Source organism: Lutjanus erythropterus, chromosome 6 (assembly GCF_056507025.1).
Source record: "Lutjanus erythropterus isolate fLutEry1 chromosome 6, fLutEry1.hap2, whole genome shotgun sequence".
NCBI lineage: Eukaryota > Metazoa > Chordata > Actinopteri > Lutjaniformes > Lutjanidae > Lutjanus > Lutjanus erythropterus.
This window is the reverse complement of record NC_139322.1, coordinates 38010070-38082158: the sequence shown is the minus strand read 5'-3', so window position 1 is coordinate 38082158 and position 72089 is coordinate 38010070. Positions and strand designations below refer to the sequence as shown.

At 39.0% G+C, this 72089-nt stretch overlaps 1 protein-coding gene across 1 annotated transcript; it reads left to right on the top strand.

Moving 5' to 3' along the window:
* The first annotated feature begins 25799 nt into the window (after positions 1–25799).
* snphb (syntaphilin b) lies at positions 25800–61366 on the top strand. The gene is made up of 6 exons (XM_084721828.1): positions 25800–25921; positions 43961–44096; positions 56737–56919; positions 57542–57649; positions 58347–58496; positions 58612–61366. Exons 2-6 carry the CDS (start codon positions 44047–44049, stop codon positions 60638–60640), a joined length of 2520 nt encoding a protein of 839 aa, XP_084577954.1. The 5' UTR covers positions 25800–25921; positions 43961–44046; the 3' UTR covers positions 60641–61366.
* Positions 61367–72089: the final 10723 nt, after the last annotated feature.

Sequence of the window (72089 nt, the reverse complement as noted above, 5' to 3'; positions counted from 1 at the left end):
TACAAAACACCCAATGGGTTCTGTTGAAAACCCTTTTATGTTCTAAGGGTTTTATCTGGAACCCACCCAGGAGGTTCTAATGCAAATCCTTTTATACTTCAATGGTTTTATTTAGAATCCACCCAGGGGGTTCTGCAGAAAATCCTTTTACATTCCAAGGGTTTAATCTAGAACCTACCCAGGGCTTCTTTATATGATGATGAAAGAGTTCTTCAAGGGTTTCGACAGTTCTTGAAGAACTCCTTCTTTTAAAAAGGGCTCTATGTAAGACTCATTCATTCAATTCCATTATGACCCCTTTTCATCCAAAGAACCTTTGACAAACTTCTCTTGAGAAAAGGGTTCTTCAGAACAAATGTTTCTGAGTAGAACATCAGTCCTTTGGGAAGAACCCTTTTGGAGCCCTTATTTTTTAGAGTGTATTTAAGGAGGGCTGAGCTGAATCAATGATCAGTTGGTCAACCTCTGCTCCACTCACCCCAGGTTACTGATTTCAGTGTTCCTGACAAAAGACAACGAGAGACAACAAGAACCGCCTCTTCCTTGTTGTCTATTATTACCTCTGTCACTGTGAGACGGACGTCACACAACAGATAAAGACGCTTCCATCTCAACACTTCTGTCAGGCAGCCTTTGTGTAAACCTTTTCATCAACCCATGGACACGGAAGTGTGCTCACTTATGTGTTCGCATTCACTTTCCCTCCTTTCCCCTGCTATCCGCCCATCACTTTCAGAGAGGAGCAGCTCCATCATGAATTCAATTTCAAGTTCAATTTGAAAGTTTCAGGAAGAGAGTGAGTGACCACAACATATTACTGTTTGCTTGCTCTTTGTTCTGTAACAGTTACAGAGGTGGCAGATGAAAGTGTGATAAAATCATGTTCTCAGTCTGTCCAGGTGACAAAAACACCCAACAACATACAGGCAGTGACGCACATGTCAACTGTGCTTACACACACATGTAGGAACACTACTACAGAACACCTGAGACAGATGAACTTCTGTGCTGAGTTGAGAAAAGACGGAGGGTGATTATCACTCGGCTGGGACTGTAAACAGAACCTGTCCTCCCAAATGAGGCCATTATGCTTACATGACCCCTCTTATTAAGTTCACACACACACGCCGCATATACAGGCAGATTAATACACACACCTGTTCACCATTAAACTCTACTTTCACTTCTCATTAGCTGTTCAGCCCCATGCTTAGGTGTGTTCAGGGACACCAATGCAAATAATAAAACTTTTTTGGGTGTTGCCATGGAAACTGAGACACCGACACACATCGTTCCAGCAAAGTGATTTTCTGTGACATCAAAGATGGAGAGGCAGTCTGAAGGCCACACATTGATCACAATCAAGTTGAAGGTTAGCGCAATTACAGCATCGCATCAGTTTTTTTTTTTTTCACTATCAAATTTTCTATGACATTTCCTTCCTGTTGCACAGACGGAATTTATATTGCTGTCCTTGCTCCCACTTAGGACTAATTTATCACTCAGTATAAATGAACTGTTGTATAGCCTTAATGAAGAAAAGCCCGTCAAGGTTATGCTGACACTATATGCTCGGCAGCAATAAGAAAACTTTTTTCTTTCGTTTTTTAAAAAGTAGATATTCTAGAGAAAAATATGTCATACGCTGTAAAACTTAACTATCTGTTGTAAGTTTGAAAACTTAGTTTTTCATTGCACACAAAGAACTTCCAGCTGCAGCTGCTATCACTGGAGAAACTTTGTTCCAGCGTTGACAAAAAGACAAGATGTGGGACTAGTCCAGGTTAATCTAAAAAAAAAACAAAAACTCAGTTATAACCCTTAAAATGTTTTAGTGTTTTCATTAATGTGAAAACAAGCAACCAGGACATGTCCACTTTAATGACGTTTCTTTAGAAACTGAATGTAATGAGTTGACTGCACTTTCAAATCGTCAAGTTAGATGAACTCATATTTATAAGTCCTTAAGTGTTATTAAAATAAATACTGGAAATTTTAAGTTTAATTAACTTTGATATTTCTTGAGAATTGGCACAAATCAAGTCCAACCAAAAAAGTATCTTTATCAAAAGTGTAAATACCATTTTTTGGGTGAAAATATATTCTTTAAGGGTTTAGGGTGTTAAACTTCTAAACTTGCTCTAAACTCTAAAACTAACAATACTTACTAATAACATAAATATAAAAATGTGCTATCATAATTATCTTTTATTTTTATTTATTCATTTTTTTAATGAAAATGTTGGCCCTTTAAAGTTGCATCCCAGATTTCCAGCAACTTTGTCAGATTTGTACAGAAACATTTAATCAGGCATAAAAAGGGTTAGCTGTACCCTAAGGACCCCTGTCTCACTTCCTGGTTTAAAAAAGGCAGGAATACTGCTCAAGCACTGGTAAATTTTCTCTTTTTTAAACAAATTCATTAAATAATTTTACTATCAGATGTGTCTCAGCCATAAATTCTAAATCAAAGATAAATAAGAATTATGGTTTAAAAATATGTATTTTGATTGATAGTTGATAGTTAAAGAGCATGACATCCAAAGGAAGCATTATTTTAGATATCTACAAATTAGAAACTTCACTCGAAAAACACTTTCCCTCCTTCCCAGCCGCTCCGTGCAGGGTTTGGATGGAAGACTGTCTCAGCGTCAACCTCTATCAGGGGGGCACTATCTCAAGATTGTAGAATATGATTCAAAATATCTCTAGCCCCTCTCTTAACCATCTGAAACATGCTTGGGAAGAAAAATTGGCAATGAAACTACCTGACAAGACCTGACAATCTGCGACCGAGAGAATATATAAATCATCAATTTGTGTGAGGCACGGTGTTCTCCAATTCAGAGTGTTCCATCATTTACATCTCTGCAGAAGCAGGTCTGTCTGTATCCTGATGTTGATCCCACCTGTCAGGAGTTTGGAGTAGAGTCCCTTTTGAAAAGCCAATCAACTGCATGGCTTTTACATCCCTTTTGGCTGATTCTCCTGTAGGGGAAGGACAGGGCTCCACCTTCACATGCCCGCTGGGTCAGAGAGGTGACAGCACACCTGACTGAATAAGGCCTTCAACACCCCACCCCCTTGATTTAGTTTACATTCAGTTTCCTCTTATTTATTCATTTTACTGTTATTACAGGTATTTTCTGTGCCTAAACTGAACCAAACTGAAACCATTTCACAGCGTTAATCCTGCATTAAAAAGGTTTGCTGGCTGCTTCAGTCGTTAAAGGGAATCTTGCGCTTCGATATCAGACGGTGAGGGGGCGGAGACTAATTGTCAGTATAAACGTGTCACAAAATTGGGGAGTTTTTCGTCCATATTTTCTGGTTTTCATCGGTCTGTTTGTGATTAGAGAGCCTTATTGTCTACAAAAATTCAGATGAAAGGTTTGGATATTAATTAAAATTGTAGTCAGTACTCAATTATGATTTTAAGTAGATTGTTAATAAATTATCTTTTAAGTAGATTCCATCATGTAATGCATACTTAAGTACAAGTTAAAGTATACACCATAAAATATACTCATAAAAGTACAAGTACCCCAAAAAAAACTACTTAATAACAGTAATTTGAGTATTTATAATTTGTTACTTCCATCCCTGGTTTCTAGTTGTTTGTGTCTTACTTTTCCTGAGTTACTTGTTCTTTATATTACTGTTTGCATGTGTTCTTTTAGTATAGATCTCCTGCAAAATACAATAAAAAACAGTTGACATAAAAAATAAAAGATCTTTGTAAGATTTAAGCTTTTATTAAAAGAGGTTCGGGCACTAGGAGGTTGACTTGTTAAGTGTTTAGTTTTTTAAATTATATTTCCCCAGCATAATTGAAGAGTAAAAATGAAAAACCCTCTCAAAATACAGTTTTGTCACAATTTTTAAAAAATGAGTGAATCATGTTAAGTTGATTCAACTAAATTCCTGTGTGATTTTTACAGTGAAACCTCCTCAGTGTACGTTTTTATTGATACAGCAGGGTAATGTGAGGTATTTATTCTCCTGTGGTGACAGAGAGTTAGCAGTCTCCAGACAGATCCTGTCATCAGCCTGTTTTATCCGCAACATAAGATTTCACACAGCAACATTATTTTATCAGAGCAGGGGATGCTGACAGAATCCCATCACCTGTCCAGACTTCCTCGCTTTCAAAATGAATTTTGGAAATAATGTTATTACTTTATTACCCTCAGCTATATTACAGCCTTTTGAGTCTCTGTTGAGCTGGAAAGTTTCCTGGCATCCTCAGGCAGATTAACTTTTTGCATTTAACCTTCAGTTTGTGGACTTGTTTTTCCTCCCAGCAGTAGAATCTTGGGACTGTGCAGCTCCCTGACTGTGATAAAAGTCAGAAGTTCAGAAGCTTTGGATTTTATTCTCATTCCTATTCTCTCATTCGCCCAGTCTCATTTCCAACTTGTCAAATCCCAGTGTTTTGTCACCACCCCTCAGCGACTCAGGCAGATGTGCACAACGCCTGTTAGTAGCTGAAAGGGCTTGCAAGTGACTTTAAAGTAGCTGTCCATCTGAGGCTGCATGGAATACACCAACAAAGAGGGAGAAAGTCTGCATCTGGACGAGTTAGGGTGGAGGGAGGGCTCAAACAAACATTTAGATTAACAGGACTTTGACCCAGTGGACTGGGGTTCAGGTCCCATGTGAAACTGTGACCATTTCACAACATTAAAAGAAAAATCTGTAATATATTTACTGTAATAAATCATAACATGATCACGATGTGTCATCAGAGATCAAGTCAACACAACCAAAAGTCTTTTTTTTATCCATTTAACATGAATCAGAGTTCAAATTAATGCAGAATTCTCTTCGAATGAGTAAGTGTCTCTTTATGAGTCATAAGAAATCTTTAATAATATTATAGAAGGTGTCGAAGTTTGAAGAAATTAAACTAAGCAAAATGTTAATGGAGATTGGCAGGCAGTGAGACAGGCAGCCACTTAACTCAAAGTCCAGACTGTGTATTTTCAGAGCAGTGGGCTTTTGTTTTCAGGAAAACGGACTGAACCTGACATTGACATTTTGCAAACCCACCTGCACCCACAAAGCTGAGAACTGACCCGCTACCCACAATTGTTTCCAAGTCAAACCTACACCCGCCCTGAACTGTGCATAAATAAACCCTGTGACACATATACAGTCATTCACTTGTGTTCTCAACTGGTGCTGCACTGTGGAGCCTAGCTTGCAGCTATCAAAAGCTAATACTTTTTGATACTTTTTACAAGCAGCAAAGCCACTGACACTTATTCTCACAGTGTTTGAGCGCACCATAATCCTCCCAAATATCCGACCTGGCCTTCAACAATGTCTTGTCCACAATTTGGTGTCCTCCACCGGTTATTTTTTGCTTTACACCATCAGTGTTAGCCAGCAGCTAGCCTTCACTGCTGTCAGATCATACAGTGATGTTCTATTTCTGATTTCTCCAGGAAGAACATATTCTTGTATTGTATGTGTTATATATATTATGGTTCTCGTCTGTCACACATCCAAAATTAATTCATTTTATTTGATTCTATATAAATACATTTTCTGTTATGCAACCACTTTTGCGGGTTACCTGCCTGCTATGCGCAGGTACCCGACCCAGTGCATGACTCATGACATTTTCATTTTTAGTGTTGGATCAAATATAACCAAAATTTATGACAAAACACCTGAAAAAAAGCACAATGGTGTGTGATTTTCTTCTGAATTTTATCACCAAAAGTTTTGATTTCTTCACGTTAATGTTGCACCTGTGCATGACTTGCAATGTCTGCTGTGGGGAACTTGTTTTGTTGCTCTCCATCTGATTAATGTACAAGTTTTTTTTAACTTTTTCTTTTTTATACAGAATAGAATACTTCCCAACATTAACATACTTAAAAATGAAAAGAATATTTTATTCTTTGCTCCTTTTTCATGTTAAAAAATGTGTCTGTACGCCATGGCATATCACACCTGTTCAATAGAAATGTAATGTGTTCTGACAACATAAAGGGGTGTTTTTTATTATCTCTACCACATCACATTCACACACACATCTCTCTGTGTGTCTCCGTCTGTGCAAACACTGACTGCAGAGGACACATCGCATGCACAGAGAAAAGGGGTCAGTCAATACCAACTATATTTATGGGAACTAAACACTCAGCATCTCGCAGGCCATCTGGGTGCTTGTACAGTGCAGTGAACTTGCACCCAGTCTTTCTTCCTGCTTGTTTGTATTGCAAAGTCAATCATTTTCCTTCGACCACTTTAGTGTGTTGACAGTAGAGAGCGCCACATGGAAAGTTAACATTGCAAACATGGTGAGAGATGGTTTGTGTGAGTGGCCTGACCTCAGATTACACAACTGATGTTTTTTCATTAAATCTGTTTAAAGCCAAAAGATGAGGGGAGCTTTACTGAGATCCTGTGTTCTCAGCCTCTTTCTGTACAAACAAGAAGTGTTTCAAAATGACAAGCAATTAAAAGTTTGATGCCGATTACCCACTTTAATTAACAGCTTGTTCGCCTCCAGTTAAATCCAAGCTTCTTTTTTCTTGCAACTCTGTTAAATTGCTTTTTGTTCATTTTGAATTATCAAGACAAACATTTACAGAAACCCTCCCTTCCGTTCTGAACACAACATTCTCTGTAAGAATAAAACCTTAACGAGCAACCAATGTAGGAATATACGCAATAGAAATAATAAAATAAGTCAAAATCAGAGATGTACAATCCATTAGTCATCCTGTTGTCCCTCCCTGTTCAGAATCATGTCATTCTTCAGTTGTGGAATCAGGCTGTCTGAGGACCAGAGGCGGCAAAAAAAAAAAAAAAATAGGGGCACCAGATGCAGTGGGGCACCAGTGCGCCAAAAGTCATGATACAATTTTTCACATTTTGTCTGCTGGAAGGGCACTCTAGAGGGCACTTTATCATGTTTTATCTACTTTAGGGGCAGCCAAGAGGGCACTTTTGTGCCACTTCTTTGAACATGAGAACACGACAATTTTTATGTTGGACATAATTTAGTCCACTTGAATGTCAATATAGGTTGTACGTATTTCCAGCATGACATTTGCTGATCAATTTGGGAATTTACTTATTTAACTTATACGAATACATTTTTGATGATAATGGTGCAATTATAGTAGCAAGATATACTTAAAATAATTTCATGATATTATGATACTACAATATTCATTATAATAATCATTAAAAAGAAATTATAATGTAGCAATGAGGGGTGAGGCCTTTTTTTTTTTTTTTTTTTTTTTTTTTTTTGGCTATGCATGTACCCATTTTTATAGTTAGGGGTTCATGGTTTCAGTGGAAGGAAAAACCTTTTTTTTTCCCTGTTCCACAAAGATCATAGAACCTTGAATATAACATGAGTCACTGAAATCTGTTCAGAAGTATAAATGTTATAGTGCTGCTTATCCAGAAAATCGGCAGCTCCCTGTTTACATGTATTTATTCATGGGCCAGTCATAAATGGACCGTGACTGTGGCGATGTTTGCCTGGATTTATGGCAGCAGTTAATATGGCGTCTTATGTATTAAATGTCTACGTGTTGAACCGTATTACAGCACTGCTGTATTAGACTGCATTATGTACCTGCCAACTGAGAGTTTGAAGTTTATGAGTTCTACAGAAGAGATAAAATCTCTCACAAGCTCAGAACTGTACAACTCTGTTGTGGGGTCAGATTTTGTCAGAAGTTCTTTCTTCAATAAACTATTGAACTCTGGACTATTTTGACAGTTCCTGCATAAAATCACACCTGATCACTGTTAACAGAATAAACAAGTTGTATTCTGAATGTATCTCAGCAGCAGTAAAGCCAGAGAGAACAATAAAGAGAAAAACAAAATTGTGGAAAGAAATGGAACTAGACGTTGTTACTCAGCTCAGTTCCCTCAGGTTGCCCCTTAAAGCTCCTTGGGACTACCTAAGGAAGTTGAATGAGGAAGTTAATGGCTACTTGGTGTAGGAGAACCTGTGTCCATCTGTTGTAATGGCTTTGCAATTTCCATCACGCCTTTGATAGCCCCTTAACCCCATACACAGAATTGTTCCTCAGATTCCTATCCAACACACATCAGCCATGAAATTGAATACCGCCATCACATGGTGGGATGCATCTAAACAGTGTGCAGGCATGAAGAGACACCATACTGTTGTTGTTAGGCATAAAAGCTTGAATGCACACTCCTACACACTGGTAGACTGATTCAACATTATATCAAACTCTAAAAATATGAAATACAAAAGGGGAGGGTGCTGCATTAAATACATGACTGAAATACTGACCTTCAGATGAAAAATAAGATATTATTGCTGTTTCCTTTTATCCAAATGAATTTCCCAGAGTGGAATTATAGATCGTTTTTGTGGTTTCCAACATTTTTTGTTTGACGGGCCTTCCTCTCTTGAGAAAGTTGACCTGCCTGGACAAGGTGGGGCCTCATTACAGCAAAAGTGCTTGTCCTATCTTAAATTTGTAAGACAGGCAAAATCTTATCTTCTTAATACTGAAGCAATTCCTAAACTCATTGCTGTGTCCTATCCTATCTCAGACCTCCTGTTTTATCTTAACTTAACTTAAATAGAGCTGTCAGCTTGATTCCCCAATCTGTATTAATCCTGTCATGTCTGTATCTGTGATCAGAATGTTACATGAGACTGCCTGTATCCTTGACAACAGCTGTCTTATTTGGGCATTTCAATGAGACAGATGGATCATGTCCTGAAGGAAGGGAAACACCACCTTTGTAGGAAATGTGGGAAATTTTTCTTGTCAGCTTGATTCCATTGTCAATTATTGGCCCATGATAAAGATATGAAAGAACACAGCGTGTTAATCAACTTCAACATTTATACAAAGTGTGGGAAATTTTGAAGCATCATATGTTTTCAGTAGCCTCTCAATCATAATAGTTCAGTGTTCAGTCATATTTCAGTTATGTTGTTCCCGACCTTCACTGTCATTTTCCTATAGACCTAATAACAATGGATATCATTTTGGGTGGTTATTTTGAATTTATCAAAGGGTCCATGCCATCCCTAACTAAGGATTCATAACTTAGGTTATGTTGAGCTCTTCAGATCCTAAATGATGAGATTTCAGACTTAAGAAGTTTCTGTAATGGATTCCCAGGACTAGGGCTGAGAGGCAGCCCAAGGTTTCAGGTTAAAGATCATGGCTCCTTTTGGCCTTGATGCAAAATTAGACTTCAGACCATTTCTATGCAAGTAACTTTATTTCTACAGCACCACCAAGAGCAGATATCACCAAGTGTTTCACAACAAAAGAGCAAATAACAGATCGATAGATGTGAAATGCCAGCCCATCACTCCCAGCGCATCAATTATGTCAGCATAGACAGTGCCCTTAGACTTCAAAGTGAGACGCTGTAGGTACCTGTAAATGCTGTAGGTGCCCCGGTAGAGCAGTAAAGTCATTTTGGGAAACATCCTGCAGAAGAGAAGAGAAGAGAAGAGAAGAGAAGAGAAGAGAAGAGAAGAGAAGAGAAGAGAAGAGAAGAGAAGAGAAGAGAAGAGAAGAGAAGAGAAGAGAAGAGAAGAGAAGAGAAGAGAAGAGAAGAGAAGAGAAGAGAAGAGAAGAGAAGAGAAGAGAAGGTCCATAGATGGAGGACATGGGGTGGATGGGTGGGTCAAACAAAAAAGGAGCAGTCATCTAGGAGACTGGGGTTCATGTCAAACGAATAATCAATAGACTTTTTTTAAGACATTAGAAAAGTGATGCATGTTACGTACATAAGTGATGTTACATATGTGAACTTTTGGAAGCAACATACTTATTTTAACCCAAAGCATGATCTTGGGTTGGGATCAGGTTAGCAAACAGGACAGGTGGATGAGTTGATGAGGGACGAGCAGCAGGGAAGTTGGGACCAGGTGAGCAGATGGAAAACAGAAACGATGAGGCAGAGCTCGTGGACGGGGACAGAAGGCTGATGAGTTTACTGGGCGAAAAGTGATGCAGGCAGGTCAGAGGCAGGAAGGATCAGCAGCAGGAGATCAAGCAGGTAAGGAGTGCTGGAAAAAGTCTTGCATGAACCCTGAAGAACAATCTGACAAGGAGTGAGATTGCTGGAGAGGCTTATATACAGGGCTGATTGTTGATGAGCTGCAGCTGAGCTTGCAGGTGAGTGGAGTTGGGCTGATGAGGAGGGAGTGGCTCGCAGGTAGAGTGGAGCAGAGACAGGGAGAGTGGAAAATTACTGAGGCAGAGGGACAGGAGGGAAACTGGGAGAATGACTACACTGTCATACTTTGAAGCATATATGGCCACTGATCAAGAGTTGGGAGTGAGAATGTGTTAGAAACAAAGACATCAAGCCAAAAACATAAATATAATAACATTGATAGGGCATCATAAAAGCGAGTCTCAACATGCTCATTAGATGCTTTTTGAAGGTGTCCACAGTGTCCATACAGTACATGTAGATCTTGAGTCCAGTGGGAAAGACATCAAAGGACCTTGATGTAAGGACCTCAGATTCCTACAGATGATATAAGGCTGCTATAGCTCTTTAAAGTAGGCAGAGAGTCTACATGTCTTAACGTGATCACAAGAACCTTGAACTGCATAACTACATAAGACCTCTTGGAGGACTTTGGACTTGCTAAAACAGATGAAAAGGGAATTGCAGTAATGTAGACGAATAGAAAAATAAATGCATGAACGATCATGGCCATCTCAGCTAAGGACTAAAGGGATACTGACTTATATGACTTATAGAAACAGCACTGGGCCCAAGACAAAGGTTGGGGAACATCACAAGTAAGAGATTCAGTTGAGTCATGCGTAGTTATGAAAAGTAAAGTTCCATCTGAAAAGAAGGACGAGAACCACTCCAAAACTAACCCAGAGATACCGACTCACTGCCTGGGCCTCAGGGATATGGTTGATCAACAGAATCAAAATAAGCTATATTGAATTGTACTCTATGGTACCAGGCTGCACTGTATAGTATTGTGTCGTATCATCATGTGTCATATCGTTGTGTCATATCGTATCATATCGAATTGTATGTAAATTTGCATCCTTAATCATTTTATTAAAATCCAATAAAAAAATTCTTTCAAATACTGATAGTGAACTTGTAGATGGATGGAGTTTCACTCTGTGACAGGTACCTTTAAAAGAGTGAATAATCTTGTTTATCTAGGGGGAGGAATTGACGACAGGAGCCAATCTAGTCTTAGTAGGGGCAGCTATATCAGGACTGACAAACAGTGCTCATTAAAGCATTGTACTTGAGAATCCAGGTCATTATTAGACATAATAACAGGGCTGTTATAAAAGGCAGCAGAAAACCTTTCTGAAGAGAGATGGAGCTAATTTCATGGTGACTGGGTGGTGGCCAAATTAAACGACCAGTCAAACATGACACAATTATCATCTAAAATTTTTAAAAAAATCAATATCACCATATCACCATCAATATTTAAACCAGAAAAATGAAAATGAATGAATATGAAAACTGCCAACTGACCAGGGCAGGAAATCCTCCCCCGTGGCCAAAAGTTCAAGGCAGGTCCAGTGCTTCAGGCACAGTTTGATGAGGTGAGCACATTCAAAGTTTCCTGATAACGTGGACATGTTTTATGATGTTAGGCCTTGATTTGTAAAACCTATCCAATTATAAATGTCGGTCCTATATGATAGTAAAATATTTTATGAAAAAATATGAGATAAATGCTTTCCACTCTCCTGTGAGCCAACACACATTAGAATGGGTTTGTGTTTCTCTCAGTTTTTAATTGAGGAGACTCCCAGTCCTGCTGACATGTTCCAGATGTGTTCATTTCAACTGATTTTTAAAATGGATGTTATTTAAATCCATTAATTATATAAAAGTGGATTGTGCTACCATGTTTCTATACAAGACAGTGATCTGGAAATGTTAATATTTAGGTGTTCAGTCTTTACGATCATTTAGCATCATTCAAAGTGATCTTTTTCCCACTTCTCTGCTCTGCTTGCTAATAAGTTTTCATGCTCCACAGCAGCAGGTGGTGTTCAGGTGGGTGAAATGTGTGTCCAGTTCTGTCATAGCTAGTAGTTTGTTGGTTTTTGTGAAAAATACACTGAAGATCAGACTAACAGCATTTTTTAATTCTATTAAGTCTTTCTCCACCAGTGTTTTTTTAATAAAGTTGGCAGCGAGTGCCAGCATTTTTGACAAAATTCACAGATTTTTCAACACCCACAGAATATTCAGTTCTATGAATATGTTAACATGGAATATATCAACAGAAAGAAGAGATCTGATCCTTTCAGACACAAAAAAAGACATTTTGAAGCAGGTTATCAACTGGTTTTTTATCACATCATATTACATATGTGACATCACTGTCTCCAGTATGGTTACCATTAGGTGTGTGTCCCCCGTCCCCTGCCTGAAACACTGTCCAAGAGGCCTGAGGGCTGGAGCGCTCTGTGCCCCGGCTGCCTCGCTGTGTCCCAGCAGCTGTGGCTACGGCGTGACTCCCAGGGGTTGTGGTGTGAGCAGCCCCACTCTGTGCCCGGGCTCTTTGGCCGGGTCATGATACTCTCTGACCTGCAGATCTGCAGCCGAGCACCAAAGCATCACGTTAGATAACGCCGTCTTCTTATTCTGTTGCTCAATTCCAATGGTTCCCTTCTTGGATGATGCGTCACAGCGTCCTCTACTGCCTGGTAGTGAAAATCAGGCAGTTGAGTTAATGTGTGTTCCTTCATCCTAAGCATAAGTGTGTGTTTGTGTGTGTGTGTGTGTGTGTGTGTGTGTGTGTGTGTGTGTGTGTGTGTGTGTGTGTGTGTGTGTGTATGAACCACACAAGTACCCACTGGGGTGCAATACCCCTTCTTGGGTATCATTGTATAAATTCATTATTTATAGTTGATTGTCAAGTAAAATATTGTAAATAGCAGCTGCAGAATGTAAACTGTTAATGAGTTTATCAGTAGGAGGAAGCTGTATTTTCATTTGTTGGGTTGTTTGTTGTTCTCTGGTCTCTGTGGGTGGCGTATGCTGTACAGATTGTAAAGACAAATCTGTCATTTGTGATCTTGCGCTGTATAAATAAAACAATTTCTGGATCAATACCATTTCTCAAACTACATTGAACAGTGCTCCTTGGCCAGCTCTAATCATACAGCTGCAGCTGAGCACCAAATCATGATCCAATCTATTACAGTAAATGGAGAAGGAAGATGTTACATGTAATATCATACTATGATGAGAAGGAGGAGAAGAAAGAAGGGGACCGATTACAGTCTCAGTCGTCACCCCTGTTATTACCTATCATTAGCGATCGCCAATGAGAGTGGATAAATGAGTAATATTTTATTTATATTAGTTTGATTTCTGCTGCCAAAAATACCCATGAGTGCACCAAATGTGTATTAATCTGTAAGTGAAAATAGTCCCCAACAAATGCTCTACTTCCTTCTGTTTGAGTAAAGCTTGCTAGAGTGCCCAGCTGTTAGCTTTTATCCCTTAGCCAATTAGCCTTTTTAGAAAATAAAGTATTTGTCTGTGGACCTTGGTAGTCCAGTACCACAATGCAGCACAAGAGAGAAGAATGGAGAAGAATCTATACAGTGACATACTGCCTGGTTGTAAAAGGGACTAGAATTATTCTGTCGTGATAACAGTAAGCTCTTGCTTTATAATTTTCAATTTTGACTGCAAAACTTATACCAAAAAAATCTGTAAATGCTTTTATTTCATATTGTTGATATGACTATATATGGTATAATAAAATATGGCGTACTACGTTACATGACTAGAGTCCTGCACAGGATTGGGTAGCCACAGGTACCCGATGGGTGACCCGCAAAAAACGTTGCGTAACAGGTAAATTTAAAAAAATGATAATTTATATAAATTCATGGGTGCGGGCATGGGTAAAAAAAAAACTCATAATATTAAGCTTAATCAGCTGGCAAGATTTTATTGTGAAAGGCTGCCACATGATCTTTGACCCCACATCCTGCCACATATTTGGACATCATTGTTGACAGTGATGAAGGCTAGCTGCTGGCTAAAACTGATGACACTAAGGCAAAATTATCCAGTGGAGAGTACCAGATTGAGGACAATGTATCATCAAAGGCTAACTTGCACATTTGGGAGGATATTGGTGCGCTTAAAGACCATGAGAATTATGTTGTCAATGACTTTAATGCTTATAAAAAGTTTCAAAAAGTATTAGCTTTTAATAGCCACAAGCTAGGCTCGTGATCACTATGGAAACAGCTGTAGGAGCACAGGCACTGCACCAGCTGAGAACACAAGTGAGTGACTGTGTGTAATTAATCATGGTTGCAGGTCATTATATTTACAGTTCTGGTACAGATTTGACTAAGAGATAATTGCAGGTGGGAATGTGGCCTACGCAAGTCATTTTGTTGCCTTCATTTTGCATACAAAGAGTGAGAACGTGTTGTCATGAATCATCACATGGACAGGATTCAGAAAATTATAAGTCCAGTGAATAAAAGGATTGTGTCAGCTACACTGACATTATATTTTGGGGCTATTTTTCTGTGTGTGTTTCAGCTTGGTTCAGCTCATCCAAACACAGTTTTCTCAATAATCCCTAGTGGTATCTATCCAGTTTGGGTGTTTATTTTGTCCAGGTTTTGCAGGTTTTTAGATGAATGGAATATTACTTGCATATCAAATTCAGCAACTCTTTCAAGAATCAGCGTCCAATGGGTTTGAATAGCTAATCCACAGAATTAACCGTCTGCAATTTTCATGGGAACATTTTCTGCTGGCGAAACAGTTCATATGAAAAAGTCCACAGTAAGGTTTGCTGAAATTTGCATCTCTACTGTATTGAAATCTCTTAGACAGACTTGTTACATGATAGTGTGCTGTTGATGGATGTTTTTCTTCCACTGTGTAATGCACAAAGGAAATGGAGGCCTGCTCACAGCAGGGAAAATGAAAAAATGACAAATGAACATAAACTGTGGGTGGTGGTGAAATAGCTCCAAAAAGATCTTGGAACACAGAAATAAGTAATCAATCTTAAGAAGTTTAGGAAGTTTAGGGAGCAAGTTTAACTTGCAGTGACCCTCCAAAGTCAGATGTGTATATTGTGTCATTTCATGTTAGTGCAAAGTGGTTAAATATGTTCATGGTTGGGTGGATTACTTTAAAAATGTCTTCTGATACAACTACTAATCACCTGCTAAAAATTTAATCTAAGTATCACACTATTAAAGTAATGTATTTGTCCAGATATTTCTTCCTTTGTTTGTGTGCTTTTAGATTAATAGTGATACTTATGCACACTTAAATGTAGTTTTCTAAGTAGCATTATGCTATTCACACTTCTCACTCAAAATTCAATTAAACTGACATAAATTTATTCACACACACGTCATCCTGGTCAACAGCATCACCACTTACAGTCACAAAATATTTGTCAGTAGTAGTACTAGCATTAACAGGTTAGCTAGCTAACTGGATTTCTGTGTAGCTAACATTAGTGGTTGATCTTACCTGTAAATGTTTCTTTAAATTAGATGTTGAATGAAATTTCCACCTATAAGCATTTTCCCAAGAGAAAATAACTGTGAGATTAGCTGGTTTCACTGAGATCACTGTGGTGTTGTGCAACTTGTGAAAGGTTGTAATGTGTGCGCACTACAAATGGCAGTATACCATTGTCTATTTAAAATGTATTTTGAAACTGTAATCCTGCTAATAATCCAAATGTTTACTAAATATAACATAATGTGATGAAGACCTCTAAACTATCATGTTTATGTCTTATTTTTTGTAACTATAGTGCAAAAATTACCTTCTGTTGTATCCTAATTACATAATCCTGTTTCATGTAATCCATGACTCACCAAGCCTGAATATGCTGATACTTTTCTATACTAACCACAAGAACACTATATTATGACAATTAGAGCTCTGGGCTCCACAAATTCTGAAAAATGTATATGACAGCAACCCCCTGCCTTAGACTGTTCAGTAATCGTTTTATAATGCATGAGCGCTAGTAAAGCACTAGTATATTATATCACAGGTGATGTAAAAACTATCCCGCAGTCAAAAATATTGCCCTCATAACATTTACTGGAGAATGACTTTGTTTTACCCTACGAGTATATGTCTCAAATAAAGCTAAGGAAGAACACTTCAAAGTCTTATATAAAATATACCCTGCTAACTGTGGTATTGCTCAGTTTACAGTTTCCTGTTTCTTTTGTAATCACAATGTAGAAACAATCTATAATCTTTGATCATTTTTTTTATTGTGAAATATCCTCAAGATTTTTGAGAGCTTCACTTTTTTGAACCTGTTAACTCTGTCCACTCAAAGTTGCAAAGTTTTTAATTTGCAAACAGAAGTTTTGCAGATCACTGCCTAAAATTGCAGCTTTTCTTAAAGAAGTAAATTAGTTGATTCCAAAAAGAGCAATGAGTTTATGGATTATTATGAAGTGTTTGCCCTGATACCTCTATTTGAATATATTTGCTCTCATATATCCCCATATATTTTTGTTGTTGCTTTTTCTTATTTATTTTCTTTCTTGATTATTAATTAATTTATTTTTATATATATATATTTTCTGCTTATATTATGACCATATTATGCTTTTTGTATACAATTATTATTATATATATTATATATTTAAATTGATTTACATGTGCCACATGTCTCCTGGTTGTCAATAAAATAATGATAAAAAATAAATAAATAAATAAATAAATAAATAAATAGTACAGCCCTCATTTCCCATCATGCTAGCTGGACTAGGTAGTTAGTGTTTTTGTTTTCAGTGTTTTTGTCTGTTCAGAAAGTGTTGGCTTATGTTGGTAAATTGTCATTTTTGTGCTGGTTTATAGATTTAATCATTAGTGATGTGGCTGTTTTTTTTGATTTCTTGAGGCTGTACTTAACATATTTTGGAGTGCTTGTCTCCTGAGTTGAATGTCTTCAAGGGGCTGATTGCACTGAGAGCTGCTCCCTGGCTCACATTTCATTTTATTCTCCACAACCATCTGGCGATGTGAGAGGAATCCTGCTGAGAGTGAATACAAGTAAAGCTGCTGGGCCTGAAAACATCCCTGGCTGTGTGCAAAAAAACAAGCACCAAGCAGCTAGTAGGTGTCATCACTGACGTCTTTAACATATCACTGTTCCAGGTGAGGGTTATTTCCATCTGCTTCAAGACAGCCGCCACGTCCCTCTGACTAAAAAGTCTCCAGTGTCGGGACTAAACAACTATCATCTTGTGGCACTCTCATCCACCCCCATTCTGATGAAGTGTTTTGATAAACTGATGGGAACAGTATCGCATCCAGCCTGGACCATCACCAGTTTGCATTCAGGACCCACAAATCTACAGAGGATGGCATCTCCACTGCCTTCAACTCAGTCATCACTCACCTTGAGGAGCGTCTGTATCAGAATGCTGAGTATTGATTTGAGCTCATCATTCAACACAATCTCCTCCATGAAGCTGACTGGCAAACTGAACACTCTGGGCCTGACTATCACACTCTGCAACTGGATATTGGACTTCCTCGCAAACAGCCCCCAGACTGTTCAGATTGGTGGTCTCGTCTACCTCACTCGTGTTCAACACCGGAGTCCCCCAGGGCTGTGTGCTCAGCCCCCTCCTGTGCACAGTGTGCCGCCCCAGACACGGAGAAAACTCACCATCAGCAGCCAGATTTCAAACAGCAGTGAGATTTCATATCAGGAATAAGTCCTGCATATATTTATAAATATGTTTTATTTTATTTTATTCACAATATATATAAATAAAAATAGAAAATTTGTAAAAAAAAAAAAAAAAAAAAAATCCAAAGGACAAAACAACACTTGTTGATGAACACCTCAGGTGCATTTCCGGACATGTATGCAGTGCACAGGAACCTTGAAGGTCCTGGCAAAAGCAAAAATCCACTTTTTTTAAATCAACGCATGCTTTTTATTATAGCTTGTAATGTCTTGTCTCTGACAAGTGAGGATCTTTTTGTGCAGTTGCAAATTACAGAAACATGTTGTTTTTTGTGCTTTGACACAAATATTTTTGCTTATATTTTGCTGGCCATTCAGGAAATGCCAGCACGCTCATCAGAGCCGTCCTTTCCACAGGATTTGAGAGGAGAGTGCAGCAGTTCTTCAAGTGATTAAGAAACAGCTCCTTTCACACAATGTTTCTGAGGCAAAACCCACAATGATAATGTCTTCATGACTAAGGTGGCATTTGTAGACATTGTTTCCTAAGAGAGACAACATGGTGATGTAGAAATTCTAGACACGTACAAAAAAAATTAAAACTCACAAACATTAAATGAGCCCACAAGGTTTAATCTCAGACGCATATAAATAAATCTTAATTTCATAATACGTGAGTTATTATCTCTTAAGGAAACTTGGAGAATATTCAAAATGTAAATGTACTTACACACATTGTAAGACAGATCTCTGATGACCCTGCAAATGAGCCATACGGCCTGCAGATCCCCCTGTGTTGTGCTAAAATGGACACTGGAAAGTGTCCAGGTCCAATTTTTCTGCTGTGGGAATTCTAGGCATCTAGGAATTCTGTCTTCTAGGTCTGTTGGATGAGAACAAAACTAAAAAACTTTAGCAAGTTTGGTATCAGGAATCACATAAATCCTCGAACAAGCAGCAATGGAGTAGACTGTGTTAGCCTATACAATGAAGACAGTCATATTTTAAAGAGAAAGTAAGGATAAAACTGTGCTTAACAATACTGATGTCCTCACCCAAACTCAACACAAATCCAATTTAAAACAGAGGCCCTTGTGTTTTTGCATTCACCTGGGTTATTTGACTCCACCCACCGATAATTTGATTCAGTTTTACTTTAAAATCTCCTACAAGGAATTCATATAATTAAATAACACTGCATATGTATATGTCTACAACATAACAACTAAAAAAATGTTTTAAATGTATTTCAAACGTTAAAATGTGAAAATACTCCCTCCCAGCCTACGCTCTTTAAATTTAAATTAATATACAATGATGGTGACCCTTTTCCTAATGTTCCTAACATCAGCTACAGAGACCAGCTACTAATGTTAGCTACACAGACATCACTATGATTATTAATCTAAACATGCATTCATGTATAACAACGGATATAACTGGACAAATGAACAGAAAATATTATACTAGGCTAAATAAATTCACAATATTTGGTAATGACATCATCCAAAAGTAACATAAAGTAATCAAGTTACATTGGCAACATTCTTTAACGGGTCATTATTAATCAGTGGTGGAAAAAGAAAATCTGTACTACATTACAAGTACTGTACATTGCCAAAATATTACTCACTTACAAGTAAAAGTACTGGTATCAGAAATACTTAAGTAAAAGTACAAAGTATTAGTCTTAAACTACTCAGAGTATTAAATGCATTTTCAACAGGGGTTTCTGTTTGTTTCTCTTCAGTGGTCACAGTCACCTCTCCAAGCTAGGGTTGTTGAAAACGCTAACAATCATTCAATCATTCAGAATTTATAGGGTTCAAAACTTTTTTGTTTTTCATTTGTATGTCTTTGTTTTCATTGGTCCCTTTGTGATCAGATTTTAAAGGTAATTAAGGTTACAGCATGTAATGCATACGTAAGTATAAGTAATAGTACTTGAAAATTTGCTCATAAAAGTACACATACCCCAAAAAAGTAATTTGAGTATTTGTAGTTAGTTACTTCCACCCCTGTTATTAATTGTATCAGAATAGTCGTCACAGTGCCTTCTATGTATTCTGGTACAGAACAAGTAATAAAATAAACATAAGTTATAAAAATGACACAAACTTTTTTTTTTATTTCCTTGAGATAACAAGCTAATTAACTTGTGTTCTCAAGATAAGGTAATAAAAAAAATTGCAAGCACAGCCATTCCTGCGTTTGTATATCCTTTAATGTGTTTTTGGAAATTGGTGGCTGATGTTAAAATAATTGTATTTTCCATATTTTTTTTTTATTAGGTTCCATATACAGTCCTTCTCTGCTCTCTGTTTTCATCTTTTCTCACCCCTCGGCAGATTAAATATTTATTGCATCCCTTATTCTCTGCTTCATTTCCACACTGTAGCACAAGTGTCTCCATGTTGCATGAGATATGAAATAAATAAAACAGCATCCACCAAAAAATGTTTTCTGTCAGAGAATATAGGGCCGTTTACTGCATAAAAGGTTGTGTACTTTTTATCTGATGGAATAGGCTGCTCCCCTCAGGGTGCTCCCCAATGATCCGAGCAGCAGCGCATGCAATGGAGACCACAATAAACCCCCCAGAGGCTCCAGAGGAGAATCCTACAGACGCATATTACTGAGAAAAGTGAGAGGCCATCACCATGTTGTAATAGGAGCACAACAGGATGGAGCAAAACATCGTGAGAGTAAAAGCTTGTAAAGATCAGCTCATTTTCTTCACTAAACACACTTGTATGCTGCAGTGGTGTGTGTGACGTGACTGTGTGACACCAGATCTGACACCTGTGCTCCGGAGCTGTTAACATGAGTCACATTTATCGTGAGTGAAACAGAAACTTATTAGCACATTTTCCTTGAAGTGTCTAGCTGTCAGGCCACGAAAACACATTTTAAGTTTGATGTCAGCAGGAGGTGAAGAAAAAGTGTTTTTGTTTTGTTTTGTTTTGTTTTGTTTTGTTTTGTTTTGTTTTTTAATAAAAGAAATAAAGACAGAATTCAGGAAGATATCCAGTAGCTGCATTTCCAGTCTATTTATTTTATTTAATGGTTGAGTGGTTCATTAAAATTCAGAGGCAATCCAATTTGTTTGTGTACTTTCTAAGGTCATCTTATAGTAATTGAGTACAGCTCAAGAATACAAAATATGCCAACATGAAAGTTCAAATTCCTGCAGTAGGAACAACTTCAGCATTAATGGTTGTTGGTTATTCTGGAACATTATTCCTAACTAACTACACTTCACCCCATAGTGTCAAAATCATCCTCAGCATCCTGATTGCATTTGCCTGGAAAGACTCCACATTTTAGTGCCACTAACTTGTGTATAGCGCCCCCATGTGGGTAAAAGCTCAATGTGCAAGTGAGAAGGATGGAAAGGATCATTGTAAAAAAAATATAGTTGAAAGAGTGTGTGTGTGTGTGTGTGTGTGTGTGTGTGTGAGTGTGTGTGTGTGTGTGTGTGTGTGTGTGTGTGTGTGTGTGTGTGTGTGTGTGCGTGTGTGTGTGTGTGTGTGCGTGTGTGTGTGTGTGTGTGTGTGTGTGTTAGTATGAGTGAACATGTGCATGATCACTGGACCTACAGCTTCTGCAGCTAATCTTTCATATACTGGACTGATTTTTTTTTTTTTTTTTTTTTTTTTCGTGCACACTCATGACAGTATGCTGAAGAATCTCTGTGATTCAGAATTATCGAAACTTTTTTATGACTTTTGTCCTTTATTTATTTATTTATTTTATGGCCACCGGCATTATGTTTTCAGGTTTTCATTCTTGTGAACACAAAACCTCAAAAAATGCCTTGAAGGAATTTCTTCAAACTTGACACAAATGTTCACTGTGACTCAACTGATTACATTTTGGTGGTCAAAGGTCAAAGGCCACGGTGACCTCACTAAACACATAACACATAACCTTAATCATGACAGATTGACACACAAATATTTAATACGATAAAATGATGAGGAGAAATTTTCAGAAAGGCACTGGTGACAGCACCATTGCTTTTTGTTAGGCAACCAATCATGTATTAGATGTGGACTCGTCACTCTAGCAACAAAGAAAATGGAGGAGGAGCTTGTTTTGTCCATGTCAGATATGAACAGAGTAAAAAAAAAAAAGGATCACTTGTGGGAGTAGATTGGTCAGACACTGAATGTTGCTGGTGAGTGTTATGCATGTATCATCCTATACATTAAGCAGCATTAAGTTAGCTTACTAGCCAATATCAATCATAATGTCGAACCCAGATACATTTTTTTTCTTTCAAAATGTCCCATATTTTGATTGGCTCTAGTTTTCAAGACTCAAACCACTACAGGACGGACACTTTTCTAAAACCAGCAGGAAAGCTGTCATCACAGTTTGATGTCAAACGGCGCACACGTGTGTCAAGTGCAGGTTAACCTGCCACCGTTTTTGTTAACCTCCACTTACCCGGTGAAAACTGGGTCACCATTGAGTCACAAGCCACATAGGCAGGCAGAATATGATGGAAACTACAGCAAAGAAAAGAAAATTCAGCCCCAACAAAGACTGTGAAACTCAGAAACTACAGACATAGAGATATTATAAGCTTAGGGGTAGAATAAAAATAATTATTTTTTTCAATATCACAATATTAAAGAGACAGCAAATCACCTCATGATCTTTTGAAAAGGACGCTGGTTTTGACATTTTCAAATGTAGATTTTGCCACTTGGAGCATCACGAGCCGAGCGCCATTTAGTCCCATTGTATTGGAGAGAAGGCAGACATCTCTACAGCTGATATCTCCAAAACTCTGCAACTGACACCAAAGCTATCTAGAGGGATAAACAGCACTACAGGCCAAGGGAAGCATATGCATTTTCGATTTGGTGGTGAACTGTCCCTTTAAGGTTAAGTTGCAATATCAGTACCTGCAGATTTTTCATATCAACAACATTTTAAACATTTCTTTAAAACTGTCTCTATACATGTGTAAAGAGGTTGTGTCATGTTTGGATAAAATCATTTCAAACTGATTAGCACTGGATTATTTTCTGAATTATTCATGATTATTTATGTATAATATGTTTATGCTTTAGATTGAATAACAGGAGTCTCAGTCAGAGTTAATAAAGTGGAACATGATGCAGACCATTTGGAGAAAGTAATGATTGAGTGACCTCTGCTGCTGAAGATTCATTATTACAGTCAGTCAATATGACAGAACATGTTGTCTCCATACTGTACAGATGGTTGTAAAAACACTTTGAATATTTGATGGACTAGAAAATTGTTTTATAAATGCAGGTCCATCTACCAAGTCCACAGGTTATGTACAGCACTCATTCTTGACAGTTGGAGGATTTGTACAGAAATAAATGTCATTTATGAAATGTTTTGGTTTGCTTTATTTTTAATTCTAAACTTGCTCTGTGCCAGAAAAGAAGTCACAACTTCAAACAATTAAAAATGTTAAAAGCCTTCAGAATCTAAAACAAGCAACACCTACTGATAACATGAATATAAAAATGTGTTATTATAATGATCTTTGTTTTAAAAAAAATTTTATGAAAATGTTGGCCCTTTAAAAGTTGTGTTCCAGATTTACGTGAACTCTGCAAATATTCTTTTTTTTTTTTTTTTTTGTTACAAAAACCTGTTTTTTTTTTAAAAAAAAAAAGAGTTAGCTATACCCTAAGGACCCCTGTCTCACTTCCTGGTTTTAAAAGTTGGGAATATTGTTCAAGCTCTGATAAAGTTCCTTTTTTTTTTTTTTTTTAACAAATTCATAAAATAATATTTCTGTCAGATGTGTCTCAAACATAACATGTCAACTCTGTAGCTCTTCTAAATCAAAGCTAAATACAAATTATGGTTTAAAAATGTGTATTTTCATTAACATTAAGAAAACTATTTAAAAAATAAAACAGCTGCTCACTACAACTAAGCTGTCAAATGAAAAAATGGAACATTTTGTCAACTCTGTAAGACGAGTTGACATCTACATTTAATAAAAAATGTAACCACTAGGAAGTTGGCATGTTACAAGGTTTAATAGTCAAGAGTTTAAACCTTTATATATTTTCCAGCATAACTGAATAAAAATCAAAACCCCTCAAAGCACAGTTTTGTCCCACTTCTAAAGAATGAGTGATTTTGTGGTTGGATACAGGATCGAGCAGTCAAAGAAATGCACAGACATTGTTTCTTTCTCATCACAATCACTATCTTTTGTTTATCCGTACACTCCCAGTTATTTTTTTATTTCTCACTTGTTTCCACATGCTGCACCACATGTACCATCCATGATGTTTCCAGTGTTTCCACTAGATAGCAGCATTGAGAAGAAAAAGAAAACATCCAGAAGTGGGTATGACATCACACACTGACATAGTAACTGCATCAGTAAGTGCACCATTCTCATTGGATTTTAAAATGTTTTATGTCATTGTTTTTATTGTTATTATATATTTAAAAGGGGGAAAGTTACTCCGAAAGAGGTGCCAGTAATGAAAGATGAGCAGCAGGAGGTGTTTTTGTCCAATATCATGTTGACTACTGTTCTCATAGAAATGCTACATGTTTTGCATGTTCTTTAGAAAATCTCATATCCCTATCATACATTTTCTTATGAAAAAATCACAGAATGTGTTGCTTTAAAATATTTTTCTTAAATCTAATGAATATTATCTCCACATGCTCTTATTGTGCCGTTGTGTTGATATGTCTATCTTGTAGCATTTAGTTTGGTCAAAGACTAATTTTAACTCCATTCAAATTATTTCAAACTAGTCACCACAGAATGTAAAAATATAGACTTCTGCTTTGAATGTTTATGATGTCTGACTTCTAAAAGAACTGAAACCGTATCCAAAAAATGTTAAGTAACATACTACAACAGTAATGTGATTACTTCGAGGTGTGCTTTTATTTGAAATACAATGGGTTAATACAACTTATTTTCCCAACTTATTGCATTAAAGGGATAGTTCACCCCAAAATCAAATGTACATAGTTTACCCCTGGCCTGCAGTGTTATTTATCCATCTTGATTTTTTTTGGTGTGAGCTATAGAGTTTTGGAGATATCATCTGTAGAGATGTCTCAAAGCACTAAAAAATACATTTGAAAAATCTTAAACCAGTGTCTCTTTCCAAAAATCAGGACCCAGTTAGTCAAGCAGATTCTACTTCATGATTTCTGATTTCTGTAAAGAGACATTGGTTTTGAATGACATCCCGACAGCTAACATCTCCAAATCTCTGCAACTCACACCTAAAAATCTAGATGGATAAATAACTCTACAGGCCAGGGGGAAAATATGTATTTTTTAATTCTGGGGTGAAATAGCCCTGTGATCTAAATGAATGCAGGATGTGCCCTAAAATGAATTCCTGTTGACCTTCAGCAATTATAACATTTTTCAGGGGAAAGAAATAACGTGTTTTCCTCTGCACAGAGGTACATTTATTTAGTAACCACATTTCATGGTTAACAACATACACATGTTCTACCAGCACCAACTATTTTTAAAAGTTTGGATAAAAGTGTGGGACAAAATAAGAAAGGAAATTGATGTTTTGCAATGTTATTTTTGCCTCTCTGTCAGGATGAAATTTAAGTCCCATTATATTGTATGTATATATCTACAAAAGTCTGTAACTCAAACCAAAACATTGGATGGATAAATAGCACTACAGGCCGTGGGAAAAATATGATTTGAACCGTCCCTTTGGTGTTAAATCCTGACCCAGAACTTCATCCCTGCAGTAACCAGCCACTTCTATTCTTGTCACTGTAACTCAGTTTTCTGTGAGAGGAGAACTCTAACAGTACACAGACAGATCCCTGCACTTTGTACTGAGCTATACAGTAATCCTGTACAGACCAATGAGCCCTCTTTAACCAATTGAGTGGTGTTTCCCTTTAAAAGAAAATCCGACGTAACGTGACGCAGATGCTTCCATCCATGTACTGTTGTGCCTATCCTCACGCGGCAGCCATCCAGCGCACCTCCTGCGTCCCCCTGGCCCAGCCCCCCTCCTCTCCTCTCCTCTTCTCTCCTCTCCTCTCCTCCTCTCCCCTCCTCCTCCCCGGGTGTGTGAGCCAGGATCACCGCTCCATCCAGCGGAGCTCCGGCCGAAGAATCTGCAGGGAAACCATGAACACCGAAGCGATGGAGCCGCGGAAGCACTAACGGCGAGGGCACAGGTAAGAAGAGGCCTGAGTTTGTCATTGAAATCATCAGATGCGCCGGAGCTGCTGTCATTCTGCGTAGGATGCGGAGTGGAGACAGTGTGCTGTGCATCGAGGATCAATAATATATGAATGGAGTAACCGTGCAGGAAATGTGCGTGTTCATTTGGAGCCGTGCGTATTCCGCAAGGCTCCGGCTCTAACCTGTGTTTATTTTGGCGCAGCTGCTGGATGCTGCGCACTGCGCTCCGGCAGATGTTTGCGCGTCTTGTCATCCCGTGCGCCCATGTTTTTTTTTTTTGAGCGTCTAAGCCCCCGCGGCCTTTGGGCGTCAGATACATGTAGTCCACCGGTGTCAGCGTCATAGCAGGCCAGATATTTATCCGCACTTTTAGAATCGAAACGTCTCCTTCTGCTCCCCTGTCCCCGCATGGAGACACCGCTCACTGTGTTTTACACCCAAAGTAAGTGACATCCATGTTTGCAGGAAGCGAAGTCGTGACAGGTTGCCTGGCGCTGCAGTTTGACCTTGCAGCATTTCTGTATTTCGGGAACGCACGTCCCAGCTGAAAGATAACACAGGCTCAGCTCCTTTTTCTGTGTTGAGACCGAATAACTGTAATGATATCAAAGCTTTATTCAATTTCCACGAGGTTGTAGGGGGTTAACTCAATTTTCAGTGAATCTACTGCCGTGTTCCTTCCACATTTGTAATATAAAAGCCCAGAAGTCTGTTTCTTAATGTAACAGCGCAGCACAAAGTCAGAAATGAATGGATATACTGAAGTGCAGGGCTGAGTTTGTTTGGAGATTGTCAGATCTTCCTGAATAACCTTTGGGTTTATTATGACAACTACTGCAGGTCTTAGAATCTGCTTCTTTTGTACTGCAAAATGCTTGTATTGTCAGAATGAAGCATTTAAATACAGTGAAATGCACCACAGACAAGCAGGCACCAAATACATGCGAGCATGGACGGATTATGGGACACTGAGCCCCCTGGGCACAGAAATGTACAAGGCCCCACAACCCACTCCAACACAAGAGCAAGACACTCAGACTGAAAGAGAAGATTTATGGTTGTTTTGCATCCATTTGTCGTCATTTTGTGTCTCTTCCAGGTGCATCTCTTTGTCTCTTTGTAGTTGTTTGTGGGCCTTGGTTTGTTTTGAGTCTCTTTGAAGTCTTTGTGTGTTTATTTGTTGTCATGTTGCATCTCTTTGTAGTTGTTTTGAGTGCCTTTGTAGTCACTTCATCATTTTGTGTCTCTTTTTGATCATATACATCTCTTTGTTGTCGTTTGGAGTGTCTTTGTAGTTGTTTTGTGCACTGGTACTTCTTTTGAGTCTCTCTGAAGTCCTTTTGAGTACCTATATAGTCACTTTGTGTCTCCTTGTAGTTGTTTTCAGTCTCTCTGTAGTCAATTTGTGTCTCTTTTTGGATGTATACATCTCTGTTGTTGTTTCAGTTCTATTTGTAGTTGTTTCACATCGGTACTTGCTTTGTGTCTTTTCAAAGTCCATTTGTGTTTATTTGTAGTTGTTTAGAGTTACTTTGTTCTGTTTTGTTTGTATATCTCTTTGAAGTTGTTTTGAGTGTCTTTGTAGTTACTTTGTGCCTCTTTGTAGTTATTTTGAGTCTCTTGTTGGTTGTATAAATCTCTTTGTTGTTGCTCTGAGTCTCTTCGTAGTTGTCTGGCACTTTGGTACTTGTTTTGAGACTTTTTTAGGTCCTTTTGTTTTTATTTCCTGTTGTTTTGTATCTCTTTGTAGTTATTATGTAATCATTTTGTCTCTCTTTCTGGCATCTTTTTGTCATCATTTTGAGTCTGTAGTAATTTTGCGTGTCTCTGTAGTAATTTTGACACAATTTGACACCATCACTCCCTGGGCATGTGACCCATAGTCCTGTTCAGTAATCTTTCCATTCATGTGGACCTTTACTTATTTATGAGCACACGTACACTCTGGACAGTATCTGAATGAAGTGAGTAGAGCGGAAACACCACACACCTTGACTACAGAGTCAAAGCTGTGTGCTGTTCACTGTCCTCTGGTGCAGGTCACTTCTGTCCTCTGCAGCTTGGCCATCTTGTCAGCAGCAGGCTTCTCCATCCTGTTCCTCAGCCGTCTCAGCCAATGGCGGCTCTCCCTCTGCTCACGTTTCCACACAAGTGGCGGACTGACCGTCGCCATGGTGACTTGGCAGTCGTTTTCACAGCATGGCGTTTGTTCAGATGCGCCCGAGGTGGCAAAATCTCCTAATTCTGCCTTTTTCTCCTGTGATAGTTTCACCACAAACAGAATCGTTGATCCTGAAGAGCGTTACGCCGCAGCAGTGCAGCTCTCACAGGAAAGGATGCAACAGTTCACTTCAGGTCTTTATTTCTGAAATATCTCCACTGTCACACGATTGTTGTTTTTCTTTCCTCTGTTGTGTAAAGCATGTAGCGATCAATCTAGTGTGGACTGCAGTTGTAGTGCTAATCACACCATTTAACTCCACAGCTGCAGGGCAAGGAAGAGCGTTTCCATCTAAGTGGTTTTCCCCTGTATGAGTGGCAAAACACGTCACTTTCACTCTCAGTTGTTTGCACTATATGTTAATTAGAGACTGTGTTACTCACAGCTGAGCAGCTGAGAGGGGAAATAGTAAAAGAAAAGGTTTGCATGGTTGCACCAGTCATTTGAAAATAGCAGTAAGCTGAATGGAGTATTTTAGTCATTCTTCATGGTAGAGGACAGTGGTACTGAGACGTTTTGGCTCGTTACCCTTTAAAGAGCAGAAGTGTCTATTTGTGAGCCCTTGTGGCAGGTTGTATACATCTATGGGTTGTGAGCAGGTCATCCAAAGAGTGATGTTCTGTTCGCAGACTGTTTCATCTGAAGAGTTTCTGGAGGCCTGAGAAGGTCAAACTATATATATATATATATGTATGTATTTAAAGAGCATGGAGCAGTGATAGTTTTTTCTTTATATTTCCTGTGACTCTTCACTTGTACCTTCGTTTAGGGAGGCACTGATATTACAGCTAAAAAAAACTTTTTTCATGCTGCATTTCAAAACACCGTCCCAGAAAATATGTAAACCTGCAATAACAGATTCTTGGCCTCTTGGGGGCAGCAGAAACAAGCCGACAACAAGACAAGACATATTATCACCTTTTAAGTAACTGTAATATGAGAACTTATTAGTAAGCAGTTGCCTATTTACAATTCCAGAAGATATGGAGCTACAGTAGCATTTATTTGTGGCTATGATTTGGTCTCCACCAACTCCTGAATGAAATATTTTGCTCTTAAGGCTCATTTATGCTCTGTGTTAGATATGCATACAGATAGGAATGGAAACCTTCTGTCAGTACTTTGTGTTCATTTCGTCTGTATTTCTGCATGTTTTCTGAAAGCTTACAGACAAGACAGACCAGTACCCCCAGTGGTCATGGGGGCAGTGTGTAGCATTGTAGCCAGTAGTTCAAGTGGAACATGACCACAAGACACTGTACTGTACTGGACGTTACTTAGGTAGTGAAAAGAATTGTCCATCCACATGTTGTAATGTTTTTATTGGCCATGCAGACTACAGCTGTCAACAACATTGCCTGTGCTGTCAATAAAACTTTTGATTCTGAGCAGCGTCCTTTGTTGGATGTGTTGCTTAACATCCCTGCTAACGTAAAGGACATACTGATGTACATGGGTAGTGATGGTTTCTTAGTTTGAAACATTTTCATTCTTAAAGGGAACATAAATGAGCCTTTATGCGACTAAATGCTCCAATTTGTTCGCCACCTAGTCTCTATCTGTGTCCGTCTGCTGTTTGTTGCTGGGCATGTAGCATGGAGTGGGTTTTTTTTGCTGAAAACAGCTGCCTGCTGCAACCAGAAACAACCATGAGAGTGAGTCAAAACCTTACAGTTGTAGGCCAGAAAACCAAGACAAGTGTGCTGAAAGTTGCTATAAAGCTCTCTAAAGCTGAGGGGAACTTTTTTAGTGTAAAAATTTTGCTTATTTTGTCACATTTAATCTCCAAATCTCTCTCCATTAGAGTTTATCTGCAATATTCAGTATTTCATATTATTGGTGGAATGGGAAAGGAGTCACTCGTAGTAAGAAACCCATTATGACCAGACTCTGTTATTCCCCTCAACTCTGAAGAGTTTTTTAGCATCCTTGAGTCTGTTGATCTGGTTTCACATTCTGCAACTTTACTGTTTTGGTTCAGCTTTGCTATTTTTATCAACCCCACTTCCAGCTGTATTTAGCAAAAAAGCTCTAATAAATCCTTTTTCAGTCAGAGCTGAGAGAAAGTGACCCATCCAATTGATGGAGACAGATGGCTGCCGACCCAGCCTGCATCTGCTCCAGGTTCCTGCCTAATGGACAATATGTTAACTCTCTCACATTATAACAATGACAAAAGACGTAGTTTGATGATGTTGTGTAGTGTGGGATCATGGGAGCTGTTATTTTCACTTTTAAGCAACCACCATAGCTGATGAATATACGTGGGAAGTAACTGAGTACAAATGCTTTGTTACTGTAGTTAAGTAGATTTTTCAGGTATCTGTACTTTACTTGAGTCTTTATTTTTCTGACAACTTTTTACTTTTACTCCCTACATTGTAACACAAATGTCTGTACGCTCTACTTGTTACTTTTTCAAAAGAGGTTTGTTACTTTAGTTTTAATTCAAGAAGAAAACAACGCAAAAAGACGTAAGATGAAAATGACGTGACAAAAACGTAACAATACATAACAAGACAAAAATAATGGAAAAGATGTAACAAGACAAATATGATGTAGCTAGATGACAATGACCTGATAAGATGTAACATGACAAAAACTAAGTAAAGTATATAATTATTCTGTACAAAATGTTTGTACTTTTGTCACCTCTGCTCAGGCTGAATTAATGGTTACATTAAAGTTTGTTTCATGTCATGTTTAGTCACGACTTCCTTCTTTCCTCACTGTTGAATCCCGTGTTTTAGCCTGTGTTTACAGCGGCTAGCAACTAGCTAGCAAAGGTTAGCAGGAAACACACATTACAGTACTTTCAATAAACTACAGATTTCTGCATTGTTGGAAACTTTTGGGATAATGTAAGTACACAACTGAACAAAAGATTTAACATATTATAGCTTCAAAAGGGAGTTTTTCCTTACTACTGTTGACAGGTGCTTTAACATGGTGGGAATAGTTGGGTTTCTGTAAATAGTATCATAGAATCCAGTCTTGACCTGCTCTATTTGAAAAGTGCCCTGGATAACCTCATTTATGATAATGCACTATATAAGTAAAATTTACTTGACTTTTACTTGATAAAAAAAAGTTGAGAAAACTTAAAATTTTGAGACAATGTACTGCAGTAGAATTTTTGAATTTTGAGCCCAACTCAAGTCCTTACATTCTGAAAAAGTTTTACCAACTACTGATCTTTTGTTGATATAGTTTACTTTTCCTCTTTAGATAAACTTAAATCACTGAATTTTAGAGACCCCAACAAATTGTATTTAAAAAATAAAAAATTCACTGAAGTGCAGTTGAATGACAGTTAAAATTTTTAGATTTTCAATTAAAACCGTTTGATTTTTGGTCAGAGAAACAATGACAAATTAGGTGCACAGCTCACTGTGCCCAAGTTTTGAAATGCATTTTTTATTTTCTAAAACTCAACAATTCAAGTTTATACAAAGAAGAAAAGTAAATAATCTCAATTAAAGATTGTAGTTCAGCAAAACTTTTAAACTTTAACATTTTTGTTGTCTCAGCTTTTTTTTTAAAGCATTGAATGTATGTGTATGTGTATGTGTGTCCAGAAACACAACTTGCAAAATGCTAACGTTGCTCTGTATCTGCTGGAAAATAATATAAATAGGTAACTATTTGCCATATCATGTTCAAGATAAGGATATGACACTATTTTTAATATAAAGATTTTTTTTATTAATTTTTCTTGATGCCTTCTTCTTATCAGTGTAACTTCATCCTGAATGGAGGCTGATGTAGACAGAGGGTGAGGAGATTAATGTATTATAGTCTTTAGTCTCCTCCCACATGGTATTAGCATGATTGTGAATATTGATTTCCTGTTTTTATCAATGCTCTTTGCTTGTCTTGCCTCTGAGGAAAATAGTTCACACAGGCTATTAGCGTGATCACTTAGGCTGCAGCACTCTGGCGTCCTTTTAATCGCTGCTGCTCAGCTCACTAATGACAAACCCATGGCGAAAGATATTTTGAGCGTTTGACCTGATTAAGATTATGAGATTCTCAGTCATCTCAGATAACAGAGTTGTGTAAAGTGCCTCAAAAGTCAAATTAACGCCATTTGCATTTTACACAGAACTTGCAGCCAAATGAGGCATAAATCTTGTAAAAATCCAGTGAGGCTGTGGTGTAATTGGCTCTGTTCCATGCTAATAAGCAGGGACATTTCATTAAATAGACTATTAAAGATATGTTTTCAAGTTTTGGGGAAATTTGCCATATCGTCCTCTCCGTCCGTTTCCCTTTCACTTTCTGTTTTACGTGTTGTGTTGACTGATGGTCCAGTAGGAGCTGTGCTGTAGCTTTATTGCTGTGCTCTGCTGGATTTTAGCTAAGCTAGTCTGCGTCCGCTGCAGCAGTAGGGTGACTCTGCAGGATTGTCCTGATCTGTGAAAACCAAAAGTCACTGTTTGTGCTCTTTACTGAAGGTTATTCTCAGCCTGTGTTTACTGAGGAGGACAGATCTGATGAATGCGTGAGTATTTGCTTGACTCTTCTCCAGCAGTACTCTGATTTACACTAATGCACGTTCATTATTGGACTGCATGCATGTCTGTGGAGCAAAAGAGGCTCGAAGGATGGTGTAGTTGCTATGTGTGTTGCTGTCCTGGCTGCTCATGTGGTTTATGTTTTCCATTAAAGTCAAGCTGCTCTGGTGGCTTTAATAATTGGCAGAGTAACTGACATTGCAGCCTACTGTAAATATACCCAGCATGCATTGTACACAAACTGCTCAAAACCATAGAGTCGCTCAGTGTGGGGAGAGAATATGTTAATGTGCTTTATAGTTCTTACTGAGAGATTGTTTTTGCCTGCTTGACAAAATGTGCAGATATGCATTTCATACAGAGTATATTGCAATATCACAAATCACATTTGTCACATTTGCCTGTGTGGTAGCTCACTGCCATCAGTGTGGGAGTGTGTTTGTGAATGGCTGCATGAGCAGCAAAAACCTTGTAAAATGCTTTGGATAAAAGGACTATATAAATGTAGCCTTTAACCATTTACAGTCTGTAAGCCCTCTGTATTTATACCATGGATCTAATAAGAAGAACTGGATATTAGGGCTTAGACCCCAGCAAGATTAGTTGGTGTCATGGGCACCAGCTAATGGGGATCCTTCTTAAATAAATAAATGATAAATATTAGGCCTGCACAATTAATCACAATTGCAATAAAACCACAAAATGTCCAAGTGCCATATTGCAAATTGCATTTTTTTGAAAAAGGAAAAACGTGTGAGAAAACAGGATTATAATGAAGTACTGTAGTGCTGCAGAGGTGACCTGGTCTACAAATCTCGTTCTCCAGATGAAAGAAAACACGTTTGTTTGGTTCAGACCTCAATAAATATCAGATTAACATGATTTTAATAATTTTTTATTTATCTTTTTCAGTGAACATGAAAATTGTAACACAAAACTGATCATCTCCACTAATCATATCATAAAGCACAATCGCAATTTCAGTCAAAATAATCGCAATATGACTTTTTTACTGAATTTTCCAGCCCTAATGGTTAAGGTGTTAGATGTGGTCCTCTGTTCATTACTATGAAAATGCTCAGTGGGCTGTGAAGCCGACCTCAGAGTATAAAATTACCCCGATCTTCTACATATGCTTCTACATTGCAAAAACCACAGAGCGAGCATATTGGAGACTTCCACTGACTGAGCTGGCTAACTTCTGGGGATGAATGGGGATAAAATATTTTAATCATGCAGCTCTTCTAGTTTTCCTAAATTTGGTTGCACCAAATGAATCAAATTCTGATGGTGAAACAAGTTGTTTTGCGAGGCTTGTTATGCCACACCTGCCAATCTTGAGAACTCAAAAATAGGGATAATTTCAATGCTGAACATTTTGAGTCTCCGAGACTTTGTTTCCTGCATTCTGTTGACTTTTTAACAATGAGAAACACAAAACAACAGTCCAAAAGTACAAAGTACATTTGACGAGCATTAATTGTACTACAGAATAATTCATCCTTCTCTGGCATAAACTAATATTCATCAGTTTCCTTTCATTCATTTATTATTTTGTCCCTGTCCCTAAAACAAAATTGACATGTCATATTTTACAAAATGCATGTCCCTTCCCTTTAAAGCTTTCCTTAGGAAACTTCTCAGGACGTCTGGTTTGGTGTAGCTGTATTGTTGCCTGGGAAGAAACAGCAGACTTTTAGAGTTGTATAAAGGTGTATACTTGCCGTATCATGTTAGAACCAGGTTGTGATAATGAAAAGGAAAAGAAGGTGTGAAAAATTGTCAGATTTCTGGAGAAATACATGAGAATTGTGATCCCAAGAGAGAATAGGAAGTGGGCAATAAAAATGGGAATCTCCTGGGAAAATCATGAGGGTTGGCAAGTTAAACATTTCACTCAAAAAATGTATTCACCGTTGCACAGCTGCAATATTAGTCTATTGGAAAAAGGTTTTTTGGGGGGGCTGTGCATCACGTGATGTTTTTCGTACACAGTTTGTCAAATTTACTCTGGCACACTTCCTGGGGATTTGCTCTAGATCCTTGATTCGGATAACACAACACAACCACAACCATCGCTCCAAACGGACGCAGGATATGCGAGGCAGCCATGAAGTGTAGGAATGTGTAGGGGTGCATATGCAAACGCGTAGTTAAAAGCAAGTATATTTCTGCCTTATGGCAACTTCCGGTGTCGCCAAACAGGCCTGAGTCTCGTGTCCTCCTCTCCACCCTGGACACCTGGAGGAGGACAGACTGCAATCTGTGTCTCTCTTGTTGTGGTTGGCAGCGATTATCTTTAAAAAAAAGTTTCCACAATGAAAATCACTGAAATGTTTGAGTGAGTGGGCAACTGGAGCTCAAATACTACCAGTCAGTTCTGTTTTTATCATCCTGGCAGGAGACAGTACTATAAAGACGCAGCGCCAGGAAGACTAGATACAAGCCCTGTTTGAGACTGTTGCATCCACTGCATAGCAGAGAGGAGAGAAAAGCTAAGAAAATAAACTTAGGATGCAGTGATGGTGCGCCTGCAGAATAGCTGTTGTTTTGATGGACAGCCATTCTTGTTTTTTTTGTCCTACCAAAGAAACTTTGAAAAGTATTGATACCAACACTCTAATTCCATTTTTTTTATACTGTATATGTAATTAATGAAAAGTTTTTGTTTGCTTAATTTTTTTTTAATTTCTAAATTTGTTCTGTGCCAGAAAACACCCTTGTCCCAGTCAAGAATTCACAACTTCAAACAACTTTGTTTTAAAATCTATTTAATGAAAATGTTATCCCTTTAAAGTTGTGTCCCAGTTTTCTATCAGCTCTGTCAGATTTTTACAAAAACGTGATTTAATCAGGCATAAAAAGTGTTAGCTGTACCCTAAAGACCTCTGCCTCATTTCCTGGTTTAAAAAAGGTGGGAGTACTGATCAAGCACTGGTAAATTTTCTATTACACCTAAATTATCCACACACCATATAGAATATTTTACCAAACAAGATGTTTTATGACAGAAAATGTCAGTTTCACAATTCAGATTTCCACCTCATCTTGCTCTTGGACAGCTGTGAGTATTTATAGCACTGTATAGCTCCACGATTGGAGAGAGACACTTTTCAGTCTCCCCAGCAGCTAATAAGAGCTGCTGACTGTGCGGTCTGTGCAGAGAGGAGAATGAGTCATCATCATCATCTTGTTAGATAGAGACAGATGTATTATTTAAATCAGAGAAATCCTCCTTAAGCTATGGAGCTTTTATGTCGAAGAAGAGAAATTCTACCAGCTTGTTAGTAGTACCAGCTTGCTTAGCTAACCGTTCTTAGACCAGGAGAACACATGGTCGATGCCACTGCAGTACTTAGAATTTATTTGAGCTAATGACGAGGTCATCCAGTACTGAGTCCAACAATTATGAGTCTCCTGCCATGCAGAGATGGCACGTCACCAGAAGGGCAGGTAACATGTAGCATCACTGTTCCTCCACGCCCCACTTCCTCTACACAGTCAAATTCAATCAAAACCACAGCACTCTTCATATGAAACTGTGAACAAATCTTTAAAACTGTTTAAAATGCATTTTTGCAGTAAGATGGTCTATTTCTCTGATTCTCATGTAGGTTACAGTATCTCATGTACAAATGAGATTGCTAATAAGATGTTAACACCACTGTAATGTCTCCTTCTCTCTGTCTCTTCTGTTACTGGATTTCGTAACACTATCAGGAGTTCTACTTGCAACTAATAGTACTCTACAAATAGAGCATTAATAGAATCCAAATGTAAAGATTTACACATTACATTGTCTTGTATTGCATCGTCACAGGGCTGAATCATATTGTACCAAATCATTGATTGTTCCTGGCAACTAATTTCCCTGTTGATACAAAATTCAATTTAGACTAGTCGACTAGTCTAACAGTAAATAAGCACTAGAGCACAGTTAAAATTCAGCACAGTTTGTTAATTAATAACGTTAAACACTGTCTGGAACAATACTGTGTGTATTAAGAGCCATTTAAGCTGTTAATCACAGTCTACAATCGCCAGATTGTATTTTAAATGTCGCTGAAATGTGTCTCTTTGCGCTGTGCAATAAAAACATTGCACATAAACTTACAAAACATGACAACAACTCACTAAATGCTTCATCTTTTCAGATCGAAGAGGATCACACTCATCATGGAGCTGACATTAGCTGCCAGCCTGCTACACAGTGTGGCTAACGTTAGCAGTGCTAGCAGCAGCAGCTGCTCTGCTTGCAGGTTAATGTCCATGTCTGTGCTGAATGTGGTCACATGTTGCTCCAGTTGAGTGATTACATACAAATTTATTCTGTAAGTCTGCATTCAACATTGTTTCCATTTTCTAGAATAAAACACTGCCAAACCGTGCTGGTTTCTCACCAACTTTGCTGATAAAAACATCCAGGGTTGCCTAGGCGATCAGGGCATGTGCATTTACGGCGTACTGCAAGAGGGGCTGCCATCAGATGAGGCCACACCTCCAACTAGTGGCAGGCGGCTGCATAACATCTTGGAGGCAACAGATAACTGGCATTGTCCATGAATGAAATGAAATATAGATACATGACGTTTCAGAGATGTCTTATGGCATCTCTGTTGCTGTAAACAATGAATGGTGACACCAAAGTGTCAGCGAGGTGCACCATGACAGGCTGCTGATGCACAACTTTCCAGAGCGCTCTGACTGAGCACAATGTTGACCTCTGTGTGACAGTATAACATGAGCACAAACACACAGGAGGCTTAATCATGATTCAGCGTCTCTCACTGATCAGTGTCCAAACATTAGACAAAAGAAGTGTTGAAAAGTACTTGAGGGGCTTTGGATGAGCAACTCACACACAAAAACACATCTATATACACACTGAGTCCCCTGGATTAACAGCAGTGACTCAGTGTTGTCGACCCCGCGGCCGTCTAACAGTCTGTAAACCTCTGTTTGCCAGCGTTCTCCTGTTTTTCAAGTGGGAATGCACAGAGACTCTAGAGCGTAGCTGGTGTGACTCACACTTTCACACACACATACAGACACCCTCCCTCCCCACCCTGTCCCAACCTATGGGGTGCGAGTCGTGAGTTGCATTACCACTGCAGTCCGGCTTAGAAAAAGAGCTTTATCACCTATTTGTGTGTCTGCATCGAAACCCTTTTCTCACATTTTTTTGTGTTACATATATGCAATTTAATGCAAAAACATACATGCATGCTCCGACTCTGCAGAACATTGGTTTTAGGGATTAGTCAAGGTCAGATCATTGTAAATACAGCAAGGACACACTGTCTTTCATGACAGGACCTGCAGTCTCCTCTGCTGCAGTAACAGAGGAGGAGAAACAGTGACTGTGTGTGTGTGTGTGTGTGTGTGTGTGTGTGTGTCCAGATTGTCACACTTCACATAATAGTGCTGTCCATCCTCTATCTTCCTCATCTCCTCCTCCTCTTCCTGTCTGTCTCCACTTCCTCACCTTCACAGGGTCCCTGACATGCGCCGCCTCTTCCTTTCATCTCATTGGCTCGCCTTTCCTCCTCTTCCCTGCTTTCACTGCTCCATCCATCCCTCTCTCGCCGCCTGTCTCTTCTCTCTACCTGCTGTGCGTTTCTGTCCCATCAGCACAGAAGCTGCTTGCGTGCCGACCTCACTGTCAGTCTGCGGCTGGGGATGGTGCTGTTACGTAACAGGCTGAGCTTAATAAATCCTGTATGATGTGCTGTGATGTGGTTTCATCTGTTGTGGCAGCGGCCACACGCTGCCTTTACAAGCCTACGTCACACTGTGTGGAGTGCACTTCATGGGAAAAATATATATCTAAATGTATATATACATATGTTTTATATATATATATAGCGAAAATACCATAAACATAAAAAAATACAATTGATTATATGTAGGGGAGACCAGGGGCCATTGTAACATTTTTTTGAAATATACTAGTCATCTTTTCTGAGAATTTGGACAAATCATGTCCTACCAAAAATAACTTAAAAAATATTAATAGCAATACTAATTCCATTTTTTGGTAAAAGTTCGTGCTTTAAGGATTTATATATATGAAATATATATGATTCATGATCTTTTTCTATTTCTAAACTTGCTGTGTACCAGCCTTGTCCCAGACAAGAATTCACAACTTCAAACAATTTAAATGTGTTAAAAGCCTTCAAAATCTAAAACTAACCATACTTACTAATAACATAGGTATACAAAGGTGCTATTATAATCATCTTTGTTATGATTTGTTATGAAAATACTGGCCCTCTAAAGTTGTGTCCCAGATTTCTGTCAACTCCGTCAGATTTTTACAAAAACGTGATTTAATCAGGCAGATTTAGCTGCACTCTACTGTTTCGCCTCCTGGTTCCTGGTTCTTCCTGAAATATTGCTCAAGCACTGAAAAACTTTCTTTTTGTCAACATTTTCATTAAATAATATTTCTATCAGATGTGTCTCAACAATAACATGTCAACTCTGTAGCTCTTCTAAATCAAAGCTAAATAAGAATTATGGTTTAAAAATGTATGTTTTGATCAACATAAAGAGAACTCTGAGCAGCTTTAAAAAATAAAATGGCTGCTCACTATGACTGGGCTGTGAAAAAAAAAAAAAAGCCAACTCTGTAAGACATCAAATCCATCAGATTTTCCATCTGACAGAGTTGATGACAGCATTTAATAAGAAATTTAATCTAGAGGAGATTAGCACATTACAAGGTTTAATAGCGAAGAGTTTTATCTTTTAAAATCTATTTTCCAGCATAACTGGAGAGTATAAATGAAAACCCCCTCAAAATATAGTTTTGTCCCAGATCCCAAGAATGATATATCTGCACTAGTTTAATACAAATGATATATTTTCACTAATAAAGACAAGACTAAAACGTTCCATTTAATGGCTCATGACAGAGCATTAAACTTGCCTCCTGGGTGGGGGTAATTGTATCACTGAAAAAACAAGTCTCAAATAAAATCACACATCAGAGTAATCACATCACTGCTGTATCTAATTATGATTTTAATTTATTCATTTATATTATTTGAATACGGGTCAAATTTTGTTAGATGTCCAGAATTGTATGCATTCAAATAAAACACAGTGTGTGCATTGTAACATAATTACAATCGCCCCTGATCTTGCAGACATGATAAAATCTTGTTTGCTAGGTAGCAGCAGCTATATTAGCATAGTTTGTTCATGTTCATTTTAACCAATAACCTAGATATACAATTTATGTAAGTTTGAATTTGATGTCTTTAAACTTTAGGAAAAACACTGTACATCCAACTTTCATACCTCAAAATCAGTTTAAAAACAAAAACTTCTGCTGGCTGACATGATCCTGCTCCTTTAACACAGACAGAGAGAGAATCCCACTGAGCATGTGTAAGTGTCATTGCTCTACTCCATCACCGCCCACTGTTACAATAGCCCCCGGTCTCCCCCACTCTTATTCCAAGTCACATTAATGTAATTTGTGCATTTAGTTTAGTAAGAAATAGACATTTTATCTGTCTCTGTCTGTTCTGTCTGTGTGCCCATGTGAAAGGTAATCATTTGTTTCTCCATCATCAGAGTCATATTCCCTGTAGCTTTGATCTAAACAGTCCCACCAGCCAATCAAATTGAAGCAGTGGCTGCAGGTTTCTTCTATTCATCTTTCCTGCTGCCTGTGTTTCATCTTCATCTCTTTGATTCACTCAGTGTTTGATCATGACGATTCGGATGTTTTGTTACATCACTTTATTATACACTGATTGAGCAGATTCATAAATGACTGGAACTGAAAGACACGTCATTTAACATGATCAGGAGGTATTTGGCCTGTTTACTCTGGATTTAATCAGGTAGAACAAACATGTGCAGCACTCAAACCTGCCTGACATCTGTGTGTTCATGTGCACATTCACAAAGAAGGCTGTACTCGACAAAGAGGTGTTGTAACAGCACAAGGAGCTGCTGTGACCTAGAGTTACATCTGCAAACCACAGAAATGTTTCTCTCTGTAACAGAAATGTGGATGACTCTGCAGAATGTTGATCATCTGTCTATAGGGCCAAATGCAGCAACAACAAAAAATATTTGGCCCCTTAACAAAAGTTGAAATTTACCTCTTGTAGTTTACAACAAAAAACTGCGGTACTCCCCACGATTAGTGGACTTCCCCTTTAAAACGAGCACTGTGAATGAGATGTAGAATATACATGCGCACACACACACACACGCACACAAGTTCCCATCTGGCATCTGGAGTCCAATCAAAGCAGTGATGCTATAAAAAGATGAAATGACAGAGAGCAGTGCTAGAGGAATTCATTTGAGCTCAGACATGGATAAAGTTTAAGAGGAGGGAGCTTTGTAGTGTTAACGGGATTAAAGTGACACAGCAGAGAGGTAACAGTGTAAGGCTTTATTAACATGGTTCCATTTAGTGTATGTCCTCATTCACTGACTGAAGAGGGAGAGAGGACAGGAGGGAGTTTCTGAGTCATGTCATCAGACTGAACACTGTTCTGAAAGCAAACGTCCCCTGCTTTAAAGATCCATTGTAATGTAACTTAACTAACATAACTAATGTACTTATTTTATCCAAAACCATGATCCATCCATCCAGTTTCTTCCAGTGCTTCATACATGTGTGATTCCAGTGAATAATTTCCAGGACAGACGACTGATAGAGAGCTGAACATTATGATGTCACAGTGAAGTTGACCTTCAACCTTTGCGGTAAAAAATATCATTACCTCATAATTTTTTCCTTTTAGATATTTGTTTGATTAGCAAATTAAATCTTGAGTGACGGCATAGAAGCCGTCACCTTTGACCTTTGACCACCATAATTTGATCAGTTCATCTTTGTGTCCAGGTGAACATATGTGGAAACTTTGAAGAAATTCCCTCCTTCCTGGGATATTGAATTAATAAGAATATGACCTGAAAACATAATGCCTCCGGCCTCAAAAGCAGAAAGACATAAAAGTCAAAGTTTCTCAAGGTTTTTCAAAAATTGCGAATCACCGAGGTCCTTCAGCATACAGTCATGAATGTGCACAGTAAATACTGGGCTGATAGTTCCAGTAGTATTGAACATTAGCTCTGGACAAGATGCAGGTCTATTCATCACACACACTCACTCAGAGCTGTCAAAATATGAATCAAGATTCTGTTACAGCATTGCTTATTTCTCAACCCAAACACATGTTAGTGTGCTGTTTAGCTGTAATTTGAAATCACAGTTTTCTGCTGCTTGAAACAGGACTGAGCACCGCCCCGACTTTGCATGCATGGCTCAGCACAACGTCACACATACGTCGTTGCTGTTTGGTTGTAGGTCTGTACAACTGCGTCCAAGAGGCATTTTGGTCTGTGCCAGTTAAAAACCAAAAATGAACTGAGGAGTGATGCCAGGTTTTTTGGCAGGGGACCAACACAGCATGTGGAGATGTTAGAGCAGGAAGGTGACTTACAGCAGGTGCCTTTCATTTCCATACAGTACACAAACCTGGCACTGAAGAGCTCACTAAGTTGTGTGTGATGTATTATTGATGAGAATAATCCTCCTCTTTTCTCCTGTGTGCTGCTTTTTCCTTTTATCTCTGTCTCTTCAGAGGTGGGAAGTAACTCAGTACAAATACTTAATTACTGTACTTAAGCAGATTTTTTTTCAGGTAGGTGAACTTTACTTGAGTCTTTATTTCTCCGACAACTTTTTACTTTTATTCCTTACATTTTAACACAAATATCTGTACTTTCTACTCTTTACATTTTCAAAACAACCTTGTTTCTTTGGTTATCTTTGATTGCATCATTGCATCAATGCCCCAAGAGTGCCTTCCCAACATCAAGACAGAACACAGAGAAAAGAGGATTCCTTGCGCATCCATCAGTGCCTATCACACACAACATACGCAATTAGACGAAAATAATGTAAACCACATAGCAAGATGAAAACAACATAGTAAGAGACATGGCGTAACAAGACAAAAATGATGCAACAAGATGTAACAAGACAAAAATGCTGTAACAACATAACAAAAACAACATAAAAAGATGAAAACTATGTAACAAGACGAAAAAGATGTAACAAGACAAATGTCACAATGAGACGAAAATGACAGAACAAGATGTAACAAGACAAAAAAGACGTAATGAGATATAAATGACGTAACAAGATGAAAACAACATAAAAAACAAAATGTCAGAATATGAACTTGGTGGAACAAGACAAAAAAAGGCATAACAAGATGAAAAAAACGTAACAAGACGTGACAAGATAAGAACGATATGAGACAGAAATGACATAACAAGACTAAAACAATGTAATAAGATGAAAACGACATAAAAAGAAGACAAATTGATGTAACAAGAAGAGAAAGAAGTAATAAGAAATAAATAACGTAACAAGATGAAAACAGTGTAATAAAACCAAAACAACACAACAAGATTTAAGATGAAAATGATGTAACAAGACAAAACAGACAACAGAGGGAGACTCAACTGCAGAGAAAATGTGAGGTTCAGAAATCTTTGCACAGAAAAATTAAGTAGAAATGTCCTTCAGAGAGATACTTTTGACTTTTATACTTTGAATGTATTTTAGAGCCTGTACTTTTTCATTTATACTTGAGTAAATAAGTTGAATCAGTGCTTCTACTTTTACCAAAGTGTGTTCACCATACAAGTATCCGTACTTCTACTTGAATAAAAAGCGTAACACCAGGACGAGCTCTGCTGGGTCACTGATGAGGGTAATGATTAAATGTTTATGAGACGCTCCGTCCTCATCTCTCTGCAGCCTCGTGTGTGTCTTTGAGTGAGTACTCAAAGAGGCACATGGGCGCTCTCACGTCAGGTCACACACATGAACACACACACTTTACTGAACACACACGTATCTGTCCTCACACACAGCTGCAGATGCAAATGTCAGATCCCTGTCCTCGCTTCTGCTCCTCTCGCTGGTATTTGGCCTGAGATGAGACAGAATGTTGATTGGCTAGTTCTCCCACATGGCTGGGAGCTGATTGGCTGCGGATGTTCCGTCTCTGCCAGCTAAGTGTCAGCTTGAGTCAGCAGCACCACCGAAGCTTCCTGCTGAGGCAAACAGGGACGAACGTGTGTGTGTTTGTGTGTGTGTGTAACCTCAATAGTTTTGTCATTTCCTCAAGCTGTCCCTGCTTTTGTTGTCCAGTCTCTTCCTCCCTCTTCTCTGTGTGTGTGTGTGTGTGTGTGTCCGTCATGCGATCAGGTCACTCACCGGTCATGTCTGTGTCTCCCTGCAGGCTCTCAGCGCTGAGCTGAAGGACAGAGAGACAGAGTGAGGACGGACAGAAGAAGCTAAAGGTTGCACAAGAGGCTGTCTGGCCCCATGTCTGCCCCTGCTCCAGCCAATCGGAGGTCTGGGTTGGGCTCTCGCCGGTAGGTAGCCAATGTCAGCAGGTTAACCTATTTTTCGGTGTTGGAATTGGGGTATTCAGTGCAGCGTAAGATGGAAGAATGCAAGAATATAGTGGACATGTAGGTGTGAGGGGACTAGGGCCTCTATTTATGAAGAGTCTCAGAGTAGGAAATCAGCTCTAAATGGTCAAAGACTGATGCAACTTTGGCCCTGTTTTTGGAGTAAAGTGATATCTTAACTTTGGAAATAGTCCCTACCTCTGCTGATACTCAGGGTTTAACATGAAGGCAGAGACCAGCACAGTAACACTTTCTATGAAGGTCTAGTTTATAGTGCATTAGGAGCACATGCATAAGACATTATAATGCATTTATAATGCTTCATACATGTCATTATAATGGTGTATAATCATGTATAAGAACTTATACCAAGGTTTATAAAGTATTACAAGTGTGGACATAATGTATAAGCTTTTTTTTTTTTTTTTTTTTACAGATTTCAATTGTATTGATATGTACAGAATAACATGCACCTTTTCTTTTTATTTTGTTTTTGCAAAATAAAGTTGTTTTAAAGATCATTATGGTGTATAATTTTTAACTCACACTTTACTTACAGCCAGCAAAATACTGCTCCTAAGTGATTATAATTGTGTTATAATGTCATACAATTGCTAATAACTTTATACAGTTGTCACTTTAAACCTTAAACCTTGGTATAAGTTCTTATACATGATTATACACCATTATAATGACATGTATGAAGCATTATAAATGCATTATAACGTCTTATGCATGTGCTCCTAATGCATTATAAACTAGACCTTCATAGAAAGTGTTACTCAAACACTTACCTCTTACCAGTTGATTCCACCAAGCACAACACGTCTGCACCACAGTTCTGATCTGTCTTCAGAAGCGTTTCAGCAGCGGTGTGTTTTGCCCGCCTGACTATTTATATTTTTGCTCAGATTTTGTTGATCAGGTCCTCTTTCCTTGTTTTTTGTGCTTCTACCGTGGATAAGCAGGCTACGTAGCTAAACAGTTTTTTTTCTGTTCATCTTTTTGATTGAGAGTCTGCACAGAGTCTTTTATTTTGAATATTAACTGGATTCTCCCTGCCTTCTCTGTGTCTGACTTCCTGCCCATTCGATCTGCTCTGTGTTAATCGACGCGGCATCCATCAAAAACAGACTTGGGTGCTGCTGGTGGAACCACACGTACTGTGTAGAATGGCTGCAGTCAGCCATAATGCACCGCAGCGGCGCCTGGTGGATTTTAGCTGATACACCCAGGACACCAGGGTTTGGTCCCATGTGAATCCAAAAGTCGACGTTATCTGAAGTTTTAAGTTATGCATAATTTCGAGGAAAGACTTTAAATTATGATTTGAGTTGATATAAGTACACCAACTCCTCCTGCATCTGTGGAGAGCAGATCCATAGTCATGTTAACATCGTCATGGTTACAAAAATAAAAATGTGGTTAACTTTGTGAAATGGTTGCAGTTTTGTTTAGGTTTGGTAAAATACTTACTGGACGTAAGTTACATAGGTCATGTCCAGTGTTAATTTTGACATCAATGTTTAATTTAGTTTTAGTCTTATTCACTTACTGGACATTTTCGTGAGTTTTAGTCACATTTTAGGTTTTTAGTTTTTGTTTTGTTTGTTGAGATGTAGTCACAGTTTTCATTTTAGTCGTAGTTGTAGTCACAAATGAAGTGAGTCATAATTTTTTCCCTTTAAATTTTTCACTTTATTCAAAATTATTCCTTATTCTTATATAAAATTCTTTCATAAATCAGATGCAGATCTTAAATCAGCAAATTACCCCTCAAAGCCAAAACGCACTAAAGGCATCTGACGCTGGCGTTTTGAAGTACATCCATCGTTCTAAATGGCAGAACACGTACTGAAAGCAGCTGCAGTAAGAGTTAGGAGAGAGTTAAAAGTAATTAACTGTAAACAAATATGGGTACTATGTATCACAGTTTGAGAGATCTACAAACAACTACTGAGTTACTGATGCTTAAACAAAAATCGTTGCAACCATCCCTGGTCTGTGTCATTATTGATTATCAGACTCTGATTATGTTTAGCACTTTATAAAACAGACTTTTCATATATCAGTGAGGTCTTCTGCTCACAAGCATTATCTTGGAAACATCACTCTACATGGAGCTAAAACTTAAACTGAACTATGTTAAATATTTGCTGAATGAATGTGTGTCTTTTTATCAGTCGTAAGAAATCATAGATTATCTTTTAGAAGGAGGAGACGTTCTACTGTGAGCTCGGCTCTGTTAAATTTAACGAGATGTTAACAGAGCACGGCGATGCGCCCTGAATCCACACAGAACGTTACATTTAGTCCTAAAACAGAATTGACATAGATGTTATCAAATCAATCAACATATGTGACTAATATATACCTCGACAGACACTGTGTTGTGTTTTCAGGTGTCTTTTATGTTTTTTCTGCACATCTTAAGCCACAAGGCGCTCATCTGAATTGGGAACGATACATCCATCTTACTTTCAGTTTGAATATAAGAGAAATGTGTCATATTTCCTCTTTATTTCCTTTTCTTCTCACAGGCCACTGGTGAAGATGCCAGATTTATTAGTGCTTTCAGATTGTTAATTACTGTTTTGCAGGCTGTCCGCCTGAACAGAGCCGACTATTTTGTCTCGTCTTTATTCATCAGAGCATATTGAACAGATTTCATTGTCAATATAGTTTTCAATTACATTCTCATGTTATTTGTACATAGATTGAAGCTGAGCTGCTAATATCTCACAGCTCAACTGTCAGACTATCATTTCTACTTTGCGGCTAAGTTCATCATAAAACATTAGTCTTTCTGTTTGCTGCAAGTCAACGTAGGAAGCTTCATAAATGACTCTGAAGTCTCACTCTCAAGTAGAAGTGTTTATAATCTTGAGTTTACTACCAGCATGATTCTGACACACTTGATAAATACAGGCCCAGATGGAGCTGCACTGATGCCACCAGTGTATTAATTCATGTTTTCTACAGTTTCTCCTCTGTTCATCAGCCTTTGTTGTCAGATTAACAAATGAGACTCTGTGACAGGCCCTCTTTAGTACTTGCATAATCTTGTGTGTACAAGCATACTGTGTGCTCTGTGTATGTGTGTGTCCTGCATTATTATTGCTAAGCTTAACATTTTATGAGCGCAACTTTTCTCCAGTGCAGCTGTTTGAAGAGCTCCAACCCAACTCTGTGTTACTTTCTAATTGTTGGCCTGTGGTAAAGGTTTTATGAGTTGTAACCAATGGCTGTATGAATGGTTAATGAATCATTTATTAAAGAGTATTATCTATTTCCAAGAGCACATTTTGGGTTGCCAAGTTGGGTTGCCTGGTGTTTGTCCTCCTCCAGCAGGACTCTTGTTTTGTCTTCATAACCTTTTTTAGTTGATCAGGTGGACTGCTTCAGTGGACAGTCTGAGCACTGACCTTCTGGGAAAGTGCTGCAGAGCATCTGGTTCAAAGTTATTAACAACTGATTGAAGAGACAGTTCAGTTCAGTTTTGGTGCAGACCTCAACAAATGTTACATCATCACAATTTTAATATTTTTTTTCCAGCTGAAGATGAAAATTCTGATGCAAAAACGATCATTCTCGTTATTCACGAATCATATCACAATTGCAATATGTTAAAAGAATCTCAATATGATTTTTTTTCACCATGTCATGCAGCTCTATGCTTTAAGAGTGTTGTTAGGTTGTAAATCATTATTTTATTTAAGTTTAAAGGAACAGTCCACCCCAAAATCAAAAATCCATATTTTCCCCCTGGCCTGTAGTGCTGTTTATTTATCTGGATTATTTATTTATTTATTTATTTATTTATTTATTTATTTATTTTTGCTGTGCGTTGTTGTAGAGATGTCTGCCTTTTCTGCAGTATAATCACCAAAACATAAATTTAAGAGATTCAAAACTAGTATCACTTTCCAAAAATCATGACTCAAGATAATCCACAGACCTTGTTGCTAGCAGTTTTATGTAGGAACTACTTTCTTCCTTTATTCTAGAAAGAAAGTAGTTCCTACATTAAACTGATCACAACAAGATATGTGGATTATCTTGAATAAGCAAAGCATGGTTTCTGGAAAGAGACACTGGTTTTGACTTTTGTATTTATGTATGTATTTTGTATTTTATGTATTTCTTTGGTGCTTTAAGAACCACAAGGTGAGTGTCATCTAGTCCCAATACACTGGAGAGAAGGCAGACATCCTTACAGCTCATATCTCCAAAACTCTGCAACACATAAGGACATACCAAAAAAATATAGACGAATAAATAGTACTATAGACCAGGGGAAAAATATGTACTTTTGATTTTGGGGTGGACTGTTCCTTTAAACATTAATAAAATGATGATTGACAACCTAACACTCTATAAAGGGTAGTGCTGCATGACATGGTAAAAAAAAATCATATTGAGATTCTTATAACATATTGTGATTGTGATTTGACTCATGGATAATGAGAATGATCATTTTTGCATTGTCATTTTCAACCAAAAAAAATCTTAAAATCATGATAATGTGATATTTGTTAGGGTCTGAACCAAACAAACATGTTTTCTTACATCTGGACAACAGGATTTATAGGACAGGACGTCTCTGCACCACTGCAGTACTTCATTATAATACTCTTTTGTTTATGATGCACATTTTTCCTTTATCAAAAAATTGCAGCTTCTGTGATTTGAATACTGCATTTGGCCATATTACAATTTCGATAATATTGAGATTAAGCGTGCAGCCCCAATAAAAGGTGTTGTTTTGGAAAGTGGCACCCTCAACTCTTACTCAGCTCTCTTCTTCTTCTCTCCCTCTCTGCTGCAGTCACAGTTGTGTCAGCGTTTTTACCCCAATCTGTTTCTGTACGTCGTTCAATTAGCTCTAATGAATCCTGATGGAGGAGCCGTGGTGCTATTGACAAGACGATGGACTTAAAATAACCTAGATGCAGTCAGCCACCTCCCACACACTGACCAGTGAACAGCCGGTTTACTGCAACCTGAGCACAGTTCATCGAGTGTATTGATGTGTTCTCTCCTACAGCTGCTGGACTGCTCGGCCTGCTTACTGGACACAGGTTACAGGATCAGACCCTGTTATTGAGCTTTGGTTGTCTGGAGGGACCAGTGAGAACTTTTTCCACATCCATTAAGCCGTATAGGCTCAGACTTTAATGTTCTCATGTTGCAATGCAAATACTCTAATAATGCTGTGCTCTAATGTATGTTTTATGGGTTATTCTATAGAACTGGTTCAAAGTCAGAGTACTTCACATCCTAAAATAAATCTTTTCCCCAAAACTTTTTATGTATGGAAATCATGTACCATCCAAGGTCCACATTTCTAGTAATTATTCAGTTGATTCTCATTTGTAGTTTTCACAGGTTAATTAATAAAAATGAAAAATCATTTTAAGGGAGAGATTAAATGTGTTTTGAATCCAATTTTTCCTTGTAAAGGGCATGAAACTGATCATACCAATTTAAAAGTTAAGGATTCATCAGTTTTAATCAACTTTGAACCAAACACTATAATAACATCTTAGTTGATCATTTAATATTTTTTATCTCTAACCAAACATCCCATGTTTCGATAGTGACAGTTTTGGAAGTGTTACGTATTCAGCTGGTATTTAAACAACATCACTTTACAGAACTTTAACTGACATGGAGTTTACACTAAAATACTTTTAATTGACAAAACTGGGATAAAATTTTGTTTATTTCCGTCAACGGCGACCACGACCAAAACAATCATGTCACAACCTTTCAGTAATAACAGTTTTAGAAGTTGTGATACTTCAGCTGGTGTTTGTGTTCGTTACAGAACTTTAAATGACATGGAGTTTATTAAAACACTTCTAATTTGCATCACCAGGCTAAAATTATTTTATAAAGGATTAAGTGCTTCCTTTTGACACTACCAAACCTGTTTTGTCACGACCAAAAGCATCATATTTCAGGAGTGAGTGTTTCACCAGTGAACATTTTAGATAATTCTGAGCTTATCTCAAGGATGCTAGTCAGCACGTGGTCAGCTAGCACAGTTCTGAACAGCTGTACACATGTGAAAACTAAGTTTTCTGGAATAGCAAGCAAAAAAAGTTTCCTTAATTGCAGAAAATAGGTTTATAATAGTGACTTTCCTTAACACACTTACTTCAGAATGATGGGACCTCCTTGAGAAGCAGCCATAAATAAATGTTTGGTTTTTTATATATATTAAAATTACTTCTATCTCAAATATTATTATGGACTACAATAGTTAATAGGAGGATCATAGTAGTTTGTGCCAATGCAGTACAATGGTCCATATACTATAAGATTGTGGGCATTGATTTAAATCTGTGGTCCAGTTTTACACAGTCACTACGTTAATACTATGGAAAGCCTGTTTGGCATTGGCTGAATAGAGAGCTGAAATATCACTGCTTAAGTAATTCTACTGCATATTGCCAAAAATCCACTTAATACCTGTGTGTGAAATGATTAAAGGTGTTTTAATCATAGTTTCATCCTGATGTTGCAAGCCATATGTTCATGTGTGGGTCACAGAATGTCCTCCTGCACTGAAGCCAAGACGTCTGCTTAGTGTCTGTCGTGGTTTTATTGGTATGGTGATATGTCGCTGCAGACAGTTCAATCTGTGGCTGTCGTGTCCTCCTCTCTCTCTTTTCCTCAGATTCAACCCTCTGAAGGCGCTGCAGCCCAAACGTCGCTTGCAGCAAATTCTGGCGTCCTCGCCCGTCCCAGTGCCCAAGCCGGCGTCAGGGACAGGGACGGGGACGGGGACTGGGACGGCTGCGCCAGGGGCCACGGCGCCGGTGGCCATTCCTGTGCCCGCGCCCCCTGCGTGAGACTCACTTCAGTTACAGTCTCAGACAGCATGCTCCGTAGCTGTAGCTGTAGCTCTGGCATGTACTGTAGCCACTAAAACAAGACCAGCAGCAGCACACAGGCCACATTAATGCTACCTGTCCTACGCCTAACATGGTTTTCCCTCCATTCACCAACTGTCTCTTTGCTATGCTCCGCCCCCTTAGTTACTGTTGCTACATTTGTTGAGCTTTTCATTCTAGCACAGCACATATGTTGTTTTTAATGATCATGTGGCAGATTTACTATGAAAATCCTCTCTGGCCACAGCTGTGAATTTGCTGGCTGAAACTGTGTCCGCAGGAAGAGCACCAGGCTTTAAATCCAGTTTGACATAGGGGTCAATGTGATGTCATGTCATGCTGTATGGCCCAAAAAGACTTTCCCTAGATTTACAATGTGAAAGAAACATCTATAAAACATTGGGAAAATTTTCTTTTGAGTCAGTTCATACTAACAAACTGAAGCTAAAACAACATGTCCCTGGCAAAAAGTAATTAAGCATGCTCAAATCTTTAATTCCCACTTTTCAAATGGAATGTCATTAGCCCTGGGCTAAGAGTTAACTCTGAGTTAACTTAGCACCTTTTAAGGTTAACCCAGTGTTACCTATCCCCGGGATTATATGAGTCACATTAAACATCTACGAGCCCTGGGTTAAATGTCCGTTAGAGCAGCAACTAATGTTTACATTCTAGAATGACAAATAAGTACTCTTTAGGGCTTTTCACACTGTACTTGTCCCCAGGCTATGGGAGATGTTAGCCCAAGCCTAAGAAAGATTTCACACTGGCACAATCCTGGCTAACCCCAACTTTAGCCTAGGGTTTGCTGACTCTGCCTCAGAGCAGGGTTAACCCTGAAGTTGTTGGGTAATCCCCTGAAAATTGACTAAACCTGGGGCTAAAAGCTGCCTGGAATGAGTAGTCATGTAACCATGATCATATCAGTTGCTCTACCAACAGATTTTTAATCCAGAGCTAGTAATCATATAGCCGTGGATTTAGTTTACCCCTGGGCTGCTGACAATGTTTGTGTGAAAGGGGTCTAAATTATCCCAGGGTTAATTCTCAGAATATGCAGTGTGAAAAGCCCTTTAACAAGCCTTTAGTCCCATTTCACACTGGCATCTTTTAGACCCATGTTTAGCCAATTTTCATGGGCTAAACCTGCATGCTCAGGGCTAGCTCTGCTTTGGAGCAGGGCCAGCAAGCCCTAGGCTAACCACCAGTGTGAAAGCTTTCTTAGCTGGGAGCTAAGTAGGTTCTAAGTGCAATGTGAAAAGTCCATACACTGTTGTTGTCTAGTTCACTAATTCAATGCTTCTTTGCCCTATGAAGTAACACTAACAGCAACATGCTAATGATTGCAGATTATCCATCCCTTACAATTTTGTTCTTGTGTTTTTGGTTTTGGAAAGGCTTAAAAAGGAGACAGTCCTCCAACTCTGTCTAAAAGTAAATCTACCGAAAAGTATCATTCCACATGTGCACCGCTTCAGCAATCAAAATCTTGACGGCCCTGCCATGCCTTGTTACAGTTGCTAAGCTATGATTGGCGGGGTTTAGTGAATGGTCAATTGCTGCAGGGCCAACCTGCCTAACTGATTTTTTCATTTTGAAATGTAACAAATATACTTCAGATAGCATTTTATTAATAACATGAAAACAACACTGGGATGCCAACCGGAGCTCTCAGTGCTCACATTTAGTTTAGAAACTGGCATCAAACAGCAAAGACTTGTGTTTGTGTTGTTGTGCCACATCACCTCTCAGTTTATTGACGCCCTAGCAGGACAAAACAAGGGAAACCCTGATGTACAGGTGTGCACCTGCATGCACCACTGAGATATGTGAATTAGTAGAGTCACCAGGTAAATTTGTACACTAGAATTTGAGGATTTGTAGCCAGTTTGGTCATGGTTCCATGTGAGTTTTCGTAGCATGAAGTTGTGTTTAGCGGCTACATGCACGGTACAAATAACGCTATTGTTGTGCTGTGGAAGCATACTGTGATCATAAGTGATCACTGGTTCACCACAGTGAATCACAGTCAATCAACAGCACCATGCTTATTACAGACACTAATCAGTTCAGCAGCAGAGGGTTGGTGAGACATTGACATTGCCTGAATGTGCTTTTTGGTTCATATAAAAATGAGATATGGTTTATCTTAAATGATTTCAGCTTCTCGAGCAAAGTCTCTGTCTCTACCAGAAAGAAAAACACAGGAGTAAAGGAATATTCCTATACTCCACCTACTCAAGCTAACCAATGCCTGACTCCTGGGCAACACTACGACTACCTCCACCAGACTGTCACCCACCACCCACAGTCCAGACACAGGTCCCATCCCAGCAGATGGATGGGATGGACTGTAAAACTTGTGAAACACTGTTGTACTGTACTGTGTATTCTGTCCCTTTCCAGGCTCACTGCTTCAGCTGCCTCCCCTCTGCCTGTTTCTGTTCTGTCTTGGCTTTTGTCATATATTGATTTCGAAGAAACTACTGAGTAGTCAGTCAATATCTGGCCTCCTCCCTTATTGTATCACACAGGACACATTTCCTTACCACAGCTCTTACCACAACTCTTGCTAGAAACTTGGGAAGAAGTGAGAATTACACATCACTGGTGTGTAATAAAAGTTGTGCAATGTTAAAATGTTACAAACCATTTTCCGTGAGTTAAACATGCTTGACTGTTAAACAATTAAACATGCTAGTGTTGCCACAAATTTGCTCCAACATCCATAAACAACCTTATACTTAAAGTGACTCCATGTAACTTTTACTGAACAATGGCTAAATGCTAAAATAAACTATGAAAATACCACAAGTGGAGAAAAAGCCATCAAATCAAAAAACGTCCTTTGCTAACATTAGCTAACATTAGCCACTGTATGCTACTGGTCATACCAGACCATGTAAGGCTTTAGCAGCGAAACCCCTGATTGTATTGAATTAAGCAGCAGTGCATTTTAATAATTATGAATTCAACTTTTCATTTGTAAGATGGGGTTATTTTTCTTTCAGTAGTTTGGAGAATTATGTTCCCCTGCTTGACCGGATCATTCCCTTGTTTCTATTGGGCATGAAACCCGTGGTGAACAATTGTTAGTTACTGTGTCCTGTGTGAAAAACCCTCACGGCTGCCCTGATTGGTCCTGCTTGTCCCCTCCTCCCTCTTTAGAGGCCAGTGATTGGGCAACAGTCATGTTCTTTTAAAAGTAACAGGTCATTACAACATTCGGTATGTGATTATAAAACATAACAATATTATCAATATATTAGCAAGGAAAGCCTTGACAGAAGTTGCCCATCACAGATCACCCTTCCTTTTCCTGGCTACCACTGATAACTGTGTTGTGTTACTCAACAACTTCACTGTCTGTAGACGAATAGTAGCAATAACAGTGAAAATTTCTGTTTATTTTACTACATTATTACTTAAATGATATATATGGTTTTAGACCACATGGCCTCTGAGGTAATTTTTGCATATGTATCCATTGTCTAACATGGATTAGTTCAAATGGATAGTTTGGCATCTTGGGAAATACCCTTATTCACTTTCTTGCCAAGAGTTAGATGAGAAGATCAATACCACTCTTTTTTGAACAAAGTAAGAAGCGAGAGTCAGCAGGTGATTAGTTTAGCATAAAGACTGGAAGCTTTATGGCCTGGCCTGACTCAATCAGAAGCTCAAAAATTCACCTGCCAACGCCTCTAATGAACTCATTTCTCACATTTAATCCATACACCAACAAGGGGGATCAGAGGGTGTGCTCCACTAGGAGCAATGCTTATTCCGACTAGGCCGTGGAACAGTGGACCAGCTCTTTACCCTTGTGGGGTTGGTCATGGAGATTGGTTATCCAGTCTATTGGATTTCTAGGGATAGTGCGGGGGGTGTTGCTACAAGCCCTCTGGTCCTGACTTTGTTTAAGTAAAGTGAAAGCTGTGTCCATGTCCCTGGCAACTCAAACACCTTTTCAGTGGGTGTTGACTCCACCAGGGCTGCCCATTGTCTTTGATATTCTTGGAAAGGATATCCAAAGTGCAGCCTGGGCAAGTAGAGAGTCTGGTTTGGGAACCTCAGAATTGTGTTTGTGCTTTTTGCAGATGAATCAGAGTCAGCACCTTCAAGTCTAAGGCTATGGCTCTCTGCCAGAAAACAGTTGATTGCACCCTCCAAGTTGTACAATGGACCAGAGGATAGAAACACGGATCGATGAGGAGTCAGCAGTTATGTGGGTGTTGTGCTGGACTATTGTGGAGCTGAGGGGGAGCTTACCACTTACCAGTCGATCTACTTCTACCCTCATCTATGAGTAATGGCTTTGGATAGTGACAGAAACAATTTGATTGTGGCTACATGAGGCTAAAATGAGTTTCCTCCATAGGGTGTCTGGGCATTAGAGATAGATAGTGACAAGGAACTGTAAGGAACTTGGAGTAGAGCCACAGCTCCTTAATGTTGGAGGTAGCCAGCTGAGGTGGTTCAGGTTAGGTTAGCCTGATTAGGTTACTGGTGAAAGGGACCTGTAGAATACCCTGCATGGCCTGCTGCCACTGCAACACAAACCCAGTGTAAGAACATGGATGGATGGATGGATACACCAGCATAAATGGGGGACTATAGGCTATATAACTATAGGCTCACACTGGACTGAGCCAGGCTAGCTGTTTCCCCCTGCTTCTAGTCTTTATGCTAAGCAAAGCAAATCACTTCCTGATTCTAGCTTCGTATAATGGACAGACATGAGAGTGGTATAGAGCTATTCATTTCATTCTTTGCACACAAGTGAATAAGCATATTTACCAAACTTGTTTTTAAGGGAAGTGTTGTGAAGAAGTTAAGAATTTGTAATCCGCCTTCGAGATGAGGTTGTCTATATTATGGGCTGAGGAGGAGTCAGAAGGCAACTTCAGCGTAGTGGTTACTCTGCAGAAGAAGGACATCTTTTCTGGCAGTGTGTGGAGAGACAGACTAGCAGGGATGTTGGATAGCCCAAGATGTCTGATTATTTTTTACAGTTTCACAGCTGGTTAAATCATTTTAACAACTGAAGGGACCTGTATGTCTTCTAATAGTCCATCCAGATTTTAGCAGTCAGCTTGTCCTAACAAGACAGATGTTGTGCTGCCAAGTTAAATCAAGTTCTGACAATCTTTTGGGTTGTATACGATGTGTCAAAGGTCGAATTAATGTTAAATAATGCTTCTGATGTCAAACTAAAGCTTGTCTGGTGTGAAATGCTCTGGATGATAGCTCTTATGAATAAATGCTATTGTTTCCTCTCCTTTGCTTCTATAATCATTAGAGTCTCCAAACATTTTATCTCTTGTGAAATGTATTTCAGGATGTAGATCGTTATCTAGAGTTATGTGCCAGTAAAGGCCTCATAGCTGCTTCACATAGATGTTTCATATAGGAAGCCAAAGAGAGCAGCTTGACTACTTCTTTTGTAAAGCTTTTAGTGAGCCACATCTCTTGGGGCCCTTCAGCATTTGAGTGCTTGTTGATATTTAGCAACTGCCTTCCTGCAGCTCAGGCTTTGAAGGAATTAGGTGAATCCCAAGACATGCTATGTGCAAGACGGCTTTGTCTCACCTCAATAGTACAGCGTGCATACACTCACAGCATGCACCTTGTATCGTTCTGGTGTGGTCCTCTGCTGTACCCTGTGATTTAACACCCTGTTGTCTCTGCCTGGTCAGGTTTGACTACTGCAGGTTCATAGAGCTAGACTACGTCCCCATGGAGACAGGCTATATGGTCTCAATGCGTCCGACTAAAGGCTATACATCGACCAAGTCGCCAACTAAAGGATACGCTTCCACCAAGTCTCCAGATCGCCACAGCCGATCAACAAACTCTCCCTCCTCCACCCCTCGTTCTCGGTCTGTTCTGAGTCCCTCTTCCTACCTCCCGATCTGTGTTGACTCTCTGAAGCATGGGAATGTTGAAACCCTTTGCACTGTTGTGAATGTTTCATGACGTGGAAAACATCTGAGAGAATTGTTTCCACGGCATCATGTCTAGTCTGACCTGTTACTCCCTTCTCCCTCTCTCTGTTTGTCCTCTTTTCTTTTTTAGTGAAAGCTCTCCCCACTTAATTTCTTTTGATGAATGCTTCTTCCACTTATATCATTTAGTGTCAAGTTTGTTTTGATTTTTGGTTTTCATCTTTGCAGAGCACATTCTCTTTTTCAAAAACTGCAACATCACTGTTAGTGCCCAAAGGACAGTGTGTCCTTGTTTCAAAGGCAGAACTGTTGTCTGTTATCAGTGACTTTGGCATCTGTATTTGTAATGTGTCTGTGTAAACTTTTGGATTTCTGTGTTGTATTGGCATGTTAGTGGATTTATTCCATTTTGATTTGTATTTGTTTGTATTTTTGAACAGTGTCATAATGGTTTTGCTCAACAGCTCACAGAATTAACTGTCACTTCGTTGTCTGGAGTGTGTTTTCATGCTGTTACCAGGAACAGATTTACATGTCTCCTCTTACTTTGGACCAGGCGGACACCGGCCGCACCCAGTAATAGAGATCCCTATGGCAACGCCTCCCTCAGCAGCAGCAGCAACTCAGGCTCTTGTAAAGGCAGCGATTGCAGCCCCACCAAAGGGTAAGGCAAGAGAAACTGCAGGCCCTTCTTAGTAATGAAGGCGATAAGCATCTCTAACTTAGTGCTCCTGTTTGACATACTCCTTAGAATGTGATAGAAGTGTGACTGTATGTAAGCGTATGAGAAAAAGATCCAACTTCTCATTTGATTTACGACCTCAGCAAATAGTTTCCTAATGAGTTTATTGTCTTGATCGCTCATTTTCAGTTATCTTCAATACAGCATGATGTTGATATCTTAAATTATGGTTCCATTTAGAGTAAAATATACAATAAATCAAGGTATGCTTTAGGGCATGGACCTCCATCCAGCATAATGCACCAGGCTCATGAAACTCAGATTGAACTGTCAAACTCGGCAGTGCTGATCGAATATGAATCAAGATTCTGTTACTGCATTGCCTATGTCTTGCCTCAAATGTTTTCAGAAATGTATATTACTGTACTCTGCAGCTATAATATGAGAAACATTGTGAAAATGTAAGACCAGGTGGTTGCCATGTTGTGCCCCGCTTGGAAACCATGTGTCATGAACTCCTGAAACTCAAATCAAACTGTCAACCTAGGCAGCGCTGATCAACGATTACAAACCCAACCAGGCGTTTAGTGCTAGCTTTCTGTATGCTACTCAGTTTTACAACTTCATTTTGGTCAGTACCAAAAAACTTAATAAAACCTTTCATATGTTTGTATCCTAGACGTCATCAGAAGTACACATCATGTACAGACAACCATGGTATCCGGCCACCTCCACCAGAGCAGTACCTCACACCCTTGCAACAGAAAGAGGTCTGCATTCGACACCTGCGGGCCAGGTTAAAGGAAACAATCAACACTCTGCAAGACAGGTGAGACAATGAGATAGACTGTTCTTCGTTTTTTCCTCCGAATTCTCTGGTTCTGTCTTCTGCTCTTTTGTTCTTTCATTTTCCCTTTTCTCTCCTCCATTTTTTTCCCACACAGGGACACAGAAATAGATGAGTTGAGAGGCCAGCTTTATAGGATGCAGGAGGACTGGGTTGAGGAGGAATGTCACCGTGTGGAGGCTCAGCTTGCACTGAAGGAGGCACGTCAGGAGATCCAGCAGCTCAAACAGGCTGTGGACACTGTACGTGCCAGGCTCAGTGATGCTGGGGGGCTCAGTGGGGACATAGGAGTCCAGAAGTACTTCCAAGACATCAACACTCAGAACCACAAGCTTGAGAACCTTTTGCTCAACATGGAGCTAGCCCAGGCTGGATTAGCCAAGGAGGGGGAAGCCATGTCAGGCTGTCGGACCCGTGTTGGGGGTTCAGCACCAGCGTCAGTATCAGGGGAAAGTCCAGGGGGAATACCCAAACTGGCAGTAGGAGGGAGGGGCTCTTGCTCCTGTGATGGTTCCCCAGCCCGTTCTCTGACCCGGAGTTCCACCTACACTAAGCTGAGTGATCAGGCGCTGGCAGACCGGAACGGCAATGGCCCAGACTTTCCTTGTCTGTCCGCTGATGGCACCCAGGACAGTGGCTTTGTGTGCTGTGGGGAGAGCAGCGTCCCTAGCCGGGCTGACCTGCTGCTGGAGGCCGCATTCCTTTCTGAGGAAACAGCATCTTTACTCAACTCCTACACGCAGACCTTTTCACATTCTCTGCCCCACTCTCTGCCCAACTCTCTGACCCACTCTCTACCTAACTCTCTGCCCAACTCTCTGCCTCACACATTCTCCCATACCTTACCTCATTCTTTCCCCCACAATTTGTCCCACTCTGTGCCCCACACCATGCCGCACTCCTCAACTTATGAGAAGCTGTGCACAGGCGAGCGACTGTCACCCTTTCGTTGTGGCCTCAGTGGAGTGGGCTGTATGAGCCATCCATGCCTGTCCCACCACCATCTCTACCTGCACCCCCTGCGGGAAATGGGCATTCAGACCGAAAGCTGCCCCATCCCTGCAACAGCAGGTTGCCCCTCTGATCTGGATACCATTGCAGAGCAACGCACTTTCCGCTCCCAGGCTTGCAGTCCAACCTCCACCTGGATGTCTGATGAAGGGGAGGAGGAACTAGACTCCATCACCACCACAACTTCAGTGACCACAGCAACGGTCATGAGTACAGCCACAGAGCCAATTCCGGTCTCCAAAACACCGTTGGTTCCTCCCTTACCACGCTCTGCTACTGTGGCATGTTCCATGGAAAGTCCTCTGTCTGGGGGGACAGAGGGAGTTGAGGAAGAGGAAAAACAGGAGAATGAGAAGAGAGAGAAGGAAGCTGTGGTAACACAAAAACAGTACGAAACAACAGAAATGATACTGGCAGAAGAAGGGCAGCCAATGCAGACGGGCTCAGTGGGTGGAAATGAGGTGGAATTTCAGGGTGTAGTAGAAGAGGCAGCTCCAAGAAAGCTTTGCACTTCAGCAGAGACATCAGCAGGGACGCAGAGTGAGCTTCCCTTCGTTGGAGGATGCTGTGGAGAAGGTAGACGGCGTGGGACAACCGTGGAAAACCTCAACATGGAAGACGGACAGCAAGAAGTTGGTCTATCAGCAGAATCAGCCCAGGTAGAGGCAATAGGGCTGAGTACAAGCAGCCCAGGATTATCACCAGGCATAGAAGAGCCTCACACCTCCCAGCCTAAGAGATCTACTTCTCATGAGGAGATAGCTGGTGTCACAGTTGTGGAGGTCCATGATGAGGACGATGATGAAGATGAAACTAAAAAACAAGGCGCCACAGGGGGGGGCACAGCAGAGAAGGGAGATACATCTGAGAATGGTACAATTCAGAAAAGCTACTGGAGCCGTCACTTCCTGGTTGATCTGCTAGCAGTGGCCATCCCTGTGGTGCCAACAGTGGCGTGGCTCTGCCGCGGTCCAGTCCGGGGCGGACAGCCCATGTATCATATAGGGTCGCTGCTGCGTGGCTGTTGCACTGTGGCATTGCACTCGCTGCGAAGGGGAGGTGGGTTGAGGCATTACCCCGCAGGCGGGGGAGACCTGGGCGGATCACTGATATAGCAGGAGAATCTGTTCAGCACCTCTGTGATCCTTACCTACGACCTCTCCTGTACGGGCCTGGGTCCTTAGCTTGTCAGAGGGCACCCGTAGTGAGGGGTGAGGAAGAAAAATCTTCCTGTTACGCGTTTGTTTCTCATTGAAGATAACAGCTGAGGGAAGCATCAGGAGCGCAAACTGTGCTTTTATGACTAAGATCTCTGACTGGTAAACTCTGTTCTGTTTGGTCCTGCTCTTTATTGTCTCTCACCCAATGGTCCTTGCTGTTGCTACCAAGATGTCTGCTAACACTACTGACTTGTGCAAAACTGAATGATTTGATTGAAATGAATGAACTATGCTTACGTAATGGATGTTTAATGCTGATTGTTTTGTTTTTCAATGCAGGGAAATGTTCAAGTTTCATTGATCTGTCAACCTGCCAGTCTGACTCAATCCTGACATGTTCGAGCTATCTTGTGTTGGGTTGTGTGTACATGAAATATGGTATGTGTATGTACTGTATAAGAAAGTGTTCATGTACAACCAAATGGTCTGTTTGACTGTAGTAGATGAGCTACACTCTGCTGATTGGCCAGAGGGTTTGAGCTATTCTTTGAGTCTTTCACACCTTCAAGACCTTGAAGACCGTGACCTTCAAAACATTGAGCTTATCTGCTGCAAAGAAACAGAACTCAGGTTGATTCTGGGGGGTAGAAACACACTGAAAGACACCATACCAGGAACTATAGACACAGAGACTAAACTTTGCTGAAGATCAAAGGGGATAAAAAATAAATTGACATACTGTAGATCAGTTCTCGTATTGGCCAAAGACAGACTTGATAGAAAAACAGAAAAATCCTACATCTGCCATCGCTTGTTTTTCCTTCGAAATTCCACTCTCCCTTTGGATTCACTGTCATCTGTTGAATTTGCAATAGAATCTGCTCTTTCATTCCCGTCAGGCCCATCATGCCCAAGAACTAAAGACCACCCATCTAACCAATTCAAATGAAAAGACAAAAACTCATGTTACACCCATTCTTGAGAATTTGGACAAATCATGTCCCACCGAAAAAACATTCGAAATCCATTTTTTGTGAAGATTTAATCTTGAAGGATTTATATATATGAAAAGTGTGATTCATAAAATGTTTTGATTTGCTTTTGCCTTTTTTTTAAATTTGTAAACATGCTCTGCGCCAGAAAACACCTTTTTCCCAGGCAGCTTCAAACAGTTGAAAGATGTGTTTAAAGCCTTCAAGATCTAAAACTAACAGTACCTACTGATAAAATAGGTATAAAAATTGCTATTATAACCATCTTTGTTTTTTTGGTTTTTTTAAATGAAAATGTCAGCCCTTTAAAGCTGTGTCCCAGATTTCCATGGACTTCATCAGATTTTTGCCCATGGCTATATATAAAAATGGCCATACCCTAGCTATACCATAAGGACCCCTGCCTCACTTCCTGGTTTAAAAAGGTGGCAATACTGCTCAAGCACTGGTAAGTTTTCTAGATTTTGTAAAATTCATCAAATAATATTTCTATCAGATGTGTCTCAACCATAAAATGTCAGCTCCGTAGCCCTCCAAATCAAAGCTAAATAAGAATTATTTAGTTTTTAGTTAATCAAGTTTTAAGTTGTGTATTTTGATTAGCATTAAGTAACTTTAAAAAATAACATGGCTGCTCATTACGACTATGCTGTGAAATGAAAAAATGTCACGTGTCATCAGCTACAAAAGACGTCAACTCTGTCAGATTTTCCATCTGATGGAGCTGATGTCCACATTTAATAAAAAAAAATAATTATGAAAAGGTTGGCCCATTGCAAGGTTTAATAGCCAAAAGTTTTATCTTTAAAAGTTTTATCTTTTATGTTTTCCCAGCATAATTGAAGAACAAAAATCAACCCCCCTTAAAAGACGCTTTTGTCCCCATTTTCAAGAATGAGTTATTAATAAGGTAAGAGAGATTTGTCGCTTCTGGTGGCTCCACCCAGCTCACTGTGTTCAGTGTGTTTCTACCCTGACAGTTTACAGCTACATCTCCAGAAACCAAACAAAGCTGATTCAAATGCAAAAGCATCACATTCAAGTTCAGTGAATCCACAAAGTCGGTCCCAAGTTAAATATTCTTAAAATCTACATATTTGTTCAACTCAGCAAAAAAATGCCACTTATTTACTGACAGTAAAAAAACCTCATAATGTGTTTACCAGTTATCTTCTCTATGCACAGCATCCGTCTGGGTTTTTACTGTGCGGTTACAGACACAGACTACATATTTTCTACTCCTTCATTCTTTCTCTCAACCACTAAAGGAATAGTTCAGTTGGGGAATATACTTACTTGCTTTCTTGCTGAAAATCAGATCAGAAGATTGATACCACTCTCCTGTCTGTAAGCTAGATATGGAGCTACAGCCAGGAGGCAATGAGCTTGGCTTAAGAATGGAAGCAGGGAGAAACAGCTAGCCTGGCTCCGTCCACCTATCAGCACCTCCAAAACTCACTACATAAATTAAGTCTCATTTGTTTAATCGGTACACAACCAAGGTGTAAAAAACGTCAAGCTGTACTTTGGTGGGGAGCTACAGGCTAAAACTATTTCTTCCTTTAAAGGTGCGATATGTAAGAATTTTTGGTAGGAGTTTTGACATGATCTCAAAGACGCCTACGTATTGCGTTGCAGAGATATTTACTGAAGTTAGCATGCTAACCAGTTAGCCCCATCCTGTCCAGTCTCACAATACCCTGTGATGTTTCTATAGTATAGCTCAGGCCATCCCCCTGTAGTTTGAGTTGGTAGATTTGTGTGAGCAGCGAGTTATATATGCTCTCTTAGCTTTTTTAGTCTAATAAATCTACAAAATAGGCTCAAAATGTCAAGAAAGGAAATATTCTTACATCTGTCTTCCTTCTTAAACAGAAAAATACCAAAAAAATACCAGTCCTTGATGCCTCTCCTGAGCCTGCTGTGTCTTCTTTGTCCCTGGAGTCAGAGTCCCAGTTGGAGTCGCTGTAAATCACCTTGGTACTGTACTGCCTGTCCTCAAATTGGCCTCTGTCAGTTTTGGAGGCTGTGTTCACTGAGAGACAGCTGAGCCTGGTTCTGTTGGCTGCTCGCCCAGCTCCTGTGCTAATGGTGTTAACATCAGCACTCACCTGGTGCCCCGAGCTCCCAGTCCTGGTAGAATCAGCTAATAGGATCACTACTAGCTGGACAGGTAATTGAGCAAACAGCAGCTACACTTAGCAGCACTGAACGGCTACTTTGGTGATAAACTGCCCCTATTTGTTAGGAGTAAGAATTCAGCAGTCGGCTAAAAGGACCACCACTAGCTGTGTAGCTAACTAAGCTAACAGAAGCTACAGTTAGCAGCAGTTAATGGCTAATTTGGTGATATAGTACTATTTGTTAGGAGTGTGGATTCAACAGGCAGTTAATAGGACCACTATTAGCTGCACAGCTAATTGAGCTAATGGCAGCTACAGTTAGCAGCAGTTAACAGCTACTTTGGTGATATACTGACCCTATTTGTTGGGAGTATGAATTCAACAGGTGGCTAAAATCTTGCCACAATCTTCTTACATATTGCTCCTTTGATTTTGTTTGCATTGCCTCCCTTTTTAAAATCATATTTTCATCACAGAGAGAGTCGTAAGGGAGGACTTTTTTCTGTTCTCATTCATATGGTTGGTCCTTGTAGCCTGAAGCTTGCATTTGATGCAAACTCAACCAAATTATTGAATTATTGAGAATAACTGAACTCAATTTGGGCCACATTCATTTCACGTAACACACATCCAAAATCTCTTTAGGTCATTAAATCTAATAGGAGAGTCATGTAACAATCAGACACTTGTTTGTAGATACTCACACTATGATGCAGATCTGAATGAAGTGAGTCGTGCTCAGTCTGTGCTTTGTGCTGTATATTTCTGCTAACTTAATGCTCTCGTGGTGTAGTTTAACTGTCACTCTGGTAGTGTGTATAAGTCCACTGTACAAGAGTTAGTCAGTCACTGCAAAAAAAAAAAATCTATTTGTTTAACAGATCATTCTGCAAAGCACCTCTAGACATGGAGTACTACGTTAGTTAACACTTGAAATGTAAAGATATCTGGGTTGTAATCGCATTTAGGAACAGGGTGTTCTATTTGTTTGAATGTGCTTTTTGAGAGGACTTGGATGAAAGTGGCATTTCTTCTTGTGCAGATGTTTAACTCAGTGTGTAATAAGGGCAAATAAACAGCCTGCAACTATAAAAATGAAATTCATCAGAGACTCATGAGCCAAACGCAGATCGAGAAACACCCCAACACAACCAGCAAAAATAGTCCAACACCAACTGAATCGTTCAGTTATTTGGTGAAGAAATAAGCAGCATGAATCTTTTTTTTTTTACTATTTGGTTGACATATTTTGCACTATTGTTCACTTTATGAATTTTAAGCAATTACTTGAAGTTGAGATTGTACGTGTATCCAAAGTGTTGTATGTCCACTGAGTGCTGAGCGGTTGTTCCGTTGATCTGCAGTGTCAGTTACGTTTGACGTAGTGCTGATAATGAAAAGGAACAGGTAACAACAAAAGTAATGCGCAGACATTTCAGGTAGATCTTTAAAAACACTACAACAATACATGTCATTTATTCTGTGAATACTGTAATGCAGTTGCCTTTCATCCATGATTTGACTTCAATATGTATCTACAGGCCAAACAAAATACCAGACATTAAAGTCTAAATGCTGTTATAAAACCACACACTGGCAGAGTATGAGCAGTGTTTATGCTACATGTGGTCAAATTATGTTAATTGTCAGACATGAATGACAATCATGACAATCCCTGTCTGTGATTGGTTTTTCGCTACATCGATCTCAAGGAGCAGTAGCCATTATCAGTGCATGAAGATCTGTGAAAAGACTGAACACCTTTGAGACACACAGGACTGTCTTTTCTCCACTAACACTTTGCCACGTTTGCTTATCCATACCTTATCCTCATTATCAGTTGTCAGAGTTGTGCACTAGTTGTGTTTCCATCTCCTGACTGAATGAACCGCTTGGCTAAAGTGGGTTGTAGGAGGCTGAAACGATTTCGTGTTTTACAAAAAGCCATATAATCCTGTGAGGGAGCAGGTGTGAGAATGTGGGAGGCGGCCTCCTCCTCTCAATATAAATGTATTGTGAAAAAGCAAATCTGTAATGATGAGAGTCATGTAAATGTTAGCATTGTACTTTGATTTTCATCAATCAAACTCTCATGCTGTCATTAAAGACAGGCTGTTGTAACAAACTGGGTGATAGAGGAAAGGAAAGGTTATATTTAGTGAAGTAGCGGTGCTGTGTTTAGAGGTTCAGGTTTAGAAGTTCAGGCTTGTTGTGGGTGACAGTAATCATCTCAATCCTTTTCATTTGCATCTATGCACATCAATGTACACTTAAGCTGCAATATGAGGTCACATATGTGAGTTTCTGACCACTGAACTGTAGTGCATTGTTATTATTGTGTTATGGAGTGCCACAAGTCCAGATTTTTTTGTTTTGTAAATCTTGTGTGCATTGAATCTTGTTAAAATGATCTGGCTTGCACAAGATAATATTTTATACAGACAAGATAAAAATTTTGTCACACAATTTATGAGTAAGACATAAAGATGTATTGTGCTGCAGAGCTATTTGCTGAATTAGCATGCTAGCCCCTTGCCCGTCCTCTTTCATAATATGTTTTCTACATTCCACAAGCTCTCTTACCTCTTTTAGTCTAATAAATAAATAAAATAAACTCAGAAAATACTAAGAAAGGAAATATTCTACCATCTGTTTTCCATATTAAACAGAAAAGTACAACCGCACAGCTTCTGAATTCAAGAGTCTCTCTTTTACTAAACAAAGTTTAGCTTGTTTGTTATGTTTATGCATTCAAACTTGACAGAAACAAAACTCAACAAAACCATCTTGGTTGGTCTTTCCGCTGTTCGAATGAAATAAAATCTTAATTCTCAGAGATGGTTGTAAAAAATAGTGAGGTATCTAGCTATCAGCAGCTACAGTTAGCAGCAGTAAGCAGTTATCTATTGATGGTGGTCCAAAGACCTTGTGCTACCTAGCCAAAATCCACATTTCATCAGTGCTCCAAGCTTCCATTCCACGCAGGCTTGAGTTAGGTAATGGGATTGCTAGCTAACTAGCTAACAGTAGCTACAGTTAGCAGGTTACTCTGGAGATATGCTGCCCCCTTGTTTGCTGCATGAATTCAACAGGTAGCCAACTGCTGTTAGCCAAAAAGCTATCTTTTACACAGAATTTCTTAACTTGTTTGCACAAGTCGTTCACATCATAATTTGAATGCACAAAATAAGACTGAAGATAAAAACTACTTCTCTTCTGCACAAAGATTAAAAAAAAAAAAAAAAAAAGAAATCAGGACTTTGGGGCCTCTGTATTTAAAATCTTTTTGTCATTTTGCTTTAAGATGTTTGATGTGTGCTGATGTTTCTAACAGGCCTGTATCACACCTTTATATCTTCACGCACTACTCCTAATAGGGTTTGGTGAACATAATCACATCTGTGGAACTATTTCGTTCCCTGCAGTTTTATTTTTCAGTGGGTAATAAACATGAAACCAGTGCAGTGTCCATGTTCCAGAAATCTGACAGCCCGGTAACTTCCCGTGTTAAATGCTTCAGTCCCAGCGGAGGCTTGAGACTCATCAGGGTGTGATCGATTTTATTCATTACAAGTTTAATTTGACTTTGCTCCAATCAATCTTTACCATACAGCACTTTATCAAAACCCATTACATTCATCGTGCCTCACAGTGACCTGTCCCATAATACACCTGAACTTCCTGCTGTAGTGTGAGGTTGTGCCAGTGTACAGTACGTGGGTGGAGGGGGGTGACTCAGTGATTATATACTACGTATATCGTTTAGACACATATGATGCTGAATATTTCCTGGGGATGACAGGAGGAGGTGGGGGGTGTTTGGTTTTTATTTTGGTCAATATCTGAATGTGTATTGTCATTATATGCTTTATTCCTTGTCTGACTGTCTATGTGTTCCATAGCCTATGTAATGATAATTAATGTATACAGAGGTTATACCAAGTCCTATAACATCCTACCATTGAGGACATTCAATGCCTTGTATAGGAATTCAGCTGACATCATTGCTATCTACAGATAACGTCATGTAAATGAACTATTTTAATGGCAATAGTAGTGTGTACAGTAAAATACATCAGTAGGCTACTTCTCCATTCACACTCCCACCACACTGTATAAAGAAAGACCAAAAGCCCCTATATTAAACAGCATGGAGGAAACCTTTCTGTTGTCTTCATCTGTGTGTTTGTCCCAGTCTCTGGATGTTTTTCTTGCTTGATACTGTGACTGTGATTGAAATTATTTGTTGCATTTTCTCCTAATCACACTGATTCTATATAGAGATGTTCTAATACCATTTTTACAGTTGATTCAATTCAATTAAACTTTATTTATATAGTGCCAAATCATAACAAAGTTATCTGATGCCGTACCCTTTATTAACTCGATTGTTCCCACCAAGAGCAAGCACTGAGGCGACTGTGGTGAGGAAAAACTTCCTTCTAAGAGACAGAAACCACAAGTAGATTTCCTTCCTTTAGGACCAAGTTTTTGAACGCAAATAAAATGATTATTGGTATCGTTTTTACCACTTGGAGCTCAGTAATGTAACGTTTTAATTCTCCATGGTTCTCTCTTGCAACTTGATTGGATGCTGTCAGATTGGTTCAAAGTGGATCTGGGGAATTAAGTGTGAACTTGCTGAGAATGAATAGAGTTTAAGTCTGTGTAAAGCAGCAATAAATGTGTGTTATGAGTTTATCACACCACAAAAATATGTTATTACCCATACAGCCAGACATGTCTGAGTCACCACTGACAGAGACACAATTCTTACTACATAGTTCTCAGTTCACATTTTCTGCAGCTATTTTCTAACATGTATAATGTGTTTAGAAGAAAAACTACCTTTGTCTTTTACATAGACTTTAATATTAGTTTGGAAAATGAAGGGAAACAAATTGAAAATCAAATCATACTTTTTAAATAAAATACTTTTTAATCTTTGGACTTGAGGGAATGTATTAACTATTTTCAAGTCAGAAGGCTTTAGTTCAAGTGAAGTCAGGAGTCACTGGTGTTAAAATCCAAGTTGAGTTGCAAGTCTTGTTGAATTTTGTCAAGTCGAGTATAAAGTCATCAAATTTGTGACATGAGTCTGACTAAAGTCTAAGGAGTCCTCAACTCTGGTATCGTTATACTGACGCCAAGTATCAACTGTTTATTATAGAAATTATTCATGTCACAAATACAAATTGAACTTCTCTGTGCTGAAAAAATAACATCAATTGTCCTTTCAGTCCACTAGATGGTGCAGGCCAGCAGCAAACAGTAGCCTATATACAGTATATACAGTACATGCTTGATTTGATTTAATTTCAATTCAACATTTTTATTAAAGTGTATGTTTTATCTGACTTAATTTCAATTTAACAATAATGTACTTTCAAATGTATTCAGTTAAGATGGACTGTGTAGACTATCATGCAGTTAATTTGTCAAGTGTATGCAACATTTATGACAGAATTTGTGGTAATGTTGGTCAGTTTGTCTGCTTGACAATTCCATTTTCCAATTTTCTACAAGTAGTATGATTTAACTCAGATAAACAGACTGACAACTGAAAACTATCTTATTAAAAAAAAACATTTTGACAAAGTTTGCAATTTAATTTGCAGTTGAAAAAAGGTAATAAATTAGAAACAGAAAATTTCAAATGAACTTTTGAGTGTGCCTGATGCTCGCTGCCAACTAGTATCCCCACCATATTGCCAGAAGTATTAATAGCAGTAGATGTATCATTGAGGTTGCGTGTGTGTGTGTGCACATGCTGTTGCATGCATGTATGTGTGTATGTATGCGAGTGTATGTGAATGCGTTATTGCGCGTTTGTATCTATATGGGTGAGTGTGTATGTCAGTAAGTGCCCTTCCACAGAGAAAGAACAGCTTTTGTGTGTCTGTATATGAGAAGGTGTGTAAGTAAGTGGGACAGAAGAACAATATGGCTGACATTAAGTGTCAGTAGGCAGCCCTGGACATTAGACTTAGAGCTTCATTCAATTAAGCCAATCACAATCAGCCTTGTCAATTTCTGCCCAGCAACTGTAAGTGGACATGTATCCACTGTGTAGACAAGATGGGCACTTTATGAATGAATGAATGAATTTAACATTAACCAGCTCAAACTTTGAATTTATTAAGTTAAAAAACGACTGTAGTCTAAAATGTCCAAGTTGGACACAGAAAGACAGACAGAGACAGACAGACAGGCAGTGTTTTTAAACTGTTAATAACTTCACGCTTTGAGCTGCTTCAGGTTTATTTCTCTCTGTATGAGGTTTCAACTGTCAAAAAACAGCTTCAGGTCAATCCACCAATCAGAAGACAGGACCGGCCTCAGGTTGGTGAAACTGGCCAATCGCCTGTATGTTACAGCACAGAGAAATTTGAATACTGAAAGGACCGAAAAAAAGAACAAACTTAACCTGAAGCAGATCACAGTTTGAATTTATGAACACTTGAAATAGACCGCAGACAAAAATGTCAAAATTGGACACAGAAAGACAAAGACAGACAGAAACAGACAGATAGGCAGACAGAAAGACAGACATTTTAAACATTAAACTGCTTCAGGTGTTAATTGTCTATATATATATATATATGTATATATATATATATATACACACATATATATATATATATATATGTATATATATATATATATGTACATATTAGAATTAATTCATTTAAATTGATTTTTAAATTAATTCTAATAGTGTTATGTGTTATTACTATTATTCATTTATCTTTTAAAATTATGAATTTTCTATTCAAAAAAGAAAGAAAAAGGGCAATAGTCTGGAAACACAAATACACCAAGCTGATGTGAACAGAAAGACTGTTTATTTGTTTTACAATATTATCTTGGTTACATTCGTATATAAACTTTTAGATTTTTCTAGCATTTTCTTACAGAATGACAGTGATGTTTTATCAGATTGCATACCTAGAAAATTAAAGGAATACATGCATCCAAACATGAACAGCATTAAAAGGAGCAACTTTATATAACAAGTAGAAATTCACGACTGAGAGCTCTGCTGCTCATCAGTCAGGGAAGGAATATTACACAGGGACGTCCTCTAACAACACATAGTAGAGGACAGGGAGTTCATTGGCTGAACCTATCATGTTGGAATTTGAACGCCTTCAATTTGAGCGGACAATTTTCAGCATCAAATTTAAGCAGTTTCCTACAGTTAACATACATGTTTGTTTTGATGAGTTCTCTCATTAACATGAGGCACCACAAACACAATAATAAAAAAAGCACAACTGTTGAACTCCACTGTTGAAATGGACACAGGAAAGACAACCTCTTAAAAAGGTAGTGGAAAGTGCACTTAGTGGGTCTGCCCAGCACAGACCCTGTCCACACAAATACCAGCAATTCCCTCGAAAATTATTCTTTGAAAGCACAAGACCATATCCAACAAAGACTTTTCGACTAAACACCAGACAGCCAATCACATCCTGCATCGTGAGCTTGCTTACTTGTGCATTTCACCACCTCATAGTTCTTATATGTGGCTTTTCACACTGCATGTTTTTAGTCCAGGGCTAGACTTAGACTGGGGCTAAGAAGGTTCTTGAGGGCTTTTCACACTGGATTTTCTGGGTTTAGAAATGACCCTGGGATAATTTACAGGCTTTTCACACTGAATCTGCTATCCTTAACCTGGGGCTAAGAAGGTTCTAACTATAGTTTCAACCCTGGGATAACTTAGCCACTTTCCACACACACACTGTTAGCTTGAGGTTAACTCAAGCCCAAGGCTATACGCTTCACACCGCGCTTCTGCTGGCCCTGGGTTACGTTTATTTTAACAGCCTTTAACCCCCTTTCACATTGGCAACTTTTAGCCCAGTGTTTAGTCACTAGTCAGGGAATAACCCTGCAAACTTGTGGCTAACCCTGCTCCGGAGCAGAGCCAGCAAGCCTTAGGCGTTAGCTCATTTTAGATTGTGCCATTATGAAAGCTTCCTTAGCCCTGGGCTAACATCTTCTTTTGCTTGGGAGAAAAACCTGTGTGAAAAGCCCTCTTGTTAACCAAGGGTTAATTTAAGCCCAGGGCTATACAATGTACTTTTGCTAGCCCTCGGTTAAATGTCTGTTGGGACAGACATTAATCTGTAACAGTCTTTAGCCCCGCTTCAGATTGGCACCTTTTAGCCCCGTGCTTAGTCAATTTTCAGGGGATAACCCTGCTCTAGAGCAGGGTCAGCAAGCTCTAGACTAAAGCTGGGGTTAGCCCACTCTGGATTGTGCCATTGTGAAAGCTCTCCT

Excerpts from the sequence above, each read along its gene's own strand:
- snphb (XM_084721828.1), top strand. The coding sequence starts at position 44,047 with ATGTCTGCCCCTGCTCCAGCCAATCGGAGGTCTGGGTTGGGCTCTCGC. Across the intron at positions 56,920-57,541 it reads TCCTCCACCCCTCGTTCTCG|GCGGACACCGGCCGCACCCA; the intron begins GTCTGTTCTGAG and ends ACTTTGGACCAG. Across the intron at positions 57,650-58,346 it reads GATTGCAGCCCCACCAAAGG|ACGTCATCAGAAGTACACAT; the intron begins GTAAGGCAAGAG and ends TTTGTATCCTAG.